The sequence below is a fragment of the Melampsora larici-populina genome (assembly GCF_000204055.1).
Source record: "Melampsora larici-populina 98AG31 unplaced genomic scaffold MELLAscaffold_11, whole genome shotgun sequence".
NCBI classification, from domain to species: domain Eukaryota; kingdom Fungi; phylum Basidiomycota; class Pucciniomycetes; order Pucciniales; family Melampsoraceae; genus Melampsora; species Melampsora laricis-populina.
Window position 1 is genome coordinate 1,632,053 of NW_006768775.1, and position 70,575 is coordinate 1,702,627.

At 40.4% G+C, this 70,575-nt stretch overlaps 13 protein-coding genes across 13 annotated transcripts in view; 10 read left to right on the top strand and 3 right to left on the bottom strand.

The window, feature by feature from the left end:
- Positions 1–7,815: 7,815 nt before the first annotated feature.
- On the top strand, positions 7,816–9,841 carry MELLADRAFT_47782 (uncharacterized protein; the record flags this gene model as incomplete). Its single annotated transcript, XM_007408083.1, has 8 exons — positions 7,816–7,884; positions 7,964–8,021; positions 8,087–8,438; positions 8,519–8,594; positions 8,675–8,805; positions 8,884–8,996; positions 9,072–9,348; positions 9,432–9,841. 8 exons carry the CDS (start codon positions 7,861–7,863, stop codon positions 9,667–9,669), a joined length of 1,269 nt encoding a protein of 422 aa, XP_007408145.1.
- Positions 9,842–10,201: 360 nt separating this feature from the next.
- On the top strand, positions 10,202–10,849 carry MELLADRAFT_84766 (uncharacterized protein; the record flags this gene model as incomplete). The annotated part of the gene is made up of 1 exon (XM_007408084.1): positions 10,202–10,849. One exon carries the CDS (start codon positions 10,202–10,204, stop codon positions 10,847–10,849), a length of 648 nt encoding a protein of 215 aa, XP_007408146.1.
- Positions 10,850–17,964: 7,115 nt separating this feature from the next.
- Positions 17,965–20,005, top strand: MELLADRAFT_84767 (family 5 glycoside hydrolase; the record flags this gene model as incomplete). Its single annotated transcript, XM_007408085.1, has 9 exons — positions 17,965–18,302; positions 18,371–18,480; positions 18,534–18,616; positions 18,708–18,767; positions 18,827–18,857; positions 18,935–19,045; positions 19,140–19,229; positions 19,323–19,858; positions 19,949–20,005. 9 exons carry the CDS (start codon positions 17,965–17,967, stop codon positions 20,003–20,005), a joined length of 1,416 nt encoding a protein of 471 aa, XP_007408147.1.
- A 5,050-nt stretch (positions 20,006–25,055) lies between these two features.
- On the top strand, positions 25,056–26,247 carry MELLADRAFT_34885 (uncharacterized protein; the record flags this gene model as incomplete). The annotated part of the gene is made up of 5 exons (XM_007408086.1): positions 25,056–25,305; positions 25,342–25,469; positions 25,598–25,714; positions 25,840–25,951; positions 26,048–26,247. 5 exons carry the CDS (start codon positions 25,056–25,058, stop codon positions 26,245–26,247), a joined length of 807 nt encoding a protein of 268 aa, XP_007408148.1.
- Positions 26,248–28,632: 2,385 nt separating this feature from the next.
- MELLADRAFT_105011 (uncharacterized protein) lies at positions 28,633–29,789 on the bottom strand (the record flags this gene model as incomplete). The annotated part of the gene is made up of 7 exons (XM_007408119.1): positions 28,633–28,666; positions 28,732–28,802; positions 28,877–28,994; positions 29,070–29,099; positions 29,192–29,319; positions 29,397–29,534; positions 29,604–29,789. 7 exons carry the CDS (start codon positions 29,787–29,789, stop codon positions 28,633–28,635), a joined length of 705 nt encoding a protein of 234 aa, XP_007408181.1.
- Positions 29,790–31,414: 1,625 nt separating this feature from the next.
- Positions 31,415–32,920, top strand: MELLADRAFT_105012 (uncharacterized protein; the record flags this gene model as incomplete). Its single annotated transcript, XM_007408087.1, has 3 exons — positions 31,415–31,613; positions 32,667–32,721; positions 32,782–32,920. 3 exons carry the CDS (start codon positions 31,415–31,417, stop codon positions 32,918–32,920), a joined length of 393 nt encoding a protein of 130 aa, XP_007408149.1.
- A 1,079-nt stretch (positions 32,921–33,999) lies between these two features.
- On the top strand, positions 34,000–36,922 carry MELLADRAFT_47787 (uncharacterized protein; the record flags this gene model as incomplete). Its single annotated transcript, XM_007408088.1, has 7 exons — positions 34,000–34,170; positions 34,243–34,561; positions 34,640–35,121; positions 35,238–35,625; positions 35,705–36,191; positions 36,298–36,383; positions 36,464–36,922. 7 exons carry the CDS (start codon positions 34,094–34,096, stop codon positions 36,503–36,505), a joined length of 1,881 nt encoding a protein of 626 aa, XP_007408150.1.
- Positions 36,923–37,216: 294 nt separating this feature from the next.
- Positions 37,217–38,892, bottom strand: MELLADRAFT_77361 (uncharacterized protein; the record flags this gene model as incomplete). Its single annotated transcript, XM_007408118.1, has 5 exons — positions 37,217–37,586; positions 37,666–38,015; positions 38,113–38,235; positions 38,335–38,420; positions 38,570–38,892. 5 exons carry the CDS (start codon positions 38,730–38,732, stop codon positions 37,424–37,426), a joined length of 885 nt encoding a protein of 294 aa, XP_007408180.1.
- A 4,009-nt stretch (positions 38,893–42,901) lies between these two features.
- MELLADRAFT_124067 (uncharacterized protein) lies at positions 42,902–44,301 on the top strand (the record flags this gene model as incomplete). The annotated part of the gene is made up of 6 exons (XM_007408089.1): positions 42,902–42,941; positions 43,021–43,048; positions 43,112–43,168; positions 43,216–43,564; positions 43,648–43,741; positions 43,804–44,301. The coding sequence occupies 6 exons, from the start codon at positions 42,902–42,904 to the stop codon at positions 44,088–44,090; spliced, it is 855 nt and encodes a 284-aa protein (XP_007408151.1).
- A 665-nt stretch (positions 44,302–44,966) lies between these two features.
- Positions 44,967–48,526, top strand: MELLADRAFT_84774 (peroxisomal hydratase-dehydrogenase-epimerase-like protein; the record flags this gene model as incomplete). Its single annotated transcript, XM_007408090.1, has 11 exons — positions 44,967–44,999; positions 45,092–45,319; positions 45,401–45,562; positions 45,637–45,671; positions 45,747–46,068; positions 46,157–46,336; positions 46,412–46,807; positions 46,897–47,184; positions 47,251–47,662; positions 47,777–48,361; positions 48,465–48,526. The coding sequence occupies 11 exons, from the start codon at positions 44,967–44,969 to the stop codon at positions 48,524–48,526; spliced, it is 2,703 nt and encodes a 900-aa protein (XP_007408152.1).
- Positions 48,527–49,575: 1,049 nt separating this feature from the next.
- Positions 49,576–50,839, top strand: MELLADRAFT_105017 (uncharacterized protein; the record flags this gene model as incomplete). The annotated part of the gene is made up of 2 exons (XM_007408091.1): positions 49,576–49,855; positions 50,694–50,839. 2 exons carry the CDS (start codon positions 49,576–49,578, stop codon positions 50,837–50,839), a joined length of 426 nt encoding a protein of 141 aa, XP_007408153.1.
- A 14,204-nt stretch (positions 50,840–65,043) lies between these two features.
- On the bottom strand, positions 65,044–66,797 carry MELLADRAFT_105018 (uncharacterized protein; the record flags this gene model as incomplete). Its single annotated transcript, XM_007408117.1, has 6 exons — positions 65,044–65,544; positions 65,611–65,726; positions 65,778–65,867; positions 66,120–66,481; positions 66,542–66,655; positions 66,712–66,797. The coding sequence occupies 6 exons, from the start codon at positions 66,795–66,797 to the stop codon at positions 65,044–65,046; spliced, it is 1,269 nt and encodes a 422-aa protein (XP_007408179.1).
- Positions 66,798–68,827: 2,030 nt separating this feature from the next.
- Positions 68,828–70,575, top strand: part of MELLADRAFT_77364 (uncharacterized protein) — a gene marked incomplete at both ends in the record, with an annotated part of 3,820 nt that continues 2,072 nt past the window's right edge. Inside the window, 7 exons of the mRNA XM_007408092.1 lie at positions 68,828–68,952; positions 69,027–69,254; positions 69,333–69,494; positions 69,597–69,631; positions 69,721–70,042; positions 70,112–70,291; positions 70,360–70,575. The exon at positions 70,360–70,575 is cut by the window's right edge and continues 180 nt beyond it. Of these exons, the coding sequence (XP_007408154.1) occupies positions 68,920–68,952; positions 69,027–69,254; positions 69,333–69,494; positions 69,597–69,631; positions 69,721–70,042; positions 70,112–70,291; positions 70,360–70,575 (1,176 nt within the window). The remainder of the gene's footprint in view (positions 68,953–69,026; positions 69,255–69,332; positions 69,495–69,596; positions 69,632–69,720; positions 70,043–70,111; positions 70,292–70,359) is intronic.

Here is a 70,575-nt window from a genome sequence, read left to right on the forward strand (position 1 = left end):
TATCTTTTGTTCATTTTAGAGTTAATAACTTTCCATGTGGGACCGCAGGCAACATATTGAAATTGAATGAGTTCTTGATGGGATTGAGGAAATCACTGAGTGTTGTCAGCTAACTCAAAACAAGAAGCCAACCCAAATAGGCCAACCCAAAGCTGACCTGAGCAGCCCCAGCTGGTGCAGAGGCACACTGACAAGATCAATGGATGCCATTGAGTGGTATCTCTTATATAAAACTGATGTGAGGGCATGAAGGATGTCATTTCAACAATAAAGCTTGCATTCAAAGCGCTGGTTGTGCATGCAACACCTAGTCTAAACCCTGGGTCGGCCAAACAGGGCTTTCTCAATCTCAATGTCAATGGCACATTGAATATAACTCAGACTAAGTTTAGTGCTGGCTGTACCGTTACGTCGATATCCGCAATTGATATCTTGAGCTTCATCAACTCTCTTTTTAAAAGAAAGATGACACAATCTTGAATCAATCAAACTTTTAACCCTTTGGTGGAATTCAAGAGTATAAGACTAACCACTTCTCTTGACCATACCAATATGACTAGTCTTACAACTATCATTGGCTTCATCATGAATCTTACAAGTTGTGGATGATTCAAAGAAGCCATACACACTATGCAGAATTGGGTTTTGGGGTCTAAATTTCTTTGTTCATCATGCTTTCAAATGATTTTACTCTACCATGATTGAAATCTGAATCAATATTCAGGGTCTGAGTTATGAGGATGTTGTGGGATTGGAGATGCTGAGGTATGCAAGTGTAAAGGTGAACTTGCTTGATGTGGACTAGGGCTCAGATGGCGTGTTTGACTCAGTGTGATCACTCGCTTAACCCCATAGGCTACACGTCTCACTTATGGCTAACCAAAGGCTGAGAGAAATCGACCATTTGCTTTGTTTGGTGATCGGTCAATTTTATCAATTACATACCTTCTTGTAGGACCGTCCAATCTTTGTCTTCTCATTTCGATTTAGCTCATCTTGGTCGGTATCACCGCACGTATCAGCCAGCATTCTCCGTGGGAAGGACGTGATTCGACCGGTTGAACAACTGAACGATTGACGAAAACTTAGAAAGTTGGGAGGACTTCGCCAACTCACAGCGTACATACAGCTTGAGCTAGTTTCTGCTGAGCCATTCTTCATCAAGCTCGATTTTGGGATTCAAATGCAAAGATCATTGCTTGAACGATTGATATTTAATTCAAAAACTCGACTTTGATTTCAAGATCCTGCGCCAGGGGCAAGTCATTTGAAGGATCTTTCTATCCTATAGATGATGCTTTGTACATTAGAGAGATATTCACCTAATGGAATTGTTATCGAGATGTACAAGTTGTATAATTCCATCTGAGGTGTCTGTTTAGATGTGATTTTTCAAAATCTATTTTGATTCAAATGCTCAACTTCAATTGATACTGAAGAAGGGTTTTGTTACGAAGGAATGAAGAAAGATTTGAAGAACCTTTACAACTCTGTTACTTTGTGCATTTTTAGATCTATCCAATGAATCATGATTGAGTCCCATGAACTAATTCATCCCAGAGGATCTAGGCCGGGTGAGCTAGAGCTAGAGGAACTGAGTCGTCCTAGCAGGGTCCTTAGAGTGTCATATTAGAACAGCTAGATGCTAGCACGATGATAAGAGCATGTGAAGTACAGATTCCAATGGCTTGGATAAAACCTATGAGCACGTGTCGATTAGGCTACAATTGAACAAACCATGATTTCCTATTCCTCTCTTCCAGGTCAAGGAAAAGGAATTCCTGAGCATCATTGAGATGATTCGGATCAAGACAACAGAGACTCCAACGTCTAGTTTGATGCCATAAGCTCTACGTATGAACTAACAGGCATTATCGGCAATCTGATAGTATAAATAATCAAGAAAGTTTTTTGAACGTTGCATACCAAAAAAGGTCAAGTAATAAGACCGTTTTCTGAGGGACCTTCGACAGAGAGGAATCATGGAGAGAGCAAACATCAATCCGATCAAAAAGAAGCAAACTCAATCTCAAAAGAGAGTATCACGTACACAGCTCGACTTCAACAAATCCTAGTGAAACGATGTTTTGTGAAATTTGGTACGCGGGTGTGGGCAGCATAGCGTCGAGAAGGTTTGTAGGAGGAGCTACTGGACCGAGCTTGCTAACAGAAAGTTGCACAAACTGAGTCTCGCAACTGTAGCCTTATGATATGCATAGCAAGCGATTTCTTGTGTATTTTTGAAATTCGTATTCGTTGGTTCACTCCAAAGCATGTTAAAGGAGATATCGATGGGTATTTTTTTATTACAGATCAAATTAGCAGATAATAGTAAAGGGGCAAGAAGTGGGGGTATCTGAAGTACTACAGAATTTTTCAAAGGACACTATCGACTCATTATTTATATTTTAACAATGAAAGCCGACTCAATATCACTGAAAGGAAAAGTGACTACTGAGCCTTAATGAGGTAATGCAACTTGAGATATCAGGAAGGCCATTCCTCTAAATGCATATTGCATCCCCCTACCCTGCACTAAAAGACATTGTAGCCAATCTGATAGATGAAGAATAACAATTCAAAGGAAGAGTTCTTCAAACTTTATATCACAGCGTCCATTTTACTATGGCACGTCGAAGTGCACACACGGAGAGGTTTGAAAAAAAATGAAAAGAGTTTTATGCAGTTTCTTTATCAGACTTCGGTGAAATTCCAGCACCCCTCTAATCTCAAGAAAGGATATCAGACTTCCTATGTCTAACGGTCTCCCTACCTGAGGAACTCAAGAAGGGCTGTCTGTACATGGTGCTAAAGATCATTTGAAGCTCGTATCCACTCTATACGAGATATCTTTTGTGTGAGCACGTCGACCTGACACTTGAGTTTTTACACTGTGTATGTTAGAAAAGGTTGAGGAGGACCAGGAAAGCCGTAGCTTGAGGGACTCTTGCCTAAAAAGAATGATGGAGAAGGAAAACATCTGAAAATGATCAATAAGAAGCAAACTCAGTAACAAAAGAAGGTATACATACCTAGAGACTTCAGCAAACTCATGTGGAGGCGTCTTCTGGGGAGTTTAGTTTGGAAGAGTGGAAATCATAGCATCAAAAGCTATGGAGGAGGAGCTACTGGACTAAGCTCGATATCTTTCTTGGTGACGGTAGAGAAACAAAAAAACTCTCTGAAGATGTCGAGCTTCACACAAGCCAATTCCCACGATAATAGCCATATGATGAGGGAAGTGAGCTGCTACTTTGGTATCTTTGAATCCCTATTCATTCGGCCACTTCAAGACATTTGAAAAGAGATGTTGATATATCTTTTGATTACAAATTTGATTGAAGAATAGAAGTAAAGGAGCTCAGAGTGAGGGTATTCAAAGTACTAATTGATTCAAATATCGGCAATGACTCGATACGAATATTCAAAAAGTAAACTCCTACTCATCATCGCAAAACAATAACAAGAAAAACACATTTCAAACGAGAGAATGGAATGGTCACAAAAAAAGACTTTGAGATAAGGAGATTGATTGAGGAACATGTCGCCTGCCAAGTCACAAGAGAATTGGGAAGAGTCAAAATGATTAGATAAATCAAGATACATAATGGATTTGCGCTCAGAAAAGATGAATAGATGACAAATGAAGGCAGAGATAACATACCGAGATGAAATCAAGTTGAGCTCTTCAAACTTCACACGTTAAGAAAGGTCGAGGAGGACCGGGAAGACCGCAGTTTGAGGGACCTTCACCTAGAAGCAATTGTCAATTCAGGAAGAGTTTGTTAGACTGGTTTATAAAATCATGAGAAGGAAGAACTGTAGGAAAGATAACATACGTAGATCAATTTCAACAAATTCGGCTGGAAGGGGGATTGGAGCATCGAGAGGTTTCGGAAGAGGAGCTACTGGACCGAGTTCGATATCTTTCTCAGGAATAGTCGAACACTTCTTTGGAAGAGTGTCGTAGCGAGAGTAAAGAACATGAGAATGGAAATAAGCCCAAGGAAGAATGATGTACAATTTTTTAGCGATGAGTTTAAGGATGAACGACGCTGGAACTTTGCGAGGAGAGATCTTTTGAGTGCCAAAAATCAAAAAGATAACAAAGAAGAAGTTCAACGGGAAGTAAACAAAGAGGGTTTTTTGAAAACGAGGACCGAAGATCTTTTTAAAAGTTAACTTGGGGAGATTCATGATGACAAGGAAGTTGAAGAGGAGTGGGAAGGATTCAAGAGGTAGTGAAAAAAGTTTATGGAAAGTATAATCTTGTGGTGGTGGTAGAGAGTTCGGATGGAGAAGAACAGCAATGAGAGAAAGTTAGGATATTTGTACCCGATACATACAGCTTTGAAGCTGATCCACACGTGACCTTTCTCAGAAATGTTATCATATACTTAGGATGATTGTATTTGAAATGTATTGTAATGTTTTATTTCTCGTGTTCAGTAGCCCCATCTTTGCTCCTTGACGGTACTGTATGCTAACAAACCTGCTTTTCTCTGTATGTTTAGACACTATGCCGATCATTCATTGTGGCTCTTAGTATACAACAACCTCTGAGGAAATTCCTAAAGTTTTGTTAATTATCCTTTTCTGTTCAGTGGAAGCAGCTTCAACACAAGCTTGCGTTAAGATTACAGGCTGATCCCAACCTTATAGGCAACATCATGCTTTCTCTTCACTAAAGTGCAAGCTGATGCAGTCCAAAGCTTGCCCTAATAAGATGGATTGAATGACTCCGAAGAAAGCTATGGTGCCATCGATTGAATTACATAATCAGTTCGACAACTCTTCCGATTTCTCCTAGTAAGTCCCTCTACAGTATAAAGAAAAACACGAGACAAGCTCCGCCATGGAAAAGGCTTATCCGAAGACTCTGCGGTGAAATGTATCTGACCACAGGCCCATTTGAACAGTATCCTCAATCCACTTCATTTTCAGAAGCATCTCTTCGTAAGTGATCTGTCACAATCAACAATGGTGAGGTGATAGCTGGAATTAAATCTCCCATTCTACCTTCCGGGTTAAGATGATGCCGACGTATTGCAATAATTATGACTAGATCGGTGAAGTGTATATCTGTCTTTTCTTCAATCGGTTTTTCAACCATAACTTCCGCTGCCGTTCAAGTGAGTAAGTCCACTGCTTTCCCCCTTCAAACTGTCAAAAACAGGATCAAAACTGATTGAATGCTAAAAAATCAGCCGGCCTACAATTCCCCAGCTGAAGTTATCAACAATCTCATCGCGAGGGGATCACATTGAGAAACTTGAGTCTCAATGAACTGTACATTTAGAGTACCCTTTGTTCAATCACAAATTTTGTAAGCAATCCAACATCAAAAATTGATTCTACGATCGAATTTCTCAAACATATTTACAACCTGATCATTCGTCTGTATTCTGAATAGAGCATATCAAGTGGAATGGACTTGATAATCGAATGGACTTGATAATCCAATGGACTTGATAAGATTGTAAGATATTCAAATCATCAAAGTAGACTACATCTTTAACTAACTTGATTGAATTTATAGCGTGTAATAAAATCACGAAAAGTTCAACTTGAAAGGGTCTAAGAACAGCAAGTCAGCTGAAAGTCTTCAGCAAATTCAAGATGTTTCATGGATGTAGCTCAACGTGCGAATTAGATTTCAAGAGAGAGCGCGACATTATTTGGCGAAAGGTTTAAATCTTCTCAGTATTTGATCATAATTAAGTATAGGAGAATTTTGTAATCTCTCGGTTTTGCTACGGGATATAAAATCTTTGATTTAACTGAGGGAAGCACTCAGCCAAACCGAAATTGATGCAGGCGATTGTCTTGATGGTATGGTGGGCCAGTACGGAAGAAGAGGCAGGTGAAGTTTCTGAAGATCTAGATGTCTAGGAGCTAATTTATATACGCTGACTCAAAAGCATCTGAACAGCGCGAGCTGGTGTAAAGTCTCGCTGAAGCACGAGGGCAATGAAACATCAATACTGGCGAGGCCTATTCTCGTCAGGCATGACTCAGTCATGAAGACCTTCCACTCCAAGCGCCGGTCATGCTCGCTTGCTGCCTTGGGTACCTTTTATAGACACTAGAAAGCGCACATAACCATCCATAGTTGGATTGTTGGACTCGATTGAGGCTTTGTGCAGGAAAGATGACATGGTTTTAGATTGCAAGATAAGATTTTTACCCCCTTTGATGGCATTCATCGACAGTGGAAGCCTCATCAACTCTCTTAATATTATGGCTATAACATCATACAAAGATTAATAGTTTATATGTTGGATTTGAAAACAAAATAATAATGTGTAAAAAAGCCAAAAAAAATGTGCAGAAATGAGTTCTTTACTGAAACTTCTTTTTTCATCATGCCTTCGAATGATTTCGTGTTTTTATTATTCCCAGCTCTAAGAAACAAAGAGAACAGTAAGTTCGGATTAGAATTTTAATCATCTTTTAACGAATGAATCTAAGATTTCACCTCTCAGAAAGAAAAGCTATTAAGTTAAAGAATTGTGATTCGACTCACAATCCTAGACCTTCTAGAGCACGTTCTACATAGACTTCGCTTTGTGGTTCTACAGCGTCAGATTCTTGAATACATCCTACTTTGATCATCGCTCCATCTGGAATCACTTCTAAGCGACTGACGGTCATCAAAATCGGGGAGGTGAGTTTTACACCGGCCGCTTTACACCGACCCACCCGGTGTACAACAGACCTGGTGTAAAATTCGAAAAAATGGCCTATTTTTTGTACTTTTATACAGCCTTTGATTTTTTTCGGTCCGTGTAAATAATGTCTGTGTTATATCTCGGAGCACAAAAAAATCAATAATGATCACTTCAAGTCCAACTACCCAAAAACATGGACCACTTCTGTTCATACCAATCAAGTTTACAAACTTTGTTGGTGAAGATGAATGTTATATCCTTCAAAACTTGGAGTTTATGACTTGTTTGTCATTTGCACTGCCGTCAGCATTTTGATGTTTTGGTTGGTCAATTTCTTTGGCAGAAGGATATCATTTTCTGGGTTTCAAATCAAATCGGTATGCTCTGTAATTGCAAGACATCTCGGAGCGCGAAAAAAATGATAAGGATCATGTCGAGTTCGACTACCCAACAAAAATGAATCACTTTTGTTCACATCGATCAAGTTTCCAAACTTTATATCAAGTCATTTGCTTGCACACGTCTTTAGCTGAAGGATTTTTCGATGCGATAAGTGTTTGACTTTGTTCACTCAACAAACGCTGTATATGTAAGTTCAGTTGTTGAGCTAATTGGAGATAAGTTTGACAATAGAACAAGCAAACTGGACTCTCTATTCCAACACGCATCCAACCAGTCGCAAGAACGTGAATTTTCATCTCTGTGTACTTTGAACTTTCGTGATCTGAAACTTTCGCATTCGATAAGAGCCAAGAAACATTATGTATGTTAGGTCAATCAGTCCAGCATATTTGATCTTTGATCGCATGTCAGACCCGATTCGAATAATGTTATCATAACGAGTCGGTATCGTACGGTAAGAGTTTTTCATCAAAATGTCGAAAGGAGATGACCAGAAGTTTTAAAGGAATGTGACGGGTGCCCAAAGGCGCACCTGCTTAATTCCATGAAAAGATGGGATGAACCGTGAGCACAAATATATGGACCCGGTACTCAAGGTATACTGGTACCGGATCCTACACCACGGTCTGTGCTTCGACCATTGTGACCCGATGATGTCACTGATGTCACCGATCAACTTGTCGATCCTCAGCCATTCCATTAAATTTCCATTCCATCGAATTTCCATTCCATCGGATTCGATCAGAATTGTCAACCAACCAACCTCAGAGATTGACGCTTCTCGAGAATGACCGACAGGATTCATCAAATAGTATGTGATTGACCCATGTGTGACTCCGATCCCCTTCCAATGCTCGTCGAGACGCCTTTTGATCCTTACAATTAAATAGATTAATCATGTACGAGGAACACCACTCAGTCGATTACAAGCCAAGAGTCCCGATGATAGTGAGTCAGCTTACCAATATCACAATTTAAGTTGATAACTTAGAGAAGGACGGGTTTTCAAACAGTTGTAATCACCATGGCAATGCGTACACCGATGTGCAAGGCCAAAAAAGGAGGGTTCAAAGACATGTCATCAGACGAACTTTTATTATCAACCTTACGGGCCACAATCGACCGAATACAAATGCCCCCAGAGCAGATTGAAGATATCACCGTAGGTACTGTTTTGACGCCGGGTGCAGCTTACCAAGCTAGGGCAGCTTGCTTGGCTGCCGGCTTTGCCGAGAGTACTCCCGTACAAATCATCAATCGGTTTTGTTCGAGCGGTTTGATGGCTGTCAGTGGTGTGGCCAATCAGATTAAAAATGGAGATATTGAGTGCGGATTGGCAATTGGGTTTGAACATATGTCAGCGAAGTGAGTCATTGTTTCGAATCTAGATTTTTTCGTCTCATTGAAGCGATACAAACAATGAATTGACGCTTCATTCTCTCCAGTCCAGATCGAGGAATTCCTGAAGGGGGGTTTTCTAAGGATGTCATGGACCATGCTGCCGCAGCAGACTGTGTTTTTGTAAGTTTTCATTTTCATAACCGATTGATCTTTCAAAAGATACTAATGTTCAAATCGCATTGTTTGATGTGTATTTTCAGCCCATGGGATGGACTTCGGAGAATGTGGCCAATGACTTCAAAATCACCCGAGAGAAAATGGACGAGTTTGCACTCATGTCCCATCAACGTGCTTCTCGAGCTCAATCCAGTGGATTATTCCAGGAAGAAATGTAATTTTTCTAGCCTTATCTTTTTTTCTCGATCGCTTCTATGTGTCTCATAAGATATTCAAACCCACCATTTGTAAGCATGCCTTTGGAGGCCTATGTGGCCCCTTCTCAAGGCAATGGCGATGCCGGGTCTATAAAGCGTGAAAAGAAAATCATCTCTATTGATGATGGGATCAGGCACGGAACGACGGGTTCGTACTTCGTTTTTCAAAGACTATCATCGTGGAGATCAGCTCACCCAACAAGGGATATTTCACAACCTGTAGCTCAACAGCTAGCTAAGATCCGAGCCGCATTCCCTCAATGGCCTCCTTCTCATACGACTGGCGGGAATGCTTCTCAGATCACGGATGGTGGTGCTGTGGTATTATTGATGTCCAGAAGAAAAGCAGAAGAATTAAAATGCAAGATTCTGGCTAAATATGTCAACACTCAAGTTGTTGGTCTACCGCCTAGAATCATGGGTATTGGACCTAGTCTGGCGATTCCTAAACTGCTTGAAAAGCTTGGATTAGGTATTGAAGACATTGATCTGTTTGAAATGTAAGTGTATGATCTTTTGCTCTACCGGGAGCTCAGTTTACAATGTGGAAGTCTGATGTGGATCCTTTTGTGCTTTGTATTAGCAATGAGGCGTTTGCATCGATGTACGTTTATTGCGTCCAAAAATTACAAATCCCTCTTGAAAAGGTCAATGTCAATGGTGGTGCTATAGCGCTTGGTCACCCGTTGGGCTGTACTGGTGCCCGTCAAGTTGCCACAGGTTTACATGAGCTTAGAAGAAGGCGCGGGAAAGTCCTTGTGACTTCAATGTGCATTGGTACGGGTATGGGTGCAGCTGGGTTGATCCTAGCCGAGTATTGATGTGTTAAATTATTGTCTTAACGTCATATTTCTTGTAGACCAGTTTCATTTACTGTGATTTTGAAGAACATAGACTTTAACCTTAAGCAGACGTTTCACGGTGCTCTTGTTTGTCCAATTTAACGCCAAAGATGCGTTTAGCTTGTAAATGAGATAGCACATTTGTACCCTTTCAGATTGACTGCGACCATGACTGGAAGGGGTACAAAGACACTCCTCTAAACTGCGAGGCCTGGATTCAAGAAACCCAGGTGTCCATTGAGAGCAATTGCATTGGATGTGGTTTCTAAGACATGGCTTCTGATATAACCTTTATCCCAACATGATGAGCGCTGGGAACCCGGGGTATTCCTTTGATAGAAGTTGTATAGTTGTTACCATCAAGACTCAACGAGCCTCGGGTCGGGTGTTTTTCCAAAAGATGGCGGGCCCTTTGGTGTAATTAAATAAAAAAATAAATTACAATGGGAAAATATATATGTATATACCAATCCTTGTATTTCCTCGCATATCTACTCTGTTGACCATCAAGATGGCCATCAATAAGGCCAAAAGAGCTCGCCGTGAGCGCGAAGAAGTCAAGATCAATCTGATAAAGTCTCAGGAGCTCGAGGAAACCACTCCTCCTGTCCCAACCACTCTAACTTTAACCACTCCAGCCACTCCAGCGATTCCAGCGATTCCAGCGATTCCAGCGATTCCGGCCACTAAACCTCCCAAGACTGAGCGTCAGATGGAGGACATCAACCATCGATACCTCGAGCTAGACAACTCACACCAAGCAGCAAACGCATATCACGAGCTTCATCCTGGTTCAATCAAAGAGATTATCAATCGATCACATCAGCTTGAAGAATTGAGAGAGTTCAACTTCTTGAGGAAGAAGCTCGAACTAGAGAGTTCAAAAACCGCCTCAATACCGGCCTCAATTGAGACAGCCATGTGCTCTATGCGCCAACAACAAAACTCAGATCCGGACTGGGAAGGGGCTGGAGTACACCATGCTCGCAAAATTCGACAGCTTGCTGCATTTGTGATCCTCCATCAACGTCTGCCTGAAGAAAACCGCGGGAAATTGACTGTGCACAGCTGTATGCTTGACAACATGGGCTTCTTGAAAGCAATCACCGATTGGATTGCCACTGTGAGAGTAGGAAAGGTAATGTTTTCGCTTCTATGATTGAAGAGTCCGTCAACATCAACTAAACCTTTTGATTTGATGCTACATCTTAGGTGACACCAGCAAGTCTTGCTCATCAAGTCAACTCGATAATTCTCCCTTCCTTTCCTGAATACCAAAAAACAATTTGTAGAACTACAGCAAACCGATGGATGCATAAGCTTAATTTTAGTGTCAAAGCATACAGCAAATGCTTGTATTACGACGGACATGAACAAGCTGATGTAGTTCTCTACCGACATAAATACTTAAAACAGATTGATGAGCTATGTAAAAATTCAAAGACTTATGCCGGAGACAATCTTGACAAAATTACTGAACCCAACTTGAGTGGCTCAGCTAGAGAGCTTGTTAGAGTTTACCACGACGAGTCAACAATTCATGCAAATGAAGAATCTTCAACACACTGGGCTCAACCCAAGGACTGCGACCTACGCTCGAAAAGTCTTGGAAAGTTGATTCACATCTCTGACTTTATTTGTGAAACAACTGGTAGACTCGTAATACCTCCAGATCATATGACTGATCTTCAAGAGAAAGATGCTGCCGTGATCATCACTCCAGGAAAAAATTCGGATCCCTGGTGGGACTCAAAACAGCTCATGCATCAGATCGAATTTCGGGCAATTCCAATTTTCGAGGCACTCCATCCTGGTGCTCAAGCTCTCTATGTATTCGACTGCTCATCCGCCCACGAATCATTTGGCGAGAATTCTCTTCGAGCTGCAAACATGATCCTCGGTACTGGGGGTGCAAAACCACAACTTCGAGACACTGTGATACCAAGTGACAATCCCAACATTCCAATCGAGCTGTGTGGACTCCCGCAGTCCATGGTTTTTCCTTCCGATTACTCAGATGGAAAGCTTGCTGGGAAGTCAAAAGGTATCAAACAGGTCTTAATCGAGCGTGGTCTATGGACCTACCATGAAGATCAAAGAAAGTCGAAACAACTTTTGCCTCTCAAATTGAAGTGTGAAGACTGCAAACGATCTGGTCTTGCTAAAGATAAAATCACCCAAGCTGAGTGTATCCTCAAAGAAGCAGTTAACTCAATGGAAGGCGAATCAGGTGAGGAGTTCCCTGAGCCACCAGAACTCCTGTCTGATCAACCAAAAGACTGCTGTTGGTTCACCATTATATCCGCCCAATCGGACTTTGCTGAAGAAAAACCAATTATACAGAATATCATAGAAAACGCTGGCCATCTCTGTATCTTTTTGCCCAAATTCCATTGCAAGCTCAATCCGATTGAGCTTTATTGGTGCTTGATCAAAACAAGTAAGTGGAAGTTTCTTGTTTCAATCAAACATCAATAAACCTCGATTCGATCGCTGACCATCCGGACACATCCAAAACTAATTTAGAATTTCGTTTGCTGAGCTATACCTGCAATAACTTCCGAGAGGCAAAAGACCTGTTCAATTGAATTCAAAAAGAATGTCCTCTGGCAACCATTCGACGGTTTTTTCGGAAAATCAATGGACTCCAGGAGAAGCTCAGGCGAGTCTTTCCAATTGCAAAGGCTGAATTCTTTTCTCATTTTGATTTCTCTTTGCAGACAAGCTGCTCAAAAGAGCATAGCTCCAGACCCAGCTGCTCAAACCTATCGCTCACACCGCTGTGTTGCTTGCACGGCTGGAAATGTTTGAGAAAGTGTCCATCAACTATCAATTTTATCACTGTATTGTTATCATTGTATCGCATTCCTATGTACAGATATCTAATCACTCCCCAAGAATGCACTCGATGATTCTCCGATCAAAAATCATCATCATGTTAGAGAATCTACAGTGATCACATCGAAAATCATATTGTAACAAAACAAATCTCGCAAATCTTTGAACTAATTCATTTCTATGTAAAAAAAAATCGGCCGACCTATTCGGGCTGGAATACTCTAGAGATTGATAAGAGTATTCCATTTCCGTTTCCAAACTTTCAAAAACTCAAGGATAAGGATGCGAACATCGCTTTTACATCCATAGCGATTTCAGTGCAAACGGCTTTGGTGACCCGACCCGAGGCTCGTTGAGTCTTGATGGTAACAACTATATAGTTGCTGCCATCAAGCTTCTTTAAACTTTTGACGGGGACGGTACTTGAAAATTACCACGTTGACCCCACGGGGCCAAATTTCATATTGCCAAATCGTCAATGAAAGCTTTCATGACCATGCTTTGACTTGGTCAAACTTTCCTTGATCTTTCTTTGAAATCATTCTTGAGTGCCTCACCACTCATTGGCTTTGTTTAATGCCTCTCTCCAAAGCCCAACGGGCTCAACGCTACCGTCAACAGTGTCCTCAACCACCTCAAAAGCGTCAAAAATATGAAAACGAGCCTTGGCGTGATCAATCCAGCGACCTCGAGTCTAACTCAAGCAAAACATTGTCTTGTGTTTCCTCAGACAACAATACCTTTGAGCCTTTGTCCGAAGATGAATTCGGAGATGAATGTGAATTGATTGATTTTGACCCACCTAAACTCGCCTTAGAAGATAATGATATATCCAAGGCAGCTTCAACAAACTTACCTATTGATCCACCACAGCCCAGTTCTCTTCATGTAAACAATTCATCACAAAGACCGACATTAAAGGTGGTCCGTCGACTTGACCGCATCAACAACAAGTGGGAAGTTCTCAATAATGCTATTGAAGCAGCTGCATTTTATTATGATTCACAAAAACTGTCAAATGCAGTCTCTAATCAAGTGTTTGATGAGCTGGCCAAGCTGCGTGAATTCAATCACCGAAGAAGACAATTGCACATCTCAAACCCAACACCTGCAAGTATACAAGCTTCAATGGAAACAGTCCAGACATCTTTCCTGCGCCAAAGAATCCCTCGTTCAGAATTTGGATTGGAAGTGGACATGCAACCCAAATTCGAAAACAAGCATCACATATCATCATACACAAGCGACTACCTATACGGGGAAATGGCCTATCAACTGAACATCCATCAATCCTTGACAATAAGGAGGTCTTCCGGATGATCACGGAATGGATCTCAAGCCAGAAGACAGGCAAGGTGTGTAACCCCTCACACCTTGTCTTATTCATCTTATATACTTGCTTACCAAACCTCAAATTTATGTATGTATCAGGTTACCCCAGCAAGTCTTGTCAATCATCTCAACCACGAGATCTTACCTAAATTTGATGACATAGGTGACACCATATCCGACAGAACAGGCAATCAATGGATGCATCAAATGGGCTTCTTGGTTCAAGCTTATTCAAAGTGTATGTACTACGATGGACACGAACGTGCCGATGTTGTCTTGTATCGACAGAAATACAACAAGGATCTTACAGAACTGTGCAAACGTGAAGTGCAATACTCAGGTGAAGAACTTGACCAAATCATTCTTCCAGAGCTTGAAGGCGAAACTCGAGAGCTTATTCGTGTCTACCAAGATGAATCGACAATCCATACTGGTGAAGAGCCATCTAAAGCTTGGTTTGCAAAGAACGACTGTGCACTCAAACGCAAAAGCGACGGCAAGCTAATCCATACATCAGACTTTGTTGAAAAGAAGTGTGGACGTCTCGTCCTACCCTCCGATACAACCTCCAAACTACCATTCAGGGATGCGGCTATTGTCATCTATCCTGGTGCCAAAGGCGATCCGTGGTGGAACTGTACACAACTTATTGAACAGGTAAAGACTCGGGCAATCCCAATCTTTGAAGAGCTTCATCCGGGTGCACAGGCTCTTTTCATTTTTGATTGTTCTTCGGCACATGAATCATTTGCACCAGATGCACTTAGAGTTCAAAACATGAACTTCAATCCTGGTGGCACAAAACCTGATCTTCGAGACACAATCATTCCTTCCGACAATCCCAATATTCCAGCTGACCTTCACGGACGAGTTCAATCTATGAACTTTCCCCTCGATCATCCGGACCAAAAGTTGGCTGGGAAACCTAAAGGAGTCAAACAGGTTCTTATCAAACGTGGTCTATGGGATCATTACAACAAACAAAATCTTACACGACAGCTCAAACCCCTAATCTTCAAGTGTGCCCAGTGTCAGAAAACTGGAGTTGCAAAAGATAAAATAGCTCGAGCTGAACGTCTCATCCGACAAGTCGAAACACCTGACTACGAAGACATTTTAACCTCGAGCAAAGCTTTACCAGATGATCATATTGAGGACTGCTGTGCCCACAAGATCTTATCCGCTCAATCTGACTTCACCAACGAGAAACCAGTCCTTCAGAAGGTTATCGAAGACTCTGGCCACCTATGTACATTCCTTCCAAAGTTTCATTGTGAGCTTAATCCCATCGAGCTCCTTTGGTGTTTTACTAAGACAGGTAGGTTTCCTTGTCTTATCTCTTGGAATCTAGACCCCATATTACTTCAGATAACTGATGTGTATAAACCATCTTTATGATCTTTAGATTATCGTAAAGTGAGCTTCACAGCTCATAACTTGCAAGAGGCCAAACAGTTGTGGGAAAGAGTCAGGACACGCTGCCCTCTCGTCACCATCCGTCGCTTCTTCAACAAGGTTGATCGGTTGAAAAACGAACTCATGTAAGCCCTTCTTTTCTTCAGTCTGTTAGGCCAGTTAGCTAACAAGTACTGCTTGAAGGCAAAAACCAATCCTTCCCAATGCAACTGTCAAGTCTTACAAATCTCATCGATGTGTTGCTAAATCATCTTTGAAGGATGTCGATTGTGAGATACAGAACAACATTTAAATTCACCACTCAATTCCACCCTTCAACCACCTCACCCCATCATCTTATCGCCACATCTCAATTCATTACATTACATGCTACTGTACTCTACAATGTATACTTTTGTAATAACATCGCTACGATGTAGAATTGTTTGCATTGTTATAATGTATAATTGTTCTAATCACATCACTATGATTTCTATCTATTGTTATAAGTCTATAATAATCAAAATTGGCTTTAGCCTCGTTTTGACTATTGGAGCAAACCCAAGCGATAACTTACATAGATCTCTGAAGCCATCTACCCAATGAGCTGCTGATGGATGAAAAAGATGAGAAAAAAACGAAACAAAAAACGCAACAAAAATAATAATAATAATTTTTGTTCGATCTTTCTAAAAAGCTATTTTTAGAAAGCCGTCGATGTGAGGGTCCCAAAAATAGCCTCGGCTCCTCAAAAACTTGTGATCTGAGGGTGGGCGTAGATTTCGGGTCTCAATCAATACCCGTCAAAAATTTAAAGGGGCTTGGTGGCAGCAACTATAGTATCATACGCACTCTGATTGGTGCGGACAAAAAAGAGGTTTGAAACTCTTTACTACTTCTGCCTGTACAATCTCTGCCTTCACCAGAAAGCCCCGAGTTAGTATTAATGACACCGCGGGAATGATTGAGTTCAAAACCCGATTGAGCGAAGTTGCGGTGTCTGAGTCCGCAACTTTGCTCAATCACCAATCTCGTTCACATCACGTTCACAATTCGTTCACAGGTTTCCCTCCAGTTACCCTCCGCAATCTTAAGTAACAATCATACAACAGAAAGTCCCTTGCAAGTCATCAGTCTTTGACATTTGTTGTTAATCTAATTCATCTTTCCAATTTTCATCTCAGTGCTTTCACCATGCCCCATGAAGTATTGTCCCATCACCATCATGTGGGTCGCTAACCAACAATGTTAAACAACACTGTGTGTTTATGGCAAATCTTTTTAGAGACATGGACATTGAATTGTGCTTATGTCAATCTTTTTCAATGTTCCAGATGCTCAACCAACAAAGAAAGGAGCTCATCAAGGACGAATTGAAATTTGATCTTGAATACATACAAAGGCAGAGTATCAGTAGAGCTCGGGGGAAACCTGTGAACAAATTGTGAACGTGATGTGAACAAGATCCGTGATTGAGCAAAGTTGCGGACTCGGACACCGCAACTTCGCTCAATCGGGTTTTGAACTTAATCATTCCCGCGGTGTGATTTCCTCTACATCGCGTGCAGTGTTGATACAAGCTGTAAACCACATGACTAGTGGGACATAAGCGCTTGAAAACCAAGCTCAAAAACAGCACAATGAAGAAGGGTTTCCTGGTTTCTGAACAGGGAAACACATGTAAAAAACACTTCTGAACAACTACCCTTATAGCATCAAGGGAGGTTTGTTTGTGAGGGAAGCGCAAAAATACAAAAAACTACATAACAACACAAAATGCTTAGAGTGTTAACGCCATAAGGGGACAGCTATGAGAAAGATGAAAAAGCAAGTCAATCTCCGTGAGTGTGCTTGGGTTACGGGTAACCAAAATCTCCTGTATGTCTTTAAGCCCAACTCTGTATTTTTAGCAATCTCATAAATGCCGAAGGGGAGTTGATCGAAGTCCAAGCATGTCTTTATGTTCCTGATTTGTCGCGAACCCTCATCGCCGATGGTAGAATACTGAGAGCTGGAGCCGTGACTTCCGTCCTGGGAGACTCCAACTTCTAAATCGATAACAGTAGGAAGCAACCCTTTGTTGGTGTTTCGAAATTAGCGATCAATGATAATCATGAAGCGGTACAAAGGCCCTGGCGACATTGAGTTCTGTTTCTCATCTCGATGCAATCGATGCAATCGAGACATCAAGTTTGATATACGAGTCTTAACGAGGGTTTTGTTGACCTCCATGTACCACCTTTTCAGCTCTCGTATGCACGTTTCAGCCATCCCCAGGATATCATACAAGCAGCTCAAGTCGCATCTATCTTTCTTCGGTAGGTATGCAACCCATGGGAGTGATGTTATGAGGGCTGCACGAAATTATCTCTCCACTCTCGCATCGTAACTTGGGGAATTGAAGCAACATTTTCGAAAACTACTCAATCATTGCATTGGTCAGTATGCAATAAGCACCAAGCCTTCGAGTGATATTGAAGACCATTGCGTATCTTTCTGGGCCTGAAGCTAATTTCAAAAGAACGTATTTCTCAGTCGTTGGACAGTCTGTGTTGATACCCTGGTACATTGCTATCTGGTTATCATCAAGTCAGTTCTCAAAAAACCCTTTTCGATTTCTCGAGCCTTCCAAATCTTAGTACCCATCTCAATCAAAATCTCTTTCCTACTTCAGAAACTTCAGCTTGATTCACAAGACAGCCGCAGGTGATGTTACTTCACCGGGCTCTCTGCCTTCTCAGTTTGAGCGCTTCATTCGCAACTCAGGCCCTTGACTCAGTCACTCCAAATACACATCAGCTCATCTCCCGCTCTTCAATACAATCACACACGAGAAAAATTCAAGATTTCAACCTTCGTCGACATATAGACCCATCATTTTCCAAGAGGGACCAAGAAATTAAACCTAGCTTTGATTACGCCAAATATAAGATACGTGGTGTCAACCTTGGTGGATGGCTTGTTACAGAGCCTTGGATCACACCTTCACTTTACAACACAGGAAATGACAAGATTGTTGATGAGTATACACTTTGCGAGCAATTAGGGTAATAGATCTTTACTTCTGATCATGATCTTCAATCTTGTCGCTGATTCAATTTTTTTCAACTTCTAGGCAAAAAGCAGCAACTGAACTTCTTCGCGCACATTGGGAGTCTTTTTATAAAGAAGAAGATTTTCAAAGAATCAGTTCATATGGTCTCAATCACGTCCGAATTCCCATTGGTCAGTCACTAATTTCCCTGACTTCAATGAAAACATCAAGCATACCGAGACAGAAGGAATTCCAACTTTCATGATTTTAGGATATTGGGCTTTTGACATATTAACTGATGAACCTTATGTGCAAGGTCAATTGGAGGTATGTATTGGATATTTACAAGAATTTGATAATTGAGACTCTCGAGATTGTGATATATAATTTATTCAACTTTGAACCGACTGATCATCAGTACCTCCACCGAGCTGTCGGGTGGGCCCAAGGAGCAGGGCTCAAGGTGATGATCGACTTGGTGCGTACCTTCATCTATCAATGTGGAAACTTCGAACTGACGATCAAAACCCACTACAGCACGGTGCTCCAGGATCACAGAATGGGTTTGGTGAGCATAATGGGAAGATTCAAGGAGATCAAAACATTGAACTAGCGATGATTTGTTTCAAATTCACTTCTAAATAGACAACTCCGGCAAAAGAGGCGAGATTAATTGGGCCTCCGAAGATTCGAATGTCGCCCGTACAAGACAAGCCCTAGTATTACTTGCTCAAGAGTTTTCTCAGCCCAAGTATGGTAAGAATCAGTTTTCTTCACCCTCACCAATCCTTTGCAAGCGTGTTCTCCGACCAAAATCGACGGATTTCTGATCATTATTTTTTTGGTTAAGCTGGCACGGTTACCAGCTTGGAGTCACTCAATGAGCCCGCCGGATTCGCCAATGAAAAGACTTTGAAGACTACTCGTCAATACTACTACGGTACATAGCTCTTTTTCCTGATTTGAAGATGTTTATCGTCATCATAAAAATAAGCGAGACTAAAGGGATTTTTTTTCATCTATCTACGTATAGATGGCTATGGAATTGTAAGATATCCGATACCTCAAGGGTCGCAATCGAATTTACTATATGCGATCCATGATGCTTTTCAACCACTCGATGCCTGGACACATTCCTTTCCAGCGCCAAAATGGCAAGGAGTAGCATTAGACACACATATCTATACCGTCTTTAACAATACTCAACTTAAAATGACTGATGACGAACGTGTAAAATCATATTGTGATTTAACTGAATCATTAGTACAAAGTGATTCGTCTCTTTGGACTTTTGTTGGAGAATTTACACCTGCTCCTACAGATTGTGCACCACGTCTTAATGGACAAGGGATTGGATCTAGATATGATGCAACTTTCAAGGACAGTCCACGTTTAGGTTCGTGTGAAGGGAAGAGTGGATCAATGTCTAGTTTTTCAGAAGAGTACAAAGCCAGCCTAGGACGATTCTTCGAAGTTCAAACTCATGTTTTTGAAAAAGCTTCTGGTTGGTTTATGTGGACTTTCAAAGCTGAGAATTCAGATGACTGGAGTTATGACGCCGGTGTAAAGGTTGGATAAAATTTGAAAATAAACTTATCAAGCTTCATATGTTCATGTCCTTGGATAGACTTGCTGATCATGATTGTTTCCAAATTTTAGGGTGGTTGGATCCCGCGTGATCCAGGATTCAAAGCGCACGGGAATCCCTGCGGCTGAACACCAACAAACCATTTTCAATAATCGAGGACAGCGAATACCAATCCACGAGAAACCCGGTGGATACTTGAATCTCGCCACAGGCGCCCTCGTACATCGGTGGCCAATGATGTATTCTCCTTGGCTCTGGCTCTGTCGATATCCCACAAAGCTAACTTTTAAACCTATATCATTAATAACTCTTCGAAGGATTGGACTGTCACAAATGTATTTATTTATGTATTGTTTCTGCTTTTGATATCTTATATTTCTTCAAGTTTTGTTGGGAAGTCGGACATTTTTTTATCAATCTTAGCTTTGTGACACCTGAATGTTTCATGTGTACCTTATAACTGTTTGTTCAAAAGAATTTTAATTAGCCTTCACATGGCCATTTAGCACCGTTCAAATTCAATGGAAAGCTTGGGACATTTGGATTGATCAAACTTATTCATTGGGTCTCAATTAATTTAGCTGGGTCTGGAACTGTGAGGTGGTAGGCATTTTTCCAGTGTGCTTGGCACTGTTGGGACTAATAATGTCACCCAAACTACTTCATGGTCAAAACATTTTTTTCATTATATCACAATTTCCGAGATAGCAGCCAAATGGTCAAGATAAGGTGACACAAATCCCCCCTGTATATCAATCTATTGAACCAAAATGAATGGTTTAAAAACATTGGTGCATATATTTTGTCTTTCCAAGAAACTTGGACATGATAGATATTAGACAAGAACCATTAACAAAGGCGTGTATCCTAAGGGTTTTGAATACCCGAGTCTGATGAATGATATTGCCCTGGCCCATTGAGCCTATTAGTATAGTCCAGAGCCTGTTCAGAGAGTCGAAAATTCAGCTGAAATCTTTGAAAGCTCTCACTGGTGGGATAATTTACATACAATGAGAAGAAAAGATGCATACTGACCATGATCTCATTGCATGTTAATTCATATGTAAGATAGAATTGAACTCCATGAGATTTGCGGGCTGAGCCTGCAACAACTTGAGCATAGATAAATTGATGTCCAATAAAACGTGAGTTGTAGGATCACCTGGCATCAACCCTTGGTACCACCCTGCTCTCCCCATGGACTTCAACCAAACCAAATCGCTTTCATGAAATATGTATGGCTGAATTTGTGTTGTCTCTGGATTATAAATCTTTTTCTATGGTTTTCAAATTGGATCAAGCCAGGCCATTTAGAAAATATTCAAAGGAATTGATTGAGCTTGTTGAAAAATGTGACAATGTATTATTAAGGATTGCCACAGTATACTATGTGGCTATATAGGAAACATTCTACAATACAGATAACTGTCTTTTCAGAGAAGCTACATCTTTAGCACATCCACAAAACATTAGGAGAAGGATATGGATTTCTAATGAAATGAAAATTGAATGTTTTGAACACAAATTGCAACTTGATGGGAATTTGGGGAATCAAACATGTTCTCTTTATTCTTGCACAGTTGCTGTCACCTAGACACAACCACACATGCTCTGAAAAAGTTGGAATTTGCTAACCCAAGTCATCCCACAAGGCCCAAGGGCTTGTTAGTTCTTGAAAAGTCATTTTTGGCATAATTGAGGGTGGTTTGCGCCATAGAGGACTTTTCAAGTTGATATGGCCAGTAGTGTTTTTTTCCAAAAAAAAACAGTTTATTCCCATGCATTTCGGACATATTGGTTTATAGTATACTTTGTGGGTATAATATGGCTATAGGCTGTACTTATGGGTTGATGATATGGCTTTAGGCTGTGCCTACAGTTGATATAAGGCTTTAGTAATTTTGGGTCTAGGGCAACTCATTTTGGCTGATTATGACACAAAAGCACCAAACATAGCCAGTCACAGCTCATCAACATTCTGGACCAGGGCCAGGGCCAAACTGGATCAGGCTGTGCTTGTGTCTACATGATAGCAACCATAAGACAAAAAGCTCTGTTAGCAATCACTCCAAGGCTTTGGCTCCACCGCTGGTGATGATGTGTTTATTACCTATCATTGAGTCAAAAAGCTTTGGCAAGGGGCTTTGTTAGGTTTGACAGAAAGCTCTGTTAGCTATCACTCCAAGGCTTTGGGCCCACAACTGGTGATGATGTGGAAGCCATTGCCAAGAAGAGAGAGCTATAACTACTACAACCTGTACAACATGCACCTGACCTGCTGTGGCACAGTTGTGTACACACATGACTCTACAACACTCTTGATACTCCTGGTCCAAATTTCAGCAACTGCTACAGATGGTCATCTGATGATCATCATGAAGGCTTTGTGTTAAGACAATCAACAATCTACACTGTAAAAATACAAAAAAAAACACTCAGATTGAAGCTCTTAACTATTGGAACAATAGGGGGTTCTAAGTCAAAAGATTTACGGTATTTTGCAGTACAACAAGTTGTCCAAGACCGTAAAATTTCACATAAATTTTACAAATTTTGGAAACTTGTCTGTTTCATAAATTTTTTCACAAAAATATCCTGACTTGAAACCCCCTAATATGCATATTCTTTTTTTTTCTCTCTTCCTGACCGCTCAATATTTTTGTGTCTCACTGTTTATATTTCCTGCCCAGAAAATATTATATCTCTTGTAGTGAAATGGGCACAGCCATCACACAGGCACATGTAGTGGTGCTGGTGCCTCCAATGATGTAGTGCATACCTTTAAGTGAGCATCCACCTTTAACATTATTCAACACTCCCTATCTTCACAAGTTATAGTGCTTACATTGCTGAAAAGTCTCTGACACTGGGGGACATCCTTCAAGCACACATGAAAACTACATCCCTGAGGACAAGTTGGCTTACATTCTTAAAGTTCCCAAAAGTAGTAAGACCAAAGAAAACAATCCAAACCTTCTAAAACCATCACAATGCCGTGAGTGATTTCTTCCATAGTTGTTGGTGTATCTGGAAAAAGAAATACCAGATCATTGCATTGCTTCCCAACAGTTTCTCCAAGATCTCATAAAGCTTGATACAAGATCTCCACTAAGTTACATAAGTATTGTGACAAAATTTCTTCACACTTTTTCTAAAATTAACTGTTACAGCTAAAGACAAAGGAGAATAAAAAGTCAGTTTGAAGCCCTGGAAAACTGTTTTTGTGCCATTGCATTTGACATCACAACATTTCTTGAAGGAGTGGGGCTAGTATCATACGTACATATCGAACATGCATACCTGGCTCAAGTTCATATTTTTGAGTGCTGGGGCCTTTGAGGCCAAAAGATATACTCTATTTAAGATATTGAAGAGTCCCTTTTGGATGATGTTATCATTAGTATTTATTGATATTTACATCTGAAAATGGTTGATTAGATTCTTTCTGCAATGTCAATCTGTACACACCATTAAACCATACACTATGAGATGATTGGATTGACTCCTCAAGCAGAAATCAAAGGCTGTTTTTCTAAAACCCAGTGATCTTCATTTCTGGAGTAAAGTCGCAGAAGCTGATTAGACTTTTGTAATATTGGTTCATTTGACTGAACTTGATTCCAAACTATGGGATTAAGATGGATGGATATGATGATCCCAGTGAGTGATTTTTGAATTTAATTTCTTTTGCTCTTCCGCAGTGATGGAAGTCAAAATCTCCTTATTAAAGAGTCACATGAGAGTTGTTACCTAAACCCCATCACGAGTATGTTTTGGCCAACCTCATCTTGATCCGTTGCAAAAGGTCAGCTGAAAGAGAAATGCTGAAAGAGGATGAATGAGGTCATGAAGGGTCATCAGCTGGGATATACTAGTTTGAATTCTAATCTAATTAAAAAAATAAAAAAATAAAAAAAAGTGTATTTAAACCCAATCTTGAAAGAAATCGATTGTCTTTCCCATCTTCTCATCAACTTCACCATCACCATCATCAACTTCACGCAACTTCAATCACTATCATCAATCACTCTCAATAGGATGAATTCACTCAATTGGTTATTATCACCTAAATCTAGATCATCATCATCATTCCAACTTCAATCTAATCATCAATCTACCATCAAAACTACGACTCCATCAACTACATCAACTTCAAACAACTCAATTCCATCAAACAATACTTCAATCGATAATCTGATCTCAGGTCCACGTGAATCTGAATCTGAATTGGTAGATGAAATGGTAGAAAATGTAGAAAGATTAAATGGGATTGAAGCAGCCAACAATCTAGAACGTAAAGCAAGTCTCAATAGTGAAGGTGAAGTAAGAGTAGGTTTGACTGGTATATCTGAAAAACGAAGAACATTTAATTTAAGTTTAGATGAAGAAAGAATGATCCATGCTTCAGATTCGATTCATCCAAACGATCATCTGATACCCCTCAAGACGATCAAACCAATCTCTTCTTTCGATTCGACATCTTCCATCACTTCAACTTCCACATCTACCACATCTTCAAGCTTTGAGTTAACTAATCTTGCTCATCAACCTACTCTTCGATCACCTATTCTATCTTCCATTGCATCTGCTGCTACTCGAATCGCTTTGAGTTCGATACCTACTTCCTCAAGTTCTTCAAATACCTCGTCTCCCTTACGAGATTCAATCACATCTGATCATCTACCCATCAAACCGGCTCTTAAACCACTTCATTCAGGTCTAGTGAAACTTTCGAAATCTAAATCTAATTCATCATCTTCACCTACTCGTTCACCCAAACTTTCTTCTTCTGGGTCTCTTTCAACTTCAACTGCAAACGCAACTTCAAATTCAAAATCACATACTTCTTCGTCTTCGTCTTCTTCGAATCCATCATCTGTCACAATTAATCAATTAGATCAACATCATAAACGTTCACATCAATTAGCAAGACTATTACCTGTTAGATTAGGTGTAAGCCTATACATTCTCATTCGAAAGTTTCTTGCAATCTTTGGCCTACGATTACCACCAGCTCCATCTGAACAAAGCACGCCACTTTTGATAATCGAAGCACCACCTTCCAATCACAAATCAATTTCGATTGCTAAATTACTTTGGAAACCTAATCTTAAATCGAAAAGTTCAATAAAATCATCCATGATTGGTTCAGAAGAAGAAATCAATGGATCTTTGATCATGACAGATGCAAGTAGTTCAGCAGACGAATCAGATTCGACCTTAACATCTAATCTTTTATCAATCCCTTCAAGTCCATCTAATAATTCATTACACCCACCTACGAAATCAAGAAATATAAAACCGAATACGAAAAGAATAAATAAAGGACCGATCCAACCTACATCTGAACCTAAACCCACTGTCTTAGGAAGTACAAGGAATAAAACATTGGTACTTGATTTAGATGAAACTTTGATTCATTCGACTAGTAGGTTAGGAGGAATGGGAGGCACGGGTACTTTAGGTGGTGGAGCTAGTGGTTCAGCTGTTCATGCTGGATTGAAGGTTAGAGTTGTTGAAGTCGTTCTAGATGGTCGGATTGTCGTTTATCATGTTTATAAAAGACCTTGGGTTGATTTTTTCTTGAAAACGGTAAGAGTTTCAATTTGTTTAAACTCCAAACAAAAGAATGAGATAGAAGAGATTCATGAAGATTTAAAACCAATGACAAATTATCATTGATGGGGAATGGTTTTTGTTTTTCTTGTATATTTTTAAAGGTTTCTAGTTGGTATACTGTCGTGATCTTTACGGCTTCTATGAGAGAATATGCGGATCCGGTGATCGATTGGTTAGATCAAGGACGTGGAATAATAGATGGAAGATTGTTTAGAGAGGTAACAAATACAATCTTTTACTTTCTCAAATCCAAAGACCAAAAAAACCTCGATTTCTGATTTTTTTTTTTTTGGTTTTTCGTTTGGTTTGGTTTATGGGTGGGTTTGGATGGGAAACAAATCAGTCTTGTACAAATATTAAAGGATCTTATATGAAAGATTTAACGATTGTTGAAAGAGATTTAAGTAAAGTCTGTTTAGTTGATAATAGTCCGATAAGTTATGGATTACATCAAGGTAAGTTGAAATCCAGTGAATTCAGAACGACCCCCCCAAAAAAAACATACTCCTGATGATGATCATTATTTCTTTGTTTTTGACTTTCAATTTTAGCTAATGGAATCCCAATCGAAGGATGGTTAAACGATCCAAGCGATGAAGGTTTATTAGATTTGTTACCTATGCTTGATAGTCTTAGGTTTACAAAAGATGTGAGAAGGATCTTGGGCTTAAGAGGATTTTCTAATCAAGTTTTAATCAAGAATCAATCTTCTAATCTTAGTCATCAGATCTCAATTAAAAAAAATTCTTGATTTTCCAGCTTCTTTGAAAAACCTTTTGGTTGCTTTTTTTTAATCTTTTTTGGTGTGTTGTTTGTTTGTGTGTCTATGTGGGGGGGGTTTGATCAGAAAGTTTTGATTTTTTCCAAGAAAAAAGTAAACAAAAAATGTTGCAAAAAAATGTTGGTGTTGGATGTTTGGGTTTGATTCTTTTTCTTAGAGTTGGTTTTATTTCTTACTACTTTTTGGGGTTGATTGAGCTTTATAAATCGATTGAATTGAGTATATTATTAGATTTATGATTATTTGTTGAACTTTCTTTTTTGTGTGGCCGTGTGGTTGTGTGTGTAAAAGAAGTCTTGAAATAAGTTGTTATTTTTTTTGTATATTTATTTTTGGTTTTTTTTAACAGGTCTTTTTTAAAAAGAAAAATTATATGATAATTCTTGGTTTTTGACAAGTTATTAAATTTCTGTTTGTATTTGTATGGTTTTTGCTTTGGAGTATTACATTGAGGGTACTGATCAAAGCAAGTATGTATGTGGTGCTACATGTGTGGTGCTATATACTTTCAAGTCTTGTTTTTGACAGGCAAAATGAGCTAAACTAATATTTTGAATCACACAACTTGCCAAATATAATTCAATATTTCCTTTTATACTTGTTATGGGAATTTCCATGTTAAAAATTGAAATTTGAAAAGTATGTGTTTTTTCATTGTTTTGAACATTTTTTTGCTTGCGTTTGAGGTTTGATTATAAATTAGTCTTGAGCTGTTTCTCTTAGGGCCCGTTCGGACACCGCGAGCAGATACTATCTGGCGAAATTTCACACCAAAAGTGTTACATAGCGCCAGATAGTATCTGGGTCCAAACTCCACCAGATATTCGAAATCTGATTGGCGTTCGGTTCAAATATCTGAGGTCAGTATCTGATCATCAAGATCGAGATATTGATCCATATTGAGATACAGCCAATTGGCTGTATCTCGAGCCAATATGTCGATGTGCTCCTCCCTCAACCCCCATCTAACCATCACTTCTTTCTCCTTTTCTCATTACCCACGCACTCTTTTTCCTTTTTGATCCTCACACCTTTGCTTAGCCATCCTGATTCCTCGCAGCGAAGCAGTTCTTCAATCAACTTGTTTTCTGCTGTCTTCATGTCTTTCTTTTTGTTTTTTGTTTCTTGTTTGCTTCTGTTCTTTGTTTTTGTTTTGTTTCTTTTCTTTTCTTTTCGTTCTTTCCTTTCTTCTGTTCCTTTTCCTTTTCGTTTTTGTTTTTTGTTTCTATTCGCTTTGTCTCTTTTCTTTCTTTTTGTTTTTTGTTCGTTTCTTTATGTTAAATCTTCAAATCTGTTATCACTTTTGAAATCGATTGTTCAATTTGAACCATTTTGGTGCAATGTCAACACAAGAAGGAAAGTTTAGGATGCAAATGATGAAGGTCTGGATGACCGTTTCAAAAGATTGAGGCAAATGAAAATGCATGCAAGTTGATATGGCCGTTACCGAACAGCGATATGATCATCACGAGGTCAACAGATGTCGGTTGACCTCTTTTGGTTTGCTGTTCGGTAACTTCCATGTCCGAAATACGACAATGTCGATGTGCCCCTTGAGATAGGGGCAAATCGAAATTTCGTTTTCAGGTCAGATAATATCTGAAAACGATCCGAACGGGCCCTTAGGTATCTCTTACCAACATATATTCCCATTCTGATTGGCAATGAATGAGACATTTTGTAGAGTCTTGATGAAGATTGTATGTAGATTTTGTTGAGATAGTTAAAGAAAAGGATGTATAACTTCAAGTGCTTGCAGACCCTAACCCTAAGTTCTTCTATAGGGGGAGATTGTAATAATGAACTCATGATTACAAGCATTCCATGTTGATTATAACATATTCAATACATAACTCAGTTGCAGTTCTTCTATTACTTTTACTCAACGCTTCATTTTGTACTGACTGCTTAGAGAATTGAGACAGATCTCATTTTCATATCCTTTGCAGTCAGGTTAGTTTTCATATATATAACCAACACCCCTTTAAATCTCCCAAAACAGAGAAAGTGGTTTAGTAAAAAATGTTTAGTACGGCACGGTTCAATTAGCTTCCCAATACCGTGTGATCATCAAGAGTGGTACTCATAGGAATGATCCTCCTCGATTTACCCTGAGGAAGCAATATCACAAGAATTGTGCACTGGCAAGAATATGTGTTCCTTGTGCCAAATTAAAAATAAAACTCTTTCCAAACAAATCAAAGCAACAAAAAAGATGATTCAAAATATGGTATAAAATTACACTGAATTGTGAGAAGAAAAAAAATCTTTCAAAGATTATCAAATAAAAGCAATTCAAGAAAGAAGAATCAAATTCCAGGGAAAGTTTTAATGAGATCATAGTTTTTGATTTAATCAATGTGTGGCTTTTCCGGTGGCTGGTGCTTTTCTGTGATAGAATACATTGATCAGTTTCTTGATCAGCCTTTTCTAGAGTCATGATCAAATGCTTACATATCCCAAATCAAATCACTCATAGATCCTTTTTCTGCTTCAACCGCTGTAGGTTTCAATGCATCAAAGGCCTAAAATGGGGTCAAAAATATCAATAAGTGATTGATGAAAGTTTGGAGTTTGAAAGTTTGTCAAGATTATTTACCTTTTTAGATAAGTAGATCTGATTACATCCTGCTTTTTCCATTTTAATATTGAAGGAACAAGCATCTATGACCTTAACAGTGATTATATCATTTGGTTTTCCAGCACGAGCAACGGAACTAAACAAAAGCAAAAACAGATCCCAATCTCAATTTCTATCTCATTTTTGAAAACTCAGATTCCGTTTTACTCACAGCTCTTGCCCACACATCTTTGTAGCAGCTCTAAAGTGTTCCCAATGCACATTTCGTATTAGATCTTCTATTCACCTTTGTAAAAGAGAGAGTTCACTCAAAGAGACCTCATCGACACTTACCCACTCAACCAACCAGCCTTTGAAGCGTCGGCACCCGATGGATCCTTACCTTGCCATAAGCATGCACCCATGACTGCCTCAGTCTTATAAGGGCCACATGGACTGTTGTCACTTTTTAGCCAATCGACCTATATAGTCATAGTAAAGTTTGAAATGAAATGAGTAAAAGATTGATAATGATATGTGGAAGATTCTCATGACTTACCGGGGCAGTTGTTTTAAATCTCAACTTCGTAGCGGGCGTCTTTCCCTTTTGCTGTTCGCCGCCTCCTTTTACCGCCAAGACATTGTTTGGATTTACACTAGTTTCCAACTCTGTACCATCCTCCTCGAGATCCAAGCTCTACAAAGAAGTAAACCATCAGATGATTAGACTCCAAAAGTACGCATCTCGAGATGTAAAAATTCTCACCCGTCTCTGAGCTGTTGAATCCACCGAGTTAACAGATAGTTTGTGGCCCGTTGGGACAGTCGATTTGGAGGTTGGAGGCGTAGATTTGTTAAAAAGATTAACACAGATAGGCTGAGCATTAGGTTTGGGTTTCTCTGCTATGACAGATAACATCATAATAAAGGTGACTAAAGTAGAAGTAAACATCTGTTAAAGAATAATCCGTTTGATAAATTTAATCTAGTAATGATCTTTGGTGTAAAAAAGGGTTTTGTGTTCGAATTGAATTGTTTACTTTGGCCTGAAAGTGATGTTGGGAAATGGATTTAGATATTGAGATAGGAAGTAGCTTTTATAGATGCCTAAGACCCACTTGAACTTCAGTATTCAGGCTCCTACTTAATTTTCTGTCCCAGAGGAAAGAGGTTGAAGTTGTGAATGTGACGAGGGTGACGAGGGTGATGAGGTTAAGGTAACGTTCTTCGATTACTCGACGGCCATGTGAAGTTGTGATCCACATCAGCACCGTACCTCGACTACAGTTGAAACCCGGCGTGTGATAAATAGGCCGATCCTTTATATCGTGAGCTCGGTCTAGTTGGCATCTTTGGATTACCTGATGATGGGCGTCGGTTGTAAATATTTTATAGGATTTCCATGGATGATGAAGACTTCCGTTTCCTCAAAAACCTCACAGCCGTATATATAGCCCACCCAATGACGACACAAGAAAGATCAGTCGAGTTCTCCGTATCTTGGCTCTAAATGCTCTCTATAGAAGCTTCTCGGCCATCAATCGTGAATGAGCAAGAGGACACATGGATGCGTGCAATACTTTGAGTCTATGAGGGACATCGAGATAGGAGGGTTAATCCTCTGCATACATCGATTTTTTGTCAATGAAAACGAACGAGCTATTCCCCCGGTTGGATCTCTCTGAGATAGCCTTCACCGTCGGCCCTCAAACATTCACTGACCCTCAATCTCCCTCAGTGGAAAGATGTGTGTATGTAAAATTGCAGAGGTCTCTGAAGCTTGGGACCTTGAATGAATCTCCGAGCCAAACGCAAAAGAAAAGTGATATTTACCATTTCCTGACTTAACCTTAAGGTATGCGTATGTAGCCTGGGCCCTGTAGGGACTGATCAGTCGGGAGCTCCTCGATTCAGTCAACTTCAACTGACCCCACCTCGCGAAATCCCTCAACGTCCACTCACTTTCCAAGGGTTTTTTTGAGTCATCTTGAAGGGCGAAAGTTCTCCTGTCCTGAACGTTTCCTACCAGAAATGTGAACACAAAATATCCAGAGGTTTAAACATGTCTTCTTTGATATATTTGATACTCTGATTTATCCACGTATACCAGTACACGATCAATATGTGAGGCGTTTATATAAAGCAATCTCACTCTATTTCATTCGATACAAAGATATCTTCACGGAACTCTTTAGGCTTCTTATTCCTATTCCTCAATCGGTTCTATAATAACCGAGACCTCGGTTTGCAAAATCTTTATTTTGAGTAACCCTGAGACTGATGGAAAATTGTCTTCTTTTTCTTCAATCAGACACAAGTGGCTAGACAATTTGGAATTGAAGTCAATATCACCTCATCGGATTTCAAAAAAGGTGATTTCATAAATAACTTTTATCGTTATACTTATTCTTTTTGAGAAGTGAATGAGGTGTAATCGAAAGTGTTTCATATATTAAGCAGCGTCTGTTTTCTCAACCTCGTGAGATGTATATTCCAATTTCAAAAATCTGCACTGCATCATTCAAACCAAGCATAAGATGATATTAAAGCTTTTATAACCTCAAAACCTGTTTGGTTATGTCTCACATCCCTTTTTTTGTTACTTTCTGGTTACGATTTCTGATCTTGTCCATTTGGATTCACGTACCAACTTTAGCTTTCAAGAAAACTAATTTAGAACATTCTAATTACGGTAAATCCAATGGTATCAACCCAGAGAAATGGTGGAGTTTAGTCATAAGAAGGTCTTTTGAAAATAGTGGTATACCTAAATCAGGTATGTAAGATGATTTCTTCAACTTTTGCTCATCTCTTTTACATCTTGAAAAATCAGAATATTGTAATGAACAGGTAGGATCTCTCTTTCTTTAGGATAAAACTTATATTTTAATTTCTTTAACAATAATATTTTATGTAAGTAAAAACGTAACAAACAACTTTGATAAAAAAGATAAGAGAGAAATTGTAGTACCTTTAACAATAACTACACTTATGAGATTCAACTTTGTAACACGAATTTTAAATCGAACAATGTAATCAAAAAAGCGAAAGTCTACATTTTGAGGAATCAATTTAAAATTAGATAAAGAAGAAATCAGACATCATAAATAGAACCAAGCTATACCTCCTTTCCTTTCGATAAAAGCTTGAGTTCGATTTAGATTCAGCTTTATAGTTGAATAGATTTGTCGTGTAGTATTGAGTGTTTTAGAACGAAACGAGGAAGTGACAATTTTCTTGACGATCAAAGGAAAACGATAAAAAGAGAAAACGATGAGAAGATTTTGAATAGTTTTTTATCGAAGTTCTTTTGGGCAAGGACTCGAGGGTTTTTGTGAGCGAAACATATCCAGTGACGTCATATATGTTTGTCAGCAAAGCGTACAACACAGATCAGCACACACAACGGAACAACGGAATCAGGGCAACACAGCATAACAGCAGAGCAAACGGAATCAGGGCAACACAGCAGCAAAACAGGTCAGTGATTTATTACCGATCATAACACTCCCCCTAAATCACAACGCGCCATCTTGAGCTGTTTCATAGCTGATTGATGTTTCACGCTTCCTAACGGTTTAGTCAAAACATCAGCTATCATATCTTCTGAGGCCACTTGACGTATCGACATTAAGTTCTTCATTATTAGGTCTCTGAGATATTGATTCAGATTCCAGAATAATTTCAGTTATAAATTCTTCAAATGAAATAAACAAGTTTTTAACAAATGATTCGATTCTTACAAGTTGGGAAGTTGGGGTTTCAAAACCTGATCCTAAGATTTGGAATCAGGCTATTGATCATCATAATTCTCGTTTGGTTTCTTTAGGTCTTGAACCTCTTACTCGAGATATGTTCTTACACGTTGGTGATGATTTCAAAGAGTAATTAGATTTCACTTTTACTCTGAGGTAAATATATTGAACTGACGAGTATGAATATAGGGACTATGAAGGGGCACTTGCAAGCGGGATACAAAGTGTGCTATTGTGTCGTCCTAAGGATGGTCAAGAGGCTAGTGATCATCAACTTGATCGAAGTCAGTGGATAAGCTCATTACGAGAATTGTCAAAAATGTGTTGAAGCTAGAAGTACTATTCAGCCATACTCTTCAAAAACTCTTTCAATAAATTTGTACAAATATGATATGTTTGTCTCTGGAGACCCAATCCATCTTTGGCATTCAAGAAAGGTGCACTTTGAATGTTCTATCAAGATACATAAAATAACTTGCAGAGATCTGCCAAGCAAATTGCTTTAAGGAAAGTACCTCATCTCTTTCAAGTTGGTTGTTTTCTGTGTTCACTTTGAAAACACATGTTTATGAAGAAAAGCTGGTGTATTTTCCAAAACTGAAGGAGCCATGAATTCTTTAACAATCAGAAGTTGAACTCTATAAAACTGATCAAAATTTATGGCATAAAATGTTTACAATTCACAACCTTCATTCATTTAATTAATGCATTTTCAAAAAATGTTTTCATTCAACATCAAGAGTCTTTAAATCTAGAAATGTATCAAGTTAATATAATCAATCTTCCAATCCCTTGACTCCAAATCCAACTTCTGAAAATATCCAGGGTGGTGATAATGACACAGCCATGAAATGCTCACAACACGTCCTTGAAAAAAGACAAAAAAATCATCCCAAAAAGAAATATGCAAGCATTATGAGATTTCAAAATCTACACGGACAATGTTTTGCATATAAAGATGATATATATATCTCTCTTCACCATTAGAATTTAGAATTTTTCAGAGTGTCTTCTTTGATTTTTTCCCCTATTTTCAAGGCCATGCTGTGACCAGTCTGTGTCATTATCATTTCAACGCTCAAGATTTGTTGAGATGAAGTGAACAGATTGAAAAATGATGGTATTATTGGTAGAAATCAATCCAAGGGTTATTTGTTTGAGCAAGTCCTCCTTTACGCGGTTAATATATGTCCAACTCAGTGGGTGACTTTTTGCGGTGCATGTTGAGGAGTGATTTGTATTGTGATGTCTTACTCTGAGTCTTGGCTGATGAAGCTAAAATTGAATTGGATGATGACATAGTGTTGATTTCTTGACGGATCATCGGTCGGAGTGAGAGTCGGATCCGGGTCTTGCACAGCCTAAAGCCAGACTACAAAACCAAAAGCAAACTTAACTGATCAACCACATTTATCCTATCAACTTGACTTTCCAACTACAATTCATAGAGACTTCTTTAACTAACTATTTATCATCATCAAACTAATCAAATCAATCAAACATGGAAGCTATCAAGCTTCAAAAGAAGTATCCTCAATTTTCTCAACCGGAGGTCATGTCTCTTGTTTCTAGATTCAAGTGAGTAAATACCTCATGAAAGATGACCATCAACCAAAACCCAAACTAATTAACCAACAAATCTGTTTTCAGAGACATGGATATCGATGGAAAAGGTTCGATCACCAAACAGGAAGCCATCACAGCTCTTTCTTCTGGTCATAATTCAGAAGGAACTTATGATTCGGTTAGAACTACATTGAAAGAAGTTCAAGTGGATTCATCAGGAAAGATTGAATTAGAAGATTATATTGATCTGATTGCAAAATTACGTCAAGGTAGGAATAAAACGGCTGGTGTGGCGATCGGTAGTCCTGGAAAGAGTCGCGTGGTTGTTCAAGGAAGCAATAGTAATATTCAACATGGTATTTTACCTGATGAGTTATCAGCCTTCACAACACATATCAATGGGGTAAATAATCTTTGAATTTATTAAAGTAAACACCATTGAATTCGGAAATTGATCAAAAAAAAATTCCCTCAATTTCAGGTTCTAGGTGGTGATCCCGATATCGGCGATCGACTTCCATTACCCACTGAAACATTTCAGATATTTGATGAAGCAAGAGACGGATTAATACTTTGTAAATTAATCAACGATTCTGTTCCAGATACGATTGATGAACGAGTCTTAAACAAACCAGTAGCAAAGACTCAATTCAAACCGATCAACAATTTTCAAATGACCGAAAACAATAATATAGTGATCAGTTCAGCCAAAGCCATTGGTTGTTCAGTTGTTAACGTAGGCGCTAGTGATATTATTGATGGACGTGAACATTTGATTTTAGGATTGATTTGGCAAATCATCAGACGTGGATTGTTAAGTAAGATTGATATTAAATTACATCCTGAACTTTATAGATTATTAGAAGATGGAGAAACTTTGGAAGAGTTTTTGAGATTACCACCTGATCAGATTTTACTTAGATGGTTCAATTATCATTTAAAAGCTGCAAATTGGCCTCGCAGGTTTGTAACTACACTTTTTGATGCAAAACTATCATGAGATTCTAGCGTACTGACACATACCTTTGTTTTTGCCTTTCACATTTATTACTATCTTCGACATCATCATCATCGCACAGAGTCAACAATTTCAGCAAAGACATATGTGATTCCGAAAACTACACTGTCCTTCTCAACCAACTCGTACCAGCCCAATGTTCACGTGCACCATTACAACAAACAAATCTAGAGCAAAGAGCCGAACAAGTGCTTCAAAATGCAGATGCGATCGGTTGTCGAAAGTTTTTAACTTCTAAATCGATTGTAGTTGGTAATCCAAAGCTTAACTTGGCTTTTGTTGCAAATCTGTTTAATACTCATCCTGGCTTAGAAGCTCTTGAAGAATCTGAAAGACCTGTGATTGAAGATTTTGATGCTGAAGGTGAACGAGAAGCACGTGTGTTCACCTTATGGCTTAATAGTCTTAATGTCGAACCGGGTGTTTACAACTTGTTTGAAGACCTCAAAGTGAGCATTTCTGAACACACATCCTGTTTCCCCTTTGACAGACGAGTGACTGATATATGACTCTTACTTAAAAAAATAGGATGGAACCGTAATCTTACAAGCTTTTGATAAAGTGATTCCAGGTTGTGTGACATGGAGAAGAGTTAGTAAACCAAAAGAAGGTCAAGAACTAAGTCGATTTAAATGTGTAGAGAACACGAATTATGCCGTAGAATTAGGACAAGCCAATCGAATGACATTAGTAGGAGTTCAAGGAGCCGATATAGTGGATGGTACTAAAACACTTGTGCTTGGTTTAGTTTGGCAATTGATGAGAAAATCAGTGATTGCTACACTTGCTTCACTTTCGAAAGGAAACAATAGAGAAGTTACAGATAGTGATATGATCAGATGGGCAAATGATCGAGTTAAAGCTGCTTCTAAACGTACTACGATGAGAAGCTTTAAAGATTCGACACTTAAGACGGGGCATTTCTATCTTGATTTACTTGATGCTCTTAAACCGGGTTATGTTGATTATTCATTAGTTTATGAAGGTCGTAATGAGGATGAATGCACAATGAATAGTTTGAGTCTCTCTTTCTCGTTCATCATCTCTATTCGACACTTTCTCTTCTTATATTCACGCTGACTAAATACTTGCTTTGTTTTCTTGGTGATCTTCAATCTTAGATAAATTGGCCATCTCTATTGCTAGAAAGGCTGGTGCTTTGATCTTTGTAGTACCTGAAGACTTGGTAGAAGTCCGTCCACGTCTAGTAAGTTCCCTTATCTATCTTAATCTTTTACAAATCATCAAGAAGGAACATGAACTAAGATTGTATTCGAATTTTCTTAGGGTTTAACATTTATTGCGGCTTTAATGGCATTAGGACAATAAAATGACGAATCTTTAAAGATAACTTAAAACTTATTGATGTTTATTTGGGTGTAGTGAATTGTAAGATTTTCTATTGTTGTTATCTTTTGTTTGTTTCTATTTTACTTTTATCTCTTTGTAAATGAATTATCTAGCAAAGAATTTAAAAAAATGAACATTATCACAGTGTGAATGGTATTATGAGATGGAAATATACATTTACATACATCAATTTTATAGACTTGATTCTGAATCTTCAATCAGCTTGTTTTATCATCGATTCTTTCGATATGTTTGGGATACAAAACAAGACGATGTGTAACTTATTTCTTACATAAAAAAACATCAACGAGTTCGAATAGGTTGTTTTACTGATACTATTTGTATAGTTGAAGTGTAGTCATCGATCGTTCTGAAACTTGATCATATCTTAAGCATTTATTTTTTTGAATAAAAATGTGTATCCTATGCTTCTTACTGAATTTAGACTGAGAGAATACAAAAAGAGCAAACTCTGAACAGTGCAATTATGATCAGATGACATGATTCTTTGTCGCAGGGAAGCTCTGCTTGAATAAGAAAGGAGATTGCAGCGTTGGATATGTTCCAGAGCCGCCTTTGCTAACTCTAGACTCGATCAAGGTACGGTATTGGAACAAAGGCAGTCATCCCAATGATGGATCATTGATGTTGTCAAAAGCGACAAGTGGATCTGCTCAAAGAAGAGTAAAAATGTTGCCTAATAAGACGGTATATGTTTCGCGTTGAATGAGTCAAGTAACAATGCGAGTAGAAGATGATAGTGTTTGAACAAGGTGATAAGGTGTAAAGTAGCACACATATTTGCCCTATACAAAAAAGAACAGAGAAACAATTCCAAATCTTTCCAGATCTATTTTTTTTCTTGATATCAAATAGGAGATATACGAAAGATCAAAGCTATTTTGTAGACTCTCCAGTCTTGGCCTTTTTCTTCTTGGGTAAACCAGCTTCATCAGCTGAATCGTCACCTAGATCTACCACCTTGTTTGGGTCCTCGTCATCTTCCTCTTCATCACTGTCGACATCATCGTCATCTCCCTCGTCAATACCCACGTAAAAGCTAAAGGGAGAAGAGAAATAAATCAGATACGAGTCAAATAGGCCGGGACGTGAAGATCGAAGGTAGAAACACTACTAACTCCAAGACTTTAGCGTGCAGTTCAAGTAAGATGGCGTGTAACATAAACTTATCATCGGTAATACCGAAAAAGTTGAAGAAGCTTCCGGTACTACCATCAAAGTCATCATATTCTTCAATCTCAGTGATATCTAGCATCGGCTTCTTAGCTACCAAGTCGTGATCTTTGGAAGTCCAATTGATTGGTACAGCCTCAGAGCTTAAATCTCCATCAACATTATATTTCTCGGCTAATTTGGAAAAAGCGGATCCACTTGATTCTCCATTAGCTTTGTTGGATGGTTCCTTTGCTATGGTGAAAACCTTGGTGAGTGTTCGATCTGAAAAATACGGGTTGGCTTTCGACCAATGCTACAGATTTTAAAAAATCAAACAAATCAGCTTACGTTAGTTGAAAGGTACTATTATCGAAAAGAACGAGATGAAAAGTGGATGGGGAGGTGCTTACGAAATGAAAGGTGACGTTTCGAGCGTCTTTAGGATCGTGCTCGATTGTCAAGTCTTCTAAATGTTCAAGGGCGTCGCGATCAACGGGATCGATGAAATTGGCCAACTGAGAAAAGTTTGTCATCTGATGCGCGGAAATGACGCAAAAAAATTGAAACGCGGGGTGATAACGTCAGTAGGATGTAATCAATCGCAAGTAAGTGTGATCAGTGTCAATACTAACAGCCCGTAGCCAGAGACCGGGGATCGTTTTGAGGAACTCGCCTCTTTTTTTGAAGATGGGCGCCATTAGCTTGGCCTTGTGATTATCTAGGTAACAGAACAGAATATTTTCGCGTGTTAGTATATTTTCAAAATCGAGGAGAAAGACTTGACAGCGAATGGTGATGAGAAGAGAAACCCCTTTCACGCGTTTCGGTGACGATTGGAGAGAAGCGAGAAGAAGAAAGACTACTAACAGACATCTAACTCGGCTTTTAAAATCTCCTCTTCGAATTCTAAAATAGGTCCTAGCTTATCTTCACCAAAGCTATCCTTGAAAGCAATATCACGAATATCTAGAAGTAAGTCAGCACCTTCGATTCGGTCGATAAGACTTGTTTCTTTTTCACCGTTAGACATCTTTATGAACTTTTTTTAAAGAGGATAGATGATAATTTAAAGAAAGAGAAAGATAATTTGGTCGTGTTTGAAAGGATTAAAAGAGTAAGTCGATGGTTCTGGGTGAGGTTGAAGTTTTTTTACTTTTGATATTGGTGGCTTGACCTGTCTCGAAGGCGATTTGAGAAGTTTGGTAGCCTCATCAAACTACATACAATACATTACAATCACACATGTAATCAGACACATGTAATAAACCTATATCTGTTGAATTTTATCATGTATAAGCATATCACTTTCCAACATCACCTGATTCCATTCAGAATCACATAGGTTTTTCAAACTGATGCTGGTCTCATGAAAATGCATGAACTTCAAAACATTTATTTTTTTCTGTGGTGTGAAAATATCGAATTGTCATATCACCCTGAAACATATCACAAAGGAATGTCTAAAGAAATAAAATGTGTTGAACCTTTGCTTGCAGAAGATGATAGAACATTTTTCTATAGCATCCTTTTGGATGCCCACAGATATGTACACCCCAAATCTCCTTCAAAAAGATAGATCTAGGGATCACATCATATTGATAGACATGTTCTGCTTCAAAAAAAAGAAGACTGGTGACATTGAAAGTGTGAAGAATTCTCTGAGTGAATATCATTTCACAAGTAACACCATACCCATAGCAGATGACCAAGCTACTCCTGAAGTCTCAAAATGCTTAAAGGATATTGAGGATACACTAATGGAAGACAAATATATTAATACACTGGGATAAATAAATCAATATCCGGGAGTAGATCTCACCACATTTTGGATTCATGGCTTGCAAGGATCCAACACTTAATTTGTATCTAAGAATATAGGGATTCACACAAAGTCTCCAGATTCCAAAATAAGAAGACTATGTAGTTATGTCAATAGCCCAAGAGTATCACAGTCAAGGATTAGATTCAATCCAAACAGAAATTCATAAGGAACCAAGCTTTAGAATATGTTTATAAGGGAACCAAATACATCCTTCAGCGTCAAGTTGTCATCCCAAAATTGCAGAAATATCTCACCACAACAGAAACTACAAACAGAAGAAAATTGTTGATGATGATGTTCAACATGGCAGATGTTAATATATACAAAATCATTCCTCAAATTCTGACTTTCAACATGCAAAGGAAACCCTGAAAAATGAAGTGGAAAAAGCAAAACACTTTTCTTCACACTTCATGGTTGTGTAGATGTGATAAATTTTCTCAAATTAGAAGGAGCTGTAGCAATGATATTATGGTATAACGCAAAGGTATCAGACCTTATAGATATTTGTTTAAAAAACAGAAAAGAATTCATGTTTGACACTTTTCTTCTCCAAAGACTCCATATTCTGGACATCAAGTCAATTTGGCAATTGAAAAGAAGGACAGGGGTTGTGATGGCATATTTTGGTGGGCTGAGAATGATACTTCGGGGAGATCCAAGAGGGACCTTACTTGAGGATTGTAAGTTTTTAAAAGAATACCTTTATCATCAAGAGTTTAATATTGGTCCAAAAGAGATAGTACACTTTCCTCAATATCCAAGTCCAGAAAGACATGTGCAAACCACTTCTCAAGAACCGGCTTGAGCCTTCTACAGTATGTTTTGAAGCTTTAAAAGGTTTCACATATCCATCCAAGCCTTATAGAAACTTTGATTTCAAATTGCTCAAAATGTATCAACACAATCAACTTTCCAAATTATCTAAAGCTTTGCTCCTTCCTACTGTTAAGTCTGAAGCAAGACTTAAAGAGAAATAAGTTTGTACTCCAAGCATGACAAAACGCAAAACAGAAACTCGACGCCAAATATCAGCTTTTCAAGTCCAATCGAAGATATGTATGACAAACTCAATAATGCAAGACGTAAACAGCCAATAAGTTACCTTTCAAAGATAGGCAGATTTTTTTCAAAAGATTACCAAGAGTTTTTGAAAGATGTTGACATCCACTTTGTAAGGCTTGAAAAGGAGATGATAAATGATCTAGAGACAGCTAAATCTTCAATCAGTGAAAGGTCAGAATCAGATGATCATGACACCAGACATGATTCAAATGGCAAATTATGAAGTTGAATTATCCATTGTACCAGCATTTATAGGTTCACTGATTCAGTGTCTGAGCTTACTTTTCCATTCTCCTGATGGCTTTCCGAACAACACATTCACAAGGATGTCATAAGATACAATTTGCCTTCATGTTATGCTTCCTGTACCGCCCTTGGTTCCAAAGCAGTTGAGGTATGTCTATGTATTACACTATCTCGGATAGGCAAGAATGCTCATGGATAATGGGTTACCAAATCCAGCTCAACGAACACCGTCTATTTCATGAATCCAAAGTACTGGTGTACAGACATTTAGGGGAAGTTTCTTGCAGAGTCAATTGATCTTAATCAGTAAGATCATCAAGAGCCATTCAAAGAAATTTCTCCTAAAATCTTGCGTCCCCAATGCTATGAACCCATCAGCATGCCTTGTGCGGAGCTGTGAACGATTTCAAGCCCTTTGCAACTGACATCCTCTTTTGGGATAGCAAGCTTCTCAGCATCGCGTCAACAACACACCACAGTCATCTGACTGCACGATGTATTTTACTTCATCTGCATCCTTTGTTTTGTTTCTCACTGATGAACGCAACAGCTACGTGCAAAAAATGAGTTATCTCATTCTACGAGCTGATTTCAAAAAAATATTATTCGCTGAATTCAAAAATATCCTGACTGTGAAGCACCACAGCCGACCTTATAATGTGGTAGGTATATCCAACTTCATTGAAAGTATTCTTGATGAAATTGCAACAAAGCTGTGCAATGAATACCAACCTCAAACTCACGCATCAGTGTTTGTTCTGAGAGACTTCTCATGTGGTGACTGGAGCTTGGAAAATGGTCGAGACACACGGCCCAAATTTGCTACCTTTAAGTACTCTTCATGACCAGCCTGTAGATGGATTTGATTCAAGGTTTCCTCACACAGTTTTGGGGTTGTATAATTTTGGAAATTGGAATCAAGTCCACATGAGATTGTCCGAAGGATTGTGCAATTGTTGACTGCTCGCGCGAGAAATCAGCAGCACGTCACCCTGCCGCGAATTCACATCAAAGTTTTCAAACCCATGCACAATATCAGCCGAATCCCGATTCGCACGTGGGAATCCGAATAACTATCATCATCGAGCATCATCGGCTCATATGTGTGTTCCCGGAACAGCCACGATCCCCCAATTTAATGGCACGCCAATTTCCCGGAACCGCTCTCTCCCGCTCCCGGACTCATGGGAATGTCAGGAGTTGACACCCGGTCACGATGAGATACAATTACTCTCAATTACTTTCCACATGAATGGAATTTGTACTGGTGGACTTTTAACGTACGCTCCGCTGCTTGTCCTTGCTTTCCCATTTTTACATACTTATCAAAACCATCATAAAAGGTGACCTTGAGGGTGAGAGTCTAGATCCTAATTACTTGGACTCTATGCCATGACGAACGAGGCAGTGTTACAAGGAGACGTTTGTACACAAACCATCAGGACGTCGGCCTCTCTATATATAAACCTTACGACCAATATTCCTGAGCAAAACCAAAATGCTTGCGTTTGGTTAGACAACTTCGACAGATGACTTGAAATTCAACACGCGTTGATCCGGGGGGAAGTTGATGAAGTTGACGTCGCGTGGTGCTCTGCGGTGCTACTCTATGCTGAGACAATTCGAGTTGGGACATTCGTCTTCGAATGTTGGTGGTCATTAACGGACACCTACCGGTACAGACACCTATCATTGTGTGACTATTTACAGCTGTGCGTGTGATCAAATCAGAGTGATGAAATTGAACAGAGCGGAGGGCGATAATATCTCAACCATCCATACATACGAGATATTCTCATAATGTGTTGACGTGATTTCATCATGTGCTAAAAAAAAAGAGAGACATGTTGGCGGTGCCGTCTTCAGAAGGTCACCTTTTGCAGAGTCTAGGCGGCTATAAAAGCTCCCCTGACATGGCTTCTGGACAACCATCCCCCAACCCATCTTTCTTTCTTCAGACGACTTGAATACGAGATTTTTTACGAGCTCATTATTTATCACCTAATAGATATCTATATTTCTTCGCCAATATCTTGCTCACACCCCTTGCAATCATCATATACAACATGAAGCTCACTGCCACCCTCATCCTTGTCGCTTTTGCAGGTACTTTATCTTTGATTCTTTGATCTCCAGCAACTCTTTGTGTGTGTTGACCCACTCTGCTTGACCTTTTACTTTCCAGCCTTTGGATTAGCCTCCGCATCCCCCGTGTAAGTCTGCATCTCCTTCTCCGTAATTACCTTTTTCTAATTTGGATGATTTAATTTCCACAGTCAGGCCCGCAGGGTCGTCAAATTGGAAGTTCGTGCACCGGCAGACGATAACCCACTGTGAGTCTTTGTCTTTAATTTCACTCCCATTTGTTTAGCAACTTAAGGAATGATTTGTACATGATCAGTACTTCAAAATCCCAGAGGACCGCCAAGTGCCTCAATTTCTGTAATTCAGGCATCCCACCTGTGCAAAATCTGGACGGCTTGACTTGGGGTCACGGCCCCACCTTCGGTTCCCAACCGATTTCAAACTTCAATACTTTCCAGTCCGGTTTCCAAAGTCTAGCTATTGTCTCTCAGAACACCGCATCAGTATGGCAGAGTGGTAACATTCAGTTCGGCCAAATCCAGCAACAGCTCCAAGTGATGGTGATCAACTATTACAGGATGGTTTCCCAACTTCAAGGAGGATGCTCTTTCTGCACGCTCGGTGGCCAAGATTACGGGTTCCAAGTCAGTGGAGTACCATTTATTACTTATACAGCGCTCATATAGCTCATATAGTGCAATATGTCACCTTTATTTTATTTCAACAGTTCCAAAATACCATCTCGCAATTCTTCATCCAAGTCCAAGGCATGTTGAGCATCATCACGTCGCAATTCCCTGGCGCTCTCGGCCAATTGGGATGTAAGTCATCACACAGTCACCACTCAACGGCAAGGACCTTCACTAATATTTCGTCCTTCTAGCCATTTTCCAAATCCTCAACGCATGCATCCAAGCTACCTTTGGTGTGGTAAATACCCTTGGTATCAGCATTGGTAGTGTTATTGGCAACCTCGATCTCGGTGTCTTCCAAAACTGCGGCATCAATTTCAATTCTTTCATCAACTCCTCCCCAATGAGCCTCTTCAACTCTGTGGGAAGCGTACAGGGAATTGTTCAACAAACCACTCAATCTAACTTTGGACAGGGCTTCGGACAGGGCTTTGGACAGGGCTTCGGACAGGACTTCGGAGGAGGCAGCGCCTTCTAAGTGACACTTGTCTGACAGCTGATCTTCTTGCTATCTTGTTCCTCAATCACTTCCAATAGATTGCAACATATCCTGCTTTGATCGCTTCCATAAAGATTTGCAAACTTTACTGTCGCCCCCCAACCAGTCATTATTAGCTTATTCTTCTTGTGTCTTTGAAGTTTTGTTGTTTTCTAAAGGACACTCGTCCCACGCCTGCTTTTCTATTTTGTTTCTGAATCACTTCTAATTGTTGCCAATCTCTCTTATTTTCTTGATCGCTTCCACTACGATCTTAAGATTTGATTGTATTCCCCCAATTAGTGCTCCAGTTTCTTCCTCAAGTCTTCATGCCTTCATGTCACTTACGTCATACTAACGGTCTATTGAACAATGAATTGATTACTGTGTTTCCAAGTTACGATCATCATACACGTCGTGCCACACTGCCGTCCCACTTGAAAGTGTCCCATCATTTGTTGGACGTCGTTTCTTTTACGCGACTGTCTTGTCACAGATTTAGCAGACAAGCTTGCAGGGATTGGACAATTGATGGAATCGCCGTCTTGAGCTTAAACTGCAGTTTTGATCATGGGTGGGTTTAAATTGGATGAGAAGGGCAGTTGAATTCGATCCTACTAGGCGAACGCCGTCACATCTGAGAGGAGAAACAGGTAGAAACTTAATCCAGCACCTCCTGACTTTCTGACTCATCTCAGCGTCATCATGATTCATGATCGGCTGTGATGGTGATGTGAGTTTCGTCATGAGTTTATCAAAGAATGCCAGAAATGTTGTTTGTGTTATTTCAAACTGTAGTTTTCATCCTGACTGCATTGAATTTGAACGAGCTGAAGATTCAGCAATCAATTGCCAAGTCGATCGTTTGCTCAAATCATGATGGCACCACAAATCGACTTTTCTAAGAAAGTGAGCATAAGAGCCTTAACTTCATTTCATGTTCTGCAACAGTGTGATCAGTCCTAATCATTTGCTTACTCATACCTGGTTCAAATCGCAAGACTGTGATCGTCACTGGTGGTGGTGGTGGTTTAGGTAAATGCTATGCTCTCTTCTTCGCGTCTCGTGGGGCGAATGTGGTGGTCAATGATATGGGAAAACAGGCGGCAGATCAAGTGGTATCAGAAATCAAATCGAACGGTAAAGGTCAAGCGATCGCCAATTACGATAATGTTATCGAAGGGCACAAGATTGTCAAACAAGCCGTTGATGTATTCGGCTCAATTCATGTGATTCGTCATTCTTCTTAATTTATGTCTTCGCTCACGATTTTGCATCATACTTACCGATCCGCTCTCCTGTGATTACAGATCCTCATCAATAATGCGGGCGTCTTGCGTGATAAGTCTTTTAAGTCCATGTCCGATCAAGACTGGGATACAGTTCAAGCGGTTCACGTTCAAGGTCCTTATGCTTGTACCAAGGCGGCTTGGCCTATCTTCCGCGAGCAGAAATACGGGAGAATCATTAATGTGAGCCATGCTACATACCCACCTTAGGAAGAAATGGTTTTGACCCTGAAACCTTGTCGGATCTGTCCCACCAGACGACCTCTGCGGCTGGTATATACGGAAACTTTGGGTTAGCTTTGACGTAGACGTACCCCACAGAGTCTAGTATGCTAGGATACTGACTGCCTAAAATTTGCCACTGCAGACAAGCCAACTACTCAGCTGCCAAGTTGTCGCAAGTAGCTTTTGCCAAAACGCTGGCTCGAGAGGGTGCCAAGTACAACATCATCGCCAATGCTATTGCTCCGGTAGCTGCTTCTCAAATGACGGCAACCATTATGCCACCAGAGATGCTGAAGGAATTAAGTCCCGAGTCTATTGTTCCCCTTGTCGCATTCCTAGCCTCTGATCAGACCAAAGAGAGCGGTCAAGTTTTTGAGGCTGGAGCTGGATGGTACGGCAAGCTACGCTGGGAAAGAACTCGAGGTGCAGTCTTCAAAGCGGATGATACTTTCACTCCTTCCGCAGTATGTCTCCTTTTCAGCATCAGACTACGATCCCTGAGATTTGAGCCCACGCCCTGATGATTTTATGCGTATCGTACTTCTTTTATAGATCATGGCTCGGTTTGACGAGATCAACAATTTTGATCAGGCCGAGTATCCGGAAAACATCACAGACGCCCATTTTCTAGACTATTTGGAGCAAGGGAAACAACTTTCTACTAATCCACAGTCCTCAAAGCCACTCACTTACAGCGGAAAAACTGTGATAGTCACTGGCGCTGGCAATGGGGTGAGTACTTCTTGATAACAAACAAAAGCATCCCATTTTTCTCATATGCATTCCTCTTCCAAAACCTGAGCATAGCTAGGAAGAGCCTATGCTTTGATGTATGCCAAGCTTGGTGCGAACGTCTTGGTGAACGATATGAACTCGGAAGCTGCGAGCAAAGTGGTGGATGAGATTAAGCGTCTTGGTGCCAAGGCAGTTGCCAATACTTCATCCGTCGAGGATGGACAGAAGGTCGTGAAAGCTGCTTTAGACAACTTCGGAAGCCTACATGTTATCGTCAACAACGCTGGTATACTCCGCGACAAGAGCTTCATCTCTATGACCGACGCTGAATGGGATATTATTCAAAAGGTTCATCTTAGGGGAACTTATAGCGTTTGTCATGCTGCGTGGCCGATTTTCATAAAACAAAAGTTCGGTAGGATACTCAACACTACTAGTGCTGTAGGTCTGTATGGAAACTTTGGTCAGGTATGCAACACAAGTTTACCTAAGTGACAAAGATGAGTCCACCTGATGATCATTTCTTGGTTCGCTATTGGATGCCCAATACACAATAGGCCAACTATAGTACGGCAAAGGCAGGCATCTTGGGCTTAACGAAGACCCTGGCAATTGAAGGGAAAAAGTATAACATTTTCTGCAATACGATTGCCCCAAACGCCGGAACTTCGATGACAGCTACCGTGTGGCCCGAGGAGCGAGTTCAAGCGTTTAAGCCCGACTTTGTGGCTCCGCTGGTCGGCTATCTGACCAGTGAAGCAAATGAACAAACTAGTGGTCAGCTGTACGAAGTTAGCGGTGGTTGGTGTGCAGCTGTCAGGTGGCAAAGATCATATGGGCTTTCAGTGAGCCATTTCTTCATATTTTGTTGGCCCTTTAGAGTTTAGATCCGACTGACAGTTGCGGGATAGTTGCCTTCTGGTCAAGTCTCGCCAGAAAATCTAGCCGCACAATGGCAGCAAGTTGTCAAATTCGATGAAAAGGCAACTTATCCAACATCCACTACCGAATCGTTGGAACAGATTATCGCTAACTTTGGATCTCAAGCCGAAGAAGGTTCGAGTTCAGTACCTAGTATAGATGATGCGTTCAAGAACCAAGATTTCTTAGATCCTGAAGACTCTCAATTGGTGAAGGAGGCCAAGAAATATAGGGCAGAGCCTGATGAATACACCTTTAATGAGCGGGATTGCATTCTATACAACATGGGGATCGGAGTGAATGAAAAACAACTTCAATATGTCTTTGAGGGTCACCCTGACTTTCAAGTGCTTCCGACCTTTGGCGTTGTCCCGCAGTTCAATTCATCAAGTGGATTACCACGTATGTATGCTTTCTTTGTTATCGTTTTCGGACTTGTTTTAATTTTCAGCATGCAAATCACTTCGAAGAGTCATTCCATATTTCTGACGTTCTTATACGTTCTTTACCTTCCAGTGGACTGGCTACCAAATTTCAATCCAAAGATGCTTTTACATGGTGAACAATACTTGTCAATCAAAACACCGAGTATTCCTACCAGTGGTACATTTGTAAATTTTTCTCGTCTGTTGGAGGCTTCGGACAAGGGTAAAGCGGCATCGTTAGTGAGCGTTAGTAATACATACGATAAAGAGACAGGAAAACTACTTTTTGAAACCCAAAGTACAGTGTTTATCCGAGGCGCAGGTGGTTTCGGCGGTAGGAAACAAGCCAAAGACCGAGGAGTAGCAACAGCCTTAAACAAACCACCGAATCGAGAACCTGATAGGATTACAACTGAAATGACTGATGAAAAGGCTGCTGCGATCTATCGATTGAGCGGTGATTACAATCCACTTCATATTGATCCAGCCTTTGCAGCAGTAGGAGGATTTAAAAAACCGATTTTACATGGGCTTTGTTTTTTTGGAATGTGTGGAAAACATGTGGTTGAGGCTTTTGGTCAGATTGATTCCATTAAAGCTAGGTTCGTTGGATCTATGTATCCTGGTGAAACTTTAGTGACTATGATGTGGAAAGAGGGTAATAAGGTAGTTTTTAGTAAGTGTGATTTCTTTTTGGAATCGATTTCATAATCTTGATCTTGTTTGAATAAATGATAAGCTGATGATGATTATAACGTTTTGTGAAACATTTTGCACAGTTGGAAAATGTAAAGAAAGAGATGTGGTAGTATTAGGAAATGCAGCAGCTACTCTGGTTTAATTAATCAGATCATCAGTAATCCAGAATTCGAGAAGAACGAACCAAAGCAAAATTGAAAGAAGAACATTATCTTAATCATTGTATTCATAATTAGTAGACAAAGTAAACGTTAGTGTTGTATGTATGTATATATGCAGAATTAGTGATCTTGAGTGATGCTTTGTAAGCTCATTGGTTGTGATGTTATATTATTGGTTTGTAATACTTTGTTCCAGTAGTGCACCTTGTTTGATTTCATAATAAATTAGTGAGATTTTTCATTCTAAGAAATTCCGAGTTCAAAAGAAAATGTGAGATAATTGATTGAGGAGTTGGTGAGCTGAGATAAGAAATAAAGCAGAAATTTGAACACAGATTCACTCTTGACCTTGAGATATATAGTAATCTACAAAAAACAACACAAATTGAGTTCAGAAGGGTATGAGAGATGGATTGGATTTCTGATTCATCAAACTACAACCTTATCATCTTGATTCAAAGTCATTCAGCAGATAACAATATATCATGATTTCTAATCCACTGAAATTTATCAATGGAGATCTTGAAAGATCTAGAGCCCAAGACTATTATTCCACATGCTACTTTTTCAGTGTCAGACCAGACCCAAGTATTATTCTGGAACTTGAAGTCCATTTTGGGAATATACTTGGTGTCTGTCCTTCCAACAGGTTGGAAAATAAACAGCTGACTCCTTGATACTACCAGTGTGGCTGTGAAGATTGTAGCCAATGTCATATTCAAAAACCACCCAATCAAAGCCAATTACAGTCATTCAATCCTGGTATATGTGGACACATTGAAGACAAACAGATTCGTTTATCACATATGATCAGGAATGGCAAGAATTTGGGCCAAAGAAAAGGTGTGTTTTGCTTTGATTGAATTGGATCATGAATATCATCTTGCTAATGTGCAAATCAGATGAAATGTAATTCCAATGATTCAAAGGTGGTCACTATTGATATATCACCAAAGGAATCCAGTATACAATGGCTGAACAATTGAAGTGTAAGAAGACCAGTCTCAGCAGCAACTCATCCCTCCACAGCATGGCATCAATCATCAAGGAAGTCCTCAGTCATCCTGCTCAACAACATTCCAATGCATCTGATGCAAGCAGTGGGTCTGCTTTGAAGGATCCAATATCACATTATTATTTTAAGTTTCGTGAGATCACAGATCTCAATGGTTTGATTGAGAAGCATCTGGTTGAGGCAGGGGTTGATCATCATTCTCTATTTGTTCAAGATTATCTTGCTTGTCAATATTTAATGAAGCATGAACTGGGACCAGGTGATATAAATTTATCCATCTCACTTGTGCTTCCCTGTGTGTATCAAGCAGGAGCAAGGAAAATAGATTGTTTGTGACAAAGTTATCAATCTCACTTGTGCTTCCCTGTGTGTATCAAGCAGTCATTTCATGCAATCATAATTATCTTTCTGAGTCAACTGGTCTATCCACACATTTGCCCGCTGTATGCTTATTATCCCATTCTTGTGTCTATCATTCTTATATGATACAATCTAACATTATGTAGATTTTTAGGTGACTGGTATGACCAGTTTTTTTGTCCTTTGCATCTTCATTATCCCAAAAATCCAACATATTATGATTGATTATGCTACTTCAGTGTGGTGTTAATTGAATTGATTTTCACAACTCAGCTTGCAGTTGTTTTCAAACGGCCAAAAGAAAGTGCTGCATTAGTTGTTAATGACTTCATGATTGACAATAATCTTTTCTGATGTAAGTGAAACAAGTTCAAAAAGTTTGAGGGCTCTTTCTATTAGTATAGTGACCTGACAAGTTGTTGATTTCTTTACCATTGACTCCTATGATTCAAAAAATGGCTCCAATATGCAAGCAACCCCAAAGAAACACCAAGCTTGCAATCAAGCATTACTATGACCATCCCAAGATGTTGTTTGCTGGGTGACCTCAAAAGTATTGCAACATTCCTTCACCAGGTGTTATAGTACCTTGGGTTCATCCCAAGATCAGATACCCCAAGTTCTATACAGATATTGGTAATTTCAACTCTTGAACCATGACCATTGTGCTTTTGTTTGGGATTGATTTCAAGAGGAGTTACCAGACTTCCAAAAACATTCATTTTGATTGCAATCACATCAAATTAACCACAAGGGAGAAACTTTGATGGAAGTGCAGGAACTCTGTGAACAACAAGACCTACAACATTGGACCCAGGCCAACCTGGCAATCTGGCAATCAAAGAAACAGGCAGAGGCTTACCAGCACTTTTACTTTTTGAAGAGCTCAACAACTGGGACGGAAGTGGGTGCCAGTTGAACAAAGTTAGCATCAGAACCATGAAATAAACCTGTAAGTATCAATGTTATTGTATTTTACAAGGCCAAGAATAGTCCCCAGACACAAGGTATGCTGAATGAAAGATCAGTCAGCTGGATATTCAAACATATTGATTAAACCCTGATAAAGTGAGAACTTTTCTTCAATCTTCCTTTTCCCTCTATCTTTGTGTCAATGTCCAGAATTCTCATTCAATCCCCTGATCAGTTGTAGATTGTTATGACCGGGGTTGGTCTCTTGGGGGGGACAGAGAGCAAGAGGAAGGTGGGTACTAGGTAGTATTGTTATTGTAGCATAGAGAACAATGCAAGTGAAAAGCTCTGCCCTATGGGCGCGCGGCTGGCATGTCTCACATTGTGACAGTCTGTGATCCTATGTAACGGATCATAACACTATCCCGCCCTTTACGCCCCGACTTCCTCTTGCTAGTCGGACGTCTTCCCCGGGGCTTCACATTAAAAAACACGGTGGGAAAAAGCATCAGCCCCTCTTTTACCCCCTGATTCTTCTTGTTCTTCGGTGTTCTTCCACTGCTTTGGAAATCTTAAATTAAAGTTGTTGATCATCTCTCTGGCGTTTTTTAAGTTCTCTGTCGGTTCCCATGAATCATCAGCACGCCCAAACCCTTTCCACAAAATCAAATATTCTTCTTTTCTGCTTCTCTTTTGTTTATCTAAAACTTCTTCCACTTCCCATTCCTCTTCTCCCCCGATTTCGATGGCCGGTGGTGTTTCCTGTCTCCTCTCCTCAATCAAATCCGGTGAGTGTTTTCTTAGTACAGAAACATGAAATACAGGATGTACTTTACCCATGCTAATTGGTAATTTCAATTGATATGCTGATGTCGATAACTTGTTTGTAATATTGAAAGGGCCCAACCAACAATGATCTAGCTTGGCGCTGATTTGGGTAGTCAATATATTTCGGCTGTTGAGCCATACCTCATCACCCACGTTCCATTCAGGCGTTGATTGTACGTGTACGTCATAGTTTTGCTTCATGATGTGTTGAGCTTGAGCTAATGATTCTTTCAGTTCATCTTGAATTTCAGTAATTTTTTGAAGATGTTCTTCAACTATAGGTATACACCTCTCCGTCGATGGGATTCTGCTGAATGACAAGTCGTATCCAAGGTTGGTGCGGAATGGGGATACGCCTGTCGAAGTATGTGTACTATTGTTATACGCGAATTCAGCTAAAGGTAAGTATTCTTCCCAATCATCTTGTCTGTATGATACAAAATGACGGAGATACTGCTCTACGGCCTTATTAACAATTTCTGTCTGACTGCTGTCTGGGGATGATAGGCCGTTGACGGATGGAGTGCGATCCCTAATTGTTTATTCAAGGACTCAGTCAATCTGGACACATATACGCTTCCTCGGTCAGATACTATGGTTTTAGGTGAGCCATGTAATTTCCAAGCTTCTTTCAACATTAAAGAGGCCAACTCATCTGATGATATTTCTGTTGTACATGAAATGAAATGCCCCACTTTTGTCAAGCGATCCACGACTGTGAGTATACAGTTCTTTACTTTTGATATAGGTAAGTCGGTGATGAGATCATAGCTGATATCAGTCCACGGTCCTGCAGGAATTGGTAGTGGTTCAAGTGATCCGAATGGAATTTTGTTTGATGACTTCACTCATAGGCAGGAGTCACATCCATCTACAAACTTGTTCACATAAGTCTTCATGGATGGCCAATGGTATTGCCTTTGGACTAATGCCAATGTCTTCATACGACCTGGGTGTGCTGCTAGTAGGCTTTCATGTTGGCTTCGTAGGATTTCAAGTTTACAAGTTTTGTTGTTAGGAAATTTGATCAATCCATCCTTATACAGTAATCCATTTTGCACTTCATAGCCATCCACCGCGGTTTTCACTTCCTTGCACTGACTTGTACTCACTGCATTCATTAGGCTGTTAATCCTTGGGTCTTGAGGTGATTCTTTTCTAATGCATTCTAAAATCATCTCGTCGGTCCATAAAGGTGAGTCTCCTGTTCTATCAATGGCATCAATCTCAATCAATTCCAGGTCTGTTGATTCTACCATGTCTTTCTCAAACCAATCTTCCACGTCCTCATTTATGATATCTTCATCCTCAAACCACGCTTCAATACTGTCTAGGTCGGCTTCGAATGAACTCTCAGACAGATTGCTTGGTCGAAGTAGGCTTCCAAATGTAAGTTTTTCATCTTGTGTTGGTTCCAGATCTGGTCTTCGAGATAAAGCATCTGGTTTGGCACTCTCAACCTGGTCTGAATTTAATATGGAAATCGAAACATCTGAGGGTTTCTGCCCACCTCGCTTGTCATCTGGTAAGTTGCTTGGTTGGCATAAAGCTCTCCAGCTTCTTATGATCTGTGTATACCATGACCTCTAACCTATTTGGATTTCCTTCCAGATAGTGCCTCCACTCTTTAAAGGACACCACTACTGCTAACATCTCTTTGTTGAATATCTCGTAGTTGCGTTCGGCCTGGACGAGTGATCTGGAAAGGAAGGCAACCGGGTGCAACACTCCTTCATCGTCATTCTGGGAAAGTATAGCACCCAACGCATAATTGGAACAGTTGCATTCAAGTATGAACGGCTTATACGGATCAGCTATCTTTAAGATCGGCGCTGTCGTGAAGGACTTCTTAAGGGTTTGGAAAGCGTCTTCTTGTGGTTGTTTCCATTTAAACGGTGTTTTTTCACAGGTCAGGTTGTGCAAGGGTCGGGTTACTTTTGAAAAGCCTTTGATGAACCTCCAATAGAAACTAGCAAACCCGAGGAAACATTGGATTTGGTTTACATTCTTGGGGGTCGGCCATTCGGTTACAGCGGAAACTTTAGTTGGGTCCATCCTTACTTTGTTTTTTGAGATCAACAGTCCTAAATAATCAATTTCTTTTCATGAGAACTTGCATTTTTCAGGTTTAAGCCATATGTTGTGCAATTGTAGGATTGCTAGTACTTCTTCTACAACTTTTTCATGATCTACTCCGGCCAATGTGTAAATTAGGAGGTCATCAAGGTAAGCCGCCAATTCTTTCCCAATCTTTTCTCTTAGTATGTCAGATATAAAAAATTGGAAAAATCCTGGGGCCCCTGTGGGTCCAAAGGGCATAACTAAGGGTTCAAACTGGCCTCTTTTGCATGTAAACACTAATTTCTTCTTGTCACCTTCTTTTACCCGTAGATTATTGTAGCCATTTCGCATGTCCAGACATGTATAGTCTTCTGCATCGCGTAGGCTATCAATCAATTCCATGGTCAATGGCAACAGGTATTGGTTCTTCACAGTGAGTGCATTGAGTTTACGATAGTCAAAACAAGGTCTCAAATTACCATCCTTTTTTCCGGTGAAGAAGACAGGAGCCGCCCATGGCGATGTAATCCGACGGATGGTCCCTTTCTGCAAGCCTTCATCTATCATTGTATCAAGGGCAACTTCTTCAGCTGGCGATAGGGGTATGACTTTACTAGCCTGGGGTGTCGCACCGGGTATCAGGTCCACTCGGAAGTCGTATTTTTGATGTGGAGGCAATGTCATAGATTTCGTCTTTTTAAACATGTTGATGTACCAGTGGTAGCGTGTCGGTACTAGTTCCTCTACTGATTTCTCGACTTTGTTCTTGGATGCTTCAGCAGCTAGTTTCGCCGATATGTTCCAGGATGCGCTGGCCGCTGACACTGTGGGTACGTAACTATTCCCAGGGCAAAGAAGCTTGTCATCTGTATTAACGAACGTGGACTTGGGCAATTCGAACTCACATTGCGGGGGCTTGATCTCCTGAAGTAAGAGAGCCCCCTCGCCAAAGTTCCTAGCTTTCCCTTTCAGCACGCTAATGTCATCCAGGGTGTTTTTCGGAGTAGGCAACACTACAGGCTTTTCCTGCTCTGTAGCGGCAATGCGTTCTTGGTCGTTTGGTGGTTTGGTCATGGTCATAGGGGTCGTAAACTGTTGTCGGAGATGTCGAAGCTTGTCATCCGTGGCAACAAATAAAGGGTAAGATTTTGTATCACACTCACCTTGCGGGGGTGTAATGTCATCAAAGCTAACCACCCCCTTGTCACTGTCCCTAGCATTCCCCATCCAAGCTCTATGGCGATCCGGGGTGGTTTTTGGGTTGGACAATGCCATGTTGATGGCAGAAAGGTTATTCGGTTGATCAACGTGGTTCTGGTCGTATGGCGATTCGGTCGTAGGTATGCGGTTTAACAACTGTTGTCGGAAATGTGGGTGCTTGTCATCCGTGGCAATGATTGAAGGATAAGAAACTTTATTGCACTCACCTTGCGGGGGTGTAATGTCAGCAACGCTAACCACCCCCTTGTCATTGTCCCTAGCATTCCCCATCCAAGCTCTGTGGCGATGCGGGGTGGTTTTGGGTTAGACGATGCCAGGTTGATGGCAGCAAGGTAAGTCAAATGGTTGTTTTGTTGTTGGGTCATGGTGTTGTTTGGCGTTGCGAGGTCGATAGCAGCAAGGTGGCCTACTTCTGTCTTGGGCCGTAGGACACCTTTCTTCCAATCGATGTGGTGTCCGTTCTTCTTCAACCAAGGCATGCCGAGTATAGCATTGTAAGTGTCCTTAATTTTTGTAACAAGGAATCTGGTCGTATCCTTATTGTTGTCGATATATAGGTTGGTGTTGTGGGCAACGGTGCAAGGTGAGCCATTGGTGCCATATACATCACCGGCTGTCTCAAGAGTTGAGACCGGGATCTTACTGCGTTCAACAAACTTAGTACCAAGTACTTTGTGTGTCGAGCCGCAGTCAATAAATGCTTGAGCGGGGTTCAAGTTGTGGGTAGGGGAAGTGGCACAAGGGGACTCTGAGAGAGAAATGGAAGTGAAAACACGTGGGTCTGAGCCCTGAATTTCATGATTACGAACTGCATCCATCTCTCCTAATGAGTCTATCCTGCCTAGGCCCGGGGGTGGCACGTCTGTCACTCCCGAGTGTCTCCATTTTTTGATGTGTTGGCCGCTGATGTACTTCCTCCTCTTCCCACTCTATCTCCTTCCAACGCAGCAATCACCGTGTCCGTATCCGTGTAGCACGTTGACGTGCACACACCAAATACTTTCAATACATACTTGAAAGACCCATTAAAGAGGTCTCCACAATAGGCATGCCTTCCCTTTGTCAACTGGGACGTTGGCACTCAGTTGACCCCAACTGCTGACAAAGGATCCCACAAATTCTTTTGTCAAATTGTCATTCACAAAGGGTGCTCGGCACCAATCTCAGTCTAAATCCTACCAAACAGCTTTCTGTTTTTTTTCAAAACTCTCCGTGTGTGCACGTCGACGTGCTACAAGGATACCGACATGGTGAATCTTTGCCTCTAATTTGGCAATTTTTCCTCTTCCTTTCCCATTCATTCTCCACTTCCCTTTACAACATTTAACAGTATGACCTGATTTCCCATATGAAAAACACAATCTCTCTCCTACCCGCCTTCTATACTCCTCATTTGAGATGTCAAACCGGGCCGATGAAACATCCATAGCATCCGAGGGAGCCGATTGTACAGGAGGGTTGTAGGTGACCAATTCACCTCGGAGTTCACCATCAATAGCACAAGCAAGGCGTGTGATATCCTCGAGCCGATCAAATTGTTCTCGTATCATAGCAACACGGACATCGGTTCAAAGACCTTGGCGATAGTGACTGATAAGTGTGCTCAATTCCCATCCGGTAGCAGGTGCAAGCTGGTTAAATTGGATTGTGTAATCAGCCGCTGAATTAGTTTGCTTCAACGCCCGTAGGGCCTTCTCAGCGCGTCGTTGTCGGTCCGAGTCAAAGAATACCGCCTGAAAGGCCTCGGTGAATTCGGTGAACGTGATTGGGTTCTTCAGGCTTGGGTGTAGGGCTTGACGAAGATAAGGTTGCGCCCACTGGATAGCATCCCCTCCTAGGTAAGAGAGGGCAAACATGACTTTTGTAACGCCATTCGTGAACAAGCTGGCATTCACTGCAACATAGAGTCCAACTTGACTCGCAAATGCTTCTGCCACAGCTCCTCCTGTTCTGGTGAATCGTTCTGGTCGGGCGACTTGGATACAGGTATCGCCGACAGCAGGGGTGGGAACACTTGGTGTGGGGTGTGCAGGCGGGGGAGCAGTAGTGGTGGTAGTAGCCAAGGGTGTTGTACGAGATGCTTCAGCAGCTTGACAAAGAGCCGTCTCCTTGGTAAGTCTGGTGTTAAGATTGGCCATTTGCCGAACTAAGTTAGCGACTTCTTCCGCTGTTGCCATTGATGCTGACACAGGTTTTTCAGACAGGATTTCGTGCCACGTGTCTTCTTCTACCGACGCCGTCTTGCGGGATTTGGAAGGAAGGCGGGATGGTTGATTGCTGAGGGTTGTCTTCTTTTATCTAATCTTTTCTTAATGTAATCAAATGATTTTTTTCTTTCTTTCTTCTTATAATTTATACTTCTTCTTCTCTTTAATGTTTCTATTAAAAAAATTTCTTCTTAAGTTCTTATTTCTATATTTCTTCTTTCTTGTAATTCTTCTTTTCCTCTTGATCTGTCGCAGGTTAGATGCTACAATCACAGGGTCCAAATTTTGCACTCACGACGAGTTAGCAGAGCATTTTCCAAGATTGTGTTGAGATTGTTGTATGTTTGGTGCCAGGCTGCACTTTGTGCAGCCTTGGAACACGCTCTTTACACCTGGCTGGAGTTGAGCCAAGTCAATCAACAAATACTCAGCATGAGTAATACCTATCTTGATACCAAACATGTATGATTCCTTTGCTAATGTGTCGTGAGTATAGGATTTGGACCCTGTGAATATGTTATGACTGGGGTTGGTCTCTTGGGGGGGACAGAGAGCGAGAGGAAGGTGGGTACTACGTAGTATTGTTATTGTAGCATAGAGAACAATGCGAGTGAAAAGCTCTGCCCTATGGGAGCGCAGCTGGCATGTCTCACATGTCACACATTGTGACAGTCCGTGATCCTATGTAACGGATCATAACATAGATGGGAAGGAGAATCCCCACATTTCCAGAATTTGCACCATCTGTGAGGTGCAAGAACTGGTGGTGAGGATGGTGCAAATTCTGGAAATGTTGGGATTCTTCTTCCCCTCTACAAATGAGGGGATAGAAAGAGCATTCTGGACATTAACACAAAGATAAAAGGAAGTGGAAGATTGAAGAAAAGTTCTCACTTTGACTGAAAGGTATTTAAGGGTTGATGAGTGGGTGATTATGGAAAAGACCTGATGATTACTTATGGAAATGAACAAAATATTGGAAATGATATCTTACTATGGGTGGATGCTAAGAAATTTTTGAAAGTGCAGTTGACAATAGCCAAGACCTAATGATCAAACAGCCTGAGTGACAATGTCAAAGATAAGTATGATCAACAGATATTTAATGAAGCATTGCCATGGAGAAAAGACTTGGACATATCAAGCATTTAATACTAACAAGAGAAAACAAGTCAAGGAAGTGAATGCTATAAGTTGTATGGTGAGTGAGCAGGTTTGGTGATGGAGGAAAAAGCTGGCCATGATATGGTCTCATTATATAGTCAAGGAATCCTTTTTTATAACAGATGAGATATGAGGTATTATTAACTGGTTGCATCATGAGATACGAGGCATTTTGGACTGATCACATCATCTATCATGTGATCTTTGTAATCTGATGTGGGGATGAACTTTGGTAAGACACCTGCAGTTTTAATATGGCATTGAGTTTAATTTCAGATTAACTTTAATCTAGTATTAAGTTACAGACACTGCAAAGATAATGTATTTCTCCGAGGTGAAAAATTATTACATTTAATGTACAAAATGATTAAAAGTGCATTAAGTCTGCATTAAGTCTGAATCATTCTGCATTAATTCTGCATTATTAATCATTTTGTGCATTAAATTTAATTATTTTTCACCTCGGAGAAATACATTATCTTCGCAGTGAGACTGCATTGAGTTCAATTTAAGATCAAGTTAAAGGCTGCACTAAGTTGAATTTGAGATTTAGTTAAAGACTGCATCAGGTTGAATTCAAGATTAACTTTAATTTAGGATTAAGTTTAATTTAAGATCAAGCTTAATTTAAGTTTGAGTTTAATACTGCACGTTGATCATTTACCAATACAAAAATCATTTGCTTTGGTCTCCGGATCAGCAGATGCCACACTTGGAAAAGTCTTCAAAATTAGAATAGGTGCCTTGATAAAATTGAAATGCTGAAAATGAAAATTGTCAACCATGTACAGTCAAACCGGAAAAGGTTGCCACATTGGATATTTTGAAAAGTTCAAGAAGTCCGTGCGTGACGTCAACGGTAGCCAAATTTGCGGACCAGGTACGAGGTACACTCAGATGATGCGCAGTCCATATTGCAGCCCCACCTGCATGCATATTTAATTTGACAATCCCATGGAACATGCAGGTTACCCACTTGTTCAAGACGTTCAACATCTTGACCTACAACTCATCCGGTTTGGAGGGGTCCATCACACGTCTGGTAAGGTCTTTCTTCCCCTATCCCCTTCCCGAATTCCTTCCGCTGGGCGAGTGTGTGTTGCTCATCATCCCTGTTTTTTCTCTATGGGATTTTGCCAATACTCTGCCGATCTTAAGCTTGCCGCCACCAAAATGTTGCTCAAAAACCGTTCATTATCCAATATCAATGAAACTCTTAATCACTCTATCTCGCCTCGCTCCCTGGCCCGCTGGAAGGAGCTGTACAAAACCACCAATGCAGTGGTTCAAGACCCTGCTGACTACGAAACTCGCGGCCGTCCTCACATCTTGTCGGACAAACAACTGAACGTGTTATGTGACATTGTCACTCGGAACCCCGATATGTATTTGGATGAAATTCAAGCACAGTTGGAACTGGTAACTGGCGTCAAGGTGTCGAAAACTACGCTTGGTGACGAACTCCACAATCGATTGGGGCTGTCTTTGCTCGTCACGCGGGGGGTTCATCACAAACAATCCATTCGTGACCGTGCTCATTACATCCACACGGTCGCGGGTATCCCACCGGAATGTTTTGTTTTCATAGGTCAGTCTTTCTCTCATTTAACTATTGTAACAGTCAATGGTAAGCTTATGCACTGTACTTGTGTTGTGGGCCGTGATGCCTTGCGTCCTCGCTCTTGGGACCCCAGAGGCACTCGCACGGTTTGAACCAAACGTTGTAGAACTTATAACCCAACAAGGGTTATACAGAGCTGGAAGAGGATAATCCACTAATAAAATGACTAGTAGAAGTTGTCTAAGGACTGCTCTTCTAAAACAACACAATCAGAAAGAGCTCTGTTGTATTGAGTACTGATAAGGCACCAGAGAAATATATCTTCACACGTAATTTAACTTCAAAAGCACACTTTGTATTACTATCAACACTGCTATAGTGTTATTCCCAATTGATAACTAAAAGAAATAAGCAATATCTGATTGATATTATTCCCAATAAGTCTTTATGACTATAAAACTAAAGTAAATTTCTCTTTATAATTGTAATAAAGGGCGTATTTAAGTGACCAGGTACTATTAAAATAAGTTTATAATGATAAACAAAATAATAATGGCGTAAATGATAAAGAAAAAAAAGGGGAACCACAGTCCCAAAACCCTCTCAAAGTATATATAACAATGTACTAGAACTTTTACAATGGTCAACAGCCTCAAAACCAATCAAATCCGCCCAAAATTCCCTAAAAACCCTATGATGACGCAATGTAATGATTTTGTTACTAATAAATGATGTAATTTTCACAGCTAAAAGTGATCAATGACGCAATAATATGATGTACAGCACTTCTTATGATGAATACAGGTGATTTTTTCCTTGTAAACTAGCTGAAACCCAATTTTTGAGATTACGAATTTTTTCAGATGTGCTCCAATTTTTGATTACTAAAGTGCATCTTGTAGCCCACGTGTTACTGATCATTTCTGACACCTACATGATCTACTTCTGATGAGTGATGAGTAAGATATTGAGTTGTGAAGTTAAAGTTTTTAGTGTTACATGTGACTTGTGACTGTAAATTCGAGATTCACACCAATTCTTTATTTGCCTTATAACTTTTTACACACACCTCCATTACTAATGATTTAAAGTTTGTACATTATGTAATCCACTCTTCTGCGTTGAATGAGCCATCTACCAACCTATTCTGACGTCATTTGACATATGTAATTAGCTGAAAACCTCCATTTTCCACGAATTTCACCCATTTTCTTCACTTTTCACAGCTACTACTCTCTTTTTCTTGCTCTTGTAATATGACATCATCATCTATAACCTTAAAAATCCCGAAAAATCCTCTTGGCAACCTTAAATTCCATCACTACCACTATTACACAACCAAACTACACGTGTACCTCTTGTTTACCAACTTCGAAAAAGTGCCTTTTCCCTAATAACTTCTGTTTCTACTTATCAACCTTGAAGATTAAAATTGTCATAGTATAATATAATGTTGTTCTTTCATATTCTAACCTCATAATACCCATAACTTTATTTTTACTAACCTAAAAACCATTTTCCAACCTTTATACCTATAATTTCGAATTTTTCTTATGTTTTTCTTTCTTTCTTTTTGTAATAAATTTGTAAGTAAACTATAATGATCTTAATATATAATGTGAAATAAAAAATGATGTAATGTTGACCTAATGACCAATACATAAGCCTACAAGAGCTTCAATTGATCAAAAACCTCCATTTCGAATTTTCTTTCCTGCTGAATCCTGCTAATAAACTGGTAAACTGGTAATTGTGAATTTTTTAATTGATCCCATAAATTGATCACCACAACGTTACGGCAATAAAGATCACTGGACAATCCTTCCAGCGGTAGCGGAACAAGGAATGATAGCTGGTGTTGTGGTGAAGGGTCCAGTGGAACGTATCCATGTGGAGATGTTTCTGAAGCGTCACTTGGTGCGTGCAAGAGAAGCTTCTCTGCCTGATTAAGGAACTGACGTTGATTGCATGATGTCTTCGTTCGTAGCTACCTGTCATGAATGCCTACCCTGCTCCCAACTCAGTTTTGGTCCTCGATAATGCCAAAATTCACCATGGTGGTGACATTGAGGAGATCTGCCGAGAAAGAGGGATCCTCTTGGTATATCTACCTGCGTATTCACCTGACCTTAACCCAATTGAGAAGGCGTTTGCTGCAATGAAAAAAAGGCTTCAAAGGGAAAAGGTTTGGCATTTAATCGAGGATAAGGCTACATACCTTTTGCGATTGGCCGGGCGGGTTATGATGCGCAAGCTTATGCAACCGTTGATGGTAAACAGTGGTTATACTACCGATTTTTATTGGGATCAGTTCAATTCCAGATTTCAAGATTGAGATGTTAAACATTCCCTGACCTGTTTTGAAAGGCTCTCTGCGTGCTCCTGACTGAATTGCTTACTTTGTCGGTTATTCATGCCTCAAATAGTTTGACTACTTTGTTTCTTACTGTGCCAGGTAATCGTAACGCAAATTAATTAACCACAACGTAAATTGTTTAACCACATTGGTGGCTTGTCGTTCTTCTTGTCGTCTTGTCACTTGTTTTTGTTTGAACACGATGTTTCTGAGAAGATTTTTTTTGTGTGTGTCAAAACATGATTATGTGTGCGTGAAATCCAAAAGTCCTGTGTTATTTGATGAACCACTGTGCCCAATTCGCAAGTCATAGGTTGACTTCTGTGTTGGCCGCATACTGTCAACTTCACTGAGCCTGTCCCACAATCAATATATTGCCCAACACCTCTGTCCGCAGGCATGTTGCTTCCACGGCTGTTTCCCTTTCCTTTCAAGTCTCTTATGAGCAAAGTTGAAATGCAAACATCTTGATGAGCGCGGTAAGGTTTTTGAATGTTGAGGCAAGGGTCACTTGCTCACGAGTTGAACTCTTCAGGTTATGCAAAAGTCTGGGGCCATAATGCATACTTTGTTCATTTCGTATTTGCATCTCATGAAACTTGCAAAAGGCTCTTTGGCGTGATACAACGTAGCTCACACAGACAGACACATAATAGAGCGCAAAGACAACAAATCGGTCACACACAGGTATCATAAGAAAGCGAGGCTCCAAACTGAAAGCCATAAGAAGGTCACATCACAATCTTTCATTCATCCATAATTGCACATAAGGGAATTGCAAAGGTCATGACCAGGCTGAATAAGGAGTATTGTCGTGGTATCTAATAACCACGTTTGTTCATATATTTCAAGTTTACCTATGTTGAACTACCGTCAAGGACTTCCGGTTCAAGTTGAGAACGCTGGTCAAATTAAAGATTTGTGTTAGGTGAATTAATGAACGAATGAAGAAGAGATGAGTGCGAATAGGGAATGTTGGTTGTTGTTACAGTGGTTTCTTTTAATTTGGGAATAGGTCGCATGTGACCTGAGTGGTTCTTTTATGTCCGAGTGTTTAATTTGTTTTCATTTCATATCTTATATATATAGGTCACTGTTGCACTACACAATTTCTTTCCTCATCGGAAAGAAATTGTAAGTGTTTCCCTTACTCAAATCAACGATTTCAACGCTGTCCTAACCTTTATATTAACATTATCTTTACAGTTTCTTTATTCTCTTTACTCACTTTTCGTATCAATTTTTGCCTACGATTCATGTTGCTTTTCGCACAGGTTTGTCTCAGCGTTTCACTTTCTATTCTTCTATCTTTACTAACATCTTGTGTGGTCAGGTCTGTCTCGTATCTTTTAGTGCTCTTCGTAGCAGTTGAGGCTTGTGCTGTTTCACTTACATCAGCACCTGATTACTCCAGGTTAGTAACTAATATGATCGGAAAGAAATTTTTCTTTATTCTCTTTACTCACTTTTCGTATCAATTTTTGCCTACGATTCCTGTTGCTTTTCGCACAGGTCTGTCTCGTATCTTTTAGTGCTCTTCGTAGCAGTTGAGGCTTGTGCCGTTTCACTTACATCAGCACCTGATTACTCCAGGTCTGTCTCGTATCTTTTAGTGCTCTTCGTAGCAGTTGAGGCTTGTGCCGTTTCACTTACATCAGCACCTGATTACTCCAGGTTCCTATTTCAAACGGCAAAGCCACGATAACTGTTTTATACTCGAGCGCTAGACATCTTCACAAGTATCACCCATAGTGGTGTGTAGAAACATTTTAAAAGGTAGAACCACTGCCACTGGCACGAGGGGCATTGTAAGGCATACTACTAGGGCCTGCGCGAGGGGCGGTTGGGGTGATTTGAACGGTGTCCGCGGATCAAGTCTCCTTAACAGTCGAAGGAGGTTTTGGAGTGCTGGGGGTTTTGTAACTAGCAATCTCCTTCTTGATCTCACTGCAAACATTATTCAACTTCCCCAAGTGGGCAGGAAAAAGTGATTGGGAGTATGATTTGTCATAAAATGATCTATCACTCCACACCTGAGCCATAACACCCACACTACATATGTGTAGCAGGCTCAGTGAATATGTGATTATCATGTACATACAGTTCTGCTCAGTTATCTGCTCATCAGGATAAGTTATGCATATGTAATACATGCTGTAACTTTTTTGAGATCAAAAAAAAGCATTCCAAAGATTGACTACATACACTGACTCAATGTTTTGGTGTAATCTCATGAACTCAACTACATGTAACACCCTTTCTGTTACTAAGAAATAGCTTCAACAATATTGCCTGAGGACCTACAGAATTATATGTAGTGAATTTTGGGCACAATTTTTTCAAAGTAAAAAAAGTTACATGTGGTATAACATGTGATTTATTTCTGCTGGTGGGCAAAAAACTGAGCAGACCTGTATGTACATGATAGCCCACTATTGACTTAGCTTGCCGCACATATGTAGTGTGGGTGAAATGGCTCAGGTGTGCAGTATTAGATTCTTTTATGACAAACTGTACTATTAATCATTTTCCTCTTACAATTTGGGGAAGTTGAATGATGTTTACAGTGTCTGTTGATAAAACATGCGGCTTTGAGCAAAAAGCTTCATGGCCATGCCCCAAGAGATTCCCAACCCCAACATGTCACATATGTTCATGAGATCAGGAAACAAAAATTGTTCGAAGCTGTCGATGTGGTGATCGGCCAGAATCTCCGCAAGTTCACGCATGAAAAATGGAGTGATTCCCGTGTAGTCGAGAAATTCGTCCATCGTGCAGTACTTCTTGATTTCTTCGAGCTCGTCACGATTGACTCAAATGTGAAACCCTTGGCATTCAGCATACCCACCAGGTGAATCAATGTGGCCAATGTCACCCTCACCGTGCTTGTTCTTCTTGGCGGAAGGGGGAGGAGCAGACATCAACAATGGCCTTTTGACGTCGGTCCATTTGAAGCCTTCGAGATACATCGGAGGATTTTCCAAGTCCACTCCAGCTTGTTTTTTGGCCTGGTGTGGATCATCATCAGTGAGAGGTACAAAGGCAAGGCACATGTTATGAACACTAACCAGCTCTTGAGCCCACTTGTGCAGATGCTCGTAATTCATTTGCATGTATTTTGAAGCTTCATGTGGCTTATAAACTCGCCATCCTTCGCGACTATGGTTTTCCAAACTGCCATACTTTTTGATGAGAGACTCAAGCTTGACTTGAATGGGATCTAGTGGAATGGAATCGGCTAACTGGGAAGACGTGACACTTGAGTTGTTCATTGCGCTCATCGCTTTGAGCCGTGATTGTGCCATTGCGATTTTCTGGCCAGAGTGACAGATGGTAAGTAAACCCGATGAAAAACAATTACCTACATATTCGGGACTGACCGTATTGGCCATCTTGGCAGATTTGGCCGGGTCAGCCATGGAGATACTAAGCCCGGCCTCTGTCAAACGAGCTAGCTGAACCGCAGCGAAAAACTCCTGAATGTTGGCATCGCTACCTATCTTGCGACCCTTGCTCCTGCTGAACACGTTGTGTCAATCTATATAACCCGTGATGGTTACTGATCCACCAGCGTCAGCAAGTTTGAATATCGCACTGTTCCCTCCAGGTGCAGCATCTTGATTGATGGTATCAGCAACTGTGAATAGCATGTCTTTCAGACAATTATCTTCGAAGTCGGTTCAATACAATATGCCATCCATTTCCCAACCCTGCCTTTCATCTTTTGAACCGAGGATTTAAGAGGATTAACCCCCTTTTCCGTATACATTAAGTAGCTGAGCTTCACATTGTAAGACCCCATTACATTGACTTTGACCACTGGAGCTGTACATAAATCAATGCATCGTGAGCAAGGCGGCATCAAAAAGTGCAAAGGAAACAAACGTACCTTTTCCTTTGTTAGGAGCTTCGATCACAACATCATCGGAGCTGGTGGAACTAACCGAAGGGATACGGGTTGCCTTCGCCTTGCCTGAGGTGTTGGATCCCGTGCCGAGATCAGATTGCATGGTGGCTTCAAAGATACGGGCAGAACAATTGTTGAAGGGAGGGGTCCAGTCAAATTTGTCGAGTTTGTCACGCTCGTCCCCAGTGTCCAAATCAAGATGAATCGTCTTGGACTGGGCCACGCTCGGAGTGATCGAACCGGGCGTGTTCGTACCGCTTGAGTGAAAATCATGGCGGCCTAAGTTGGGCAACTTGGGAAAGTTTGGAACCCCGTGAGCTGCAGTAGGAACGGCCGGTCTATGACTAACAAAACCGTGAGTCAGTTAACCAAACAAACTAGACATCAGGATTGGCGAGTCTCACCTCATGACCGCTTTGCTGTAACTGTGATGAGACAAGAAAGGAACCGATTGGAGGCCGGCAGTTCCAAAACCCAATGGGGGTGACACCGCACCGCCGCTCGCATTCACGGCCGGACTAAAACATCAAAACGTGAGCAGAGCACCCATCAAGGAAAACAAAAAAACACTCACGCCAAAGGTGTTTCACCATTCTCGTTTCGGACTTGGTTCATGCCGTATTGGCCAAATAGAGCAGGGTGTTGGTGTTGAGAAGACATTTTTGCTGACGGTCGACGGTTTGTTTGAAACAAAAAGAAAATTAAAAAGCTTTGATGCAACTGAGAGATGAAAGGCTGGTAAGCAAATTTCCTATCGAAAACAAATCTGGAAGCGTTTAGGGGGAGAAAGTCCTGACGAGTCGAGCCACGGAAGCCATCATATCGGTCAAATTGGAGGTGAAGGTGTACAAAGTGTGGGTATCGTTCTTTTTCCATCGGATCTCCAAATGAAATCTGCATGCAGGAGGGGAAGGCTTGTGGAACCTGCGAGGTGTCATAATCATCAAACCTCATCTGACCGGACCTGGTACCCAGTCCACAGATTTGGCTACCGTTGACGTCGCGCACGGACTTCTTGAACTTTTCAAAATATCCAATGCGGCAACCTTTTCCGGTTTGACTGTAATTACAATACATGCAATACAAGGCTGTAGTGCTTGTGGTTGGTTATTAACAAAAGGGAACAAGATAATTCCAGACTTCTTCACACGTACTGTACTGACATTGTTGGATATCTTACAGGTTATCATGTTCTGTGGTCAATAGGGGTTGGGCAAAATTTTGACCAACCGGTTTTGCGCCTCTGAGAAGCCCGGCAAAAGGTGTCAAAGATCGAGGAAAACAAGTTTCCTGGGTTTACACGTCTGTTACGGGTCTCACCTCAGCACCGAGAGATTTTGGGCGGGTACCTGGGTTAGCTTTTGCTAGAAGAGAAGGGTCTGGGGATTGGTGAAAGGTGCAAGAGGGTGTTTGCGTGGCTTGTAGTGGTGCAAATTGCTTTTTGCTTTTTGCTGTAAAAGTTTTGAATAGGTACAGCTTTGGCATGATCAAGAAGCATCTCATACCGGTCAATCTTTTTGCTTTCTAAAAAGATTGATAAAAATGTTTGTTGGTTTTGTGTGGCTTTGATATTGATTTTGAGCCATCTCTTAAGTGTTCCCAAAGATTTGAACTGTGATTGAACAGGGTTTGGAAACTGGTTGGTTGGTTTTTCGCCCAACCCCTAATGATGTCATTGTGTTGTACCATGCTGTTTACCACATCCGACATTAACCCTTTGATTTTCACCATCATCAAAAAATTGTCTATTTTTTCTCTAAATTGATCAATTTTTCGCATCCCTCCCTCCTCTTCCCTATATTTTAGCTTTTATTTGAATTAATAGCATTTCCATCCAGTTCCTAATTTGTAAGTTTTACTTATCCATGTTTCAATCACAAAGTTAGACTTTGTATTTGGAGGGGCCCTCCCTCATAGGGCTTCACAATTTTGAAGGAGCGAAGAAGCATGTAGTGAAAAACTATCATTGCACCATAGCTCTGTATCAGTTGTATCTAAATTACACGGTTCAAAGATTTTTGTTTCAATTTTTTATTTTTTTTCTAGTTTGAAGGAACCTAATATCCTCCAAGCTATCTACTTTCTTCAGACTTTTTATTATACATACTTCCTCAAAGGTATGTTGCAATGTATGTTATATCATAGGATTGTGCTCGAAGTTTCTTTGATGAATTTTCACAAAAGTTGCAGGAGTCAAAATTTAAACCACACTTGTCATCACCTCCACTTCAAGGTAGCTTTCAACTTCAAACAATTCCTATTTCATTGAATCATTTGAATCCAGTCAAGGAGCATGCTCAACGCTCAGATATCCTCGTCAAACTATCTGAGGGGCTAATTTTCACATAGCAAGAGTAGGTGAATCCGATTCTGACGCTATAAAGCTCAGGGACGTTTTCATTACTTCTTTCCTCCTGAATGGCACATAGAGTTCTTTGTTGGTTGGATCAATATTGTTCAAGTGTTATTTTAGATGTCTCGAGCGGAAGACATTCTTTTAAGGGATGAATGTAGAAATTCAAAGTATGAAGAGAAGGAATAGTGAAATGATCGATCGACAAATGAGAATATATGGAGGTGAGCTACCGGTTAAGATAGATAGCCGAGATAAGCGGTGTGTGTAATATCGAACCCAAGATAAGTTGCTGTTGACCTCTCTTGACCTTGATCGTAATTTATGAAACACCAACCACGCATCAAGTCAAGAAGGCAATCAAGCATCGATCAACTTTCTATCTAATCTTATCATCGTCATTCAAAATAGTCACATTAGCAGCCAATCATGACTTCTAATCAACTCGATTTTTCAAAAAAAGTTAACAATCTCGATCTTCGTCTCCTACCACTTTCATTAGGCTTTTACTGATTATTCTTAAATTTGATTTCCAGACTGTGATCGTCACTGGTGGTGGTGGTGGTTTAGGTAAATGCTATGCTCTCTTCTTTGCATCTCGAGGCGCAAACGTGGTGGTCAACGATATGGGCAAACAAGCCGCCGATCAAGTAGTTTCTGAGATCAAATCCAAGGGAAAAGGTAATGCGGTTGCCAATTATGATAATGTTATCGAAGGGCACAAGATTGTCAAACAAGCCGTTGACGTATTTGGCTCACTTCATGTGGGTATCATGTTTTGTCATCGTTCTGCTTAGTCATTCAAGGTTATAATGTTAATTCTCTGGGTCTCTTCTTGATAGATTCTCATCAACAATGCGGGTGTCTTGCGTGATAAGTCTTTCAAGTCAATGACGGATCAAGATTGGGATACTGTTCAAGCAGTTCATGTTCAGGGGCCTTATGCTTGCACTAAGGCTGCCTGGCCGATCTTCCGCAAGCAAAAGTACGGCCGAATTGTCAATGTGTGTATACAACTTCATTAGCTCTGGTGTATCCAATTCATTCTGATCGGCCTATCTGATTCATGCTGGCTATCTTTGAACTGTAACTGCTGATGTCAACAGACGGCATCCGCTGCAGGGATCTATGGAAACTTTGGGTGAGCTTGTTTTCGGCCACGGCACGTTGATGATTCAAGAGAGTATGAATTAATCACTCGCAATGCTTGTTTAACTCGCGCAATACCAGGCAAGCCAACTATTCCGCCGCAAAGCTATCTCAAGTCACCTTTGCTAAGACCTTGGCTCGCGAGGGGGCAAAATATAACATTGTTGCCAATGCCATAGCACCGGTTGCTGCATCTCAAATGACAGCAACCATTATGCCACCAGAGATGTTGAAAGAGCTTAAACCTGAGGCTATCGTTCCACTCGTGGCCTTTCTAGTCTCTGACCAGACCCAAGAAAGTGGACAAATCTTCGAGGCTGGCGCTGGATGGTTCGGTAAACTGAGATGGGAGAGAAGTCGGGGTGCTGTGTTCAAAACAGATGATACTTTCACTCCGTCAGCTGTAGGTTTATCACTCGATCATCCTATCTCGCATGGTCTCATCGTGGGGTGTTGTCTGGTTTGCCTTTAGGTCATGGCTCGGTTTGACGAGATCAACAATTTCGAGAGGGCTGAACACCCAGAAAATATCACAGATGCTAATTATCTCGACTTTTTAGAGCAAGCCAAACAGCTATCATCGAACAAGCAATCATCGAAGCCTCTCAGTTACTCTGGAAAGACTGTGATAGTGACTGGAGCCGGAAATGGAGTGAGTCGATGCGTTACTCTATATCATACTATGATGAAAGCTTGTCTGACGAACGCTTACAATGATAGCTGGGCAGAGCATATGCATTGATGTATGGGAAGTTGGGAGCGAATGTACTGGTGAATGATATGAACAAGGAAGCGGCGGAGAAAGTAGTGGATGAGATTAAGAAGCTGGGTGCGAAGGCCGCGAGTAATGTCGCGTCGGTCGAAGATGGTGATGTGGTGGTCAAAGCAGCTCTGGATAATTTTGGGGGCGTCCATGTGATCATCAACAACGCCGGT